General features: G+C 35.3%; 3 protein-coding genes across 3 annotated transcripts; 2 read left to right on the top strand and 1 right to left on the bottom strand.

Annotated features, from left to right (window-relative positions):
- Positions 1-34761: 34761 nt before the first annotated feature.
- Positions 34762-35974, bottom strand: LOC128127814 (uncharacterized). The gene is made up of 2 exons (XM_052766514.1): positions 35519-35974; positions 34762-35409 (listed from the first exon to the last, which is right to left on the bottom strand). Exons 1-2 carry the CDS (start codon positions 35972-35974, stop codon positions 34762-34764), a joined length of 1104 nt encoding a protein of 367 aa, XP_052622474.1.
- Positions 35975-60686: 24712 nt separating this feature from the next.
- On the top strand, positions 60687-61979 carry LOC111893198 (protein EARLY FLOWERING 4-like). Its single transcript, XM_023889266.3, has one exon. It carries the CDS (start codon positions 60779-60781, stop codon positions 61172-61174), a length of 396 nt encoding a protein of 131 aa, XP_023745034.1. The 5' UTR covers positions 60687-60778; the 3' UTR covers positions 61175-61979.
- Positions 61980-67018: 5039 nt separating this feature from the next.
- LOC111893177 (uncharacterized) lies at positions 67019-69799 on the top strand. Its single transcript, XM_023889244.3, has 6 exons — positions 67019-67337; positions 67686-68251; positions 68390-68579; positions 68765-68829; positions 68898-69108; positions 69179-69799. The coding sequence occupies exons 1-6, from the start codon at positions 67236-67238 to the stop codon at positions 69500-69502; spliced, it is 1458 nt and encodes a 485-aa protein (XP_023745012.1). The 5' UTR covers positions 67019-67235; the 3' UTR covers positions 69503-69799.
- The last annotated feature ends 2290 nt before the right edge of the window (positions 69800-72089 follow it).

Genomic DNA, 72089 nt, shown 5'->3' with positions numbered 1-72089 from the left:
GAGCCTTTGGAGTGTTTTGTGTTCACCTTTAAATGAATAAGTGATGGGTTTTAGCCATAAGAACATCCTATGTGCTCATACAAACCCTAATGCTTGGATCTAGGTTTCTCTATTGTACATGCAATTCATCCAAGACTATAAACCCTAGATCTAATATATGATAATCAATATAACATATGAATTAGGCTTTAGATCATACCTTGATTGTTATGTAGTAATAACAATCTCAAATCCTTCTTGTAATGACTTTAGAAAGCTTAGAGTCACAAATGTCACTCCTCTAATGGTTCATAAACACCAAGAGCAAGAGGATGAAGAAGAGAAGAGAAGGAGGCTGCCCAAAACGTGTGGAAACCCTAGAGAACAACTTCTACACGTTTTTGGGGCTTAAGGGTTCCTTAAATAGTTAGGCTATTAGGGTTATCTAACAAGGAAACCCTAATTTGGATACTTAGGCCCAAAGCAACCCATGTACTCCTTTCTTAAAGGCCTTTGGACGATTTCTAATGGGTTTCCCCATAGAATTCGTCCACCCCTTTAATATGGAGTCCATTAGCCCAATATTCAACTATCACACAATTGACAGTTCTAGTCCCTTAAGCTTAATTAATGTCTTTTAGTCACAAACTTAATTCTTATTAATTCTTGACTAATATTAATTAAACAATATGATTTCTCCTTTAATGTATTATTCTCATAATATATTAATAAATCATATTTAATCCTTTCTCTCCATAATTCATCCTATCAAGTTGCTTTGGTGAAGGCAACCCAAAAGGACCATGCACCATCGGGTCAAGTACATACCAAAATAGTTATGGACTTAGACACTAATCCAACAATAAGAGCATTGTGCAATCACTTGGGAGCTTAAATCAGCATAGATCTAGGATTTGCATCCACTCATCCATCTCCAGAAGGTAAAAAGTTTCCAATTTGATGTTGTTTATGTTAGATCTAGTTATGCTTAAGAATTTCATACTTTTGTCCCCATAACCATGGTGTATATGAGTAAGAGCTACTCTAGACCATTGGATTACCATTCCTAGTCATTTTTGGGGTTGCTAAGTAACAAAAATGAGAGATTTGTCACTCTCATCCATCCATGCATGAGATTTTTAGCCATAGAAGGCTTTTTGGACCTAGGTTTTGGATTAGTGCTCTTTGTATGCATGCAAATGGATAAAGTCAGAGACTTTATCCATTAAGATGTCAATTTAGTATAGATCTCGAAGCTTGGAAGGTTAACTTTTTGTATTAAGCACTTAATAGGAAAAGTTGGACAACATTGTACTACGCAGAACATAGTTGTAGCTACATTGCACGTAGCTCTTTTCTGTTCTATTTTGCCACCTTAGGCTCTACGTTGGGCATAGAGCTGTTTTGTGGATTGGAGATCGGCTGGAAGTTGAATGCTAACTTTTTGACCGTTGAAGGTTGACCGTTGACTTTGACAAAGTTTGACTGTAGGTCAAATGGAGCATTTTGAGCTGTAGATTGAAACTTGTTGTACCCGATATCGTCGAGTGGGATCACAAGAGTCTCGTCGGACAGATACTTTTTCAAGTTCGAGACATGGAGGGTAGAATGTACGTTACTGAAATCACGGGGTAAGTTGAGTCGCGGATGCTTCTATGCTCTTTTTTACTATGAGAGTAGGTAAGTAGGTCATTTACAAGGATAATGACGAACTGATCCAAGTAAGGACAACATACCCTATTCATCAGGTTCATGAATACTACGGACGCATTGGCCTTATCAGGGGGGGTATCACTACGGACTCGTAGTGTCCGCATCGATTTTGGAAGATCGACGTCGGGCATCCTTCACTAACACTCGTAACTAGTGATATTCGAATCTCAGGTTCATTTCTGAAAGGTAATTTGTTCCTTGCGGTTGTTCAACCAATTCTTCTATGCGAGGCAGATGGTAATGATTTCTAATGGAGATCTTGTCGATGTCTCTGAAGTCGATGGACCTACGAAACAATTCGGCTTTTTTCTTGAAGTACAAGACCGGAGCTCTCTAAGGTGAGAAGCTTGGTCTATCCATTCCATTGCTGAGTAGTTCGTTAAGTTTGACCTGACAGTTCTTGCATCTCTGTGGGGGTCAGACTCTAGGTCGATCTGGTTATAGGGGTAGTATTTGATTGGATTCTAGGGTTGTTCGCATGACAGCACGCTCACTCGTAGTCTTGGGCAGTCTCCATCCTGAAGTTCATATTAGAAGTCATACATGGTTCATCAATCACAGTCTTGTGTATACGAGTCGTATATAATTAAGATTGAAAAGGTAGTCGAATAAATGATTCTTCTTTAAGCTCACATCCAAACAAGGGAAAAAAGTTAAATTGGAAGCATCAATTCTAAACTTGTAGAACCTTGATTATATACCACCCTTGTGTATACATTCTTCAGCGATAGATCAACCGTAAGGTTCCTTGTATTGAACTTGGCGTACTATACGAGTGGTACTCCGGGGAGGTTTGTTGAGGTTTCTTTGGAAGGAATACGAAACACAAGGTACTCTATGCATGAGTACCTCGGAGTTCTGAAATGACGGCTTCGCTAGAAAGGCGATTTTGGAGAAAGAGATGTGCGCACGAACTGGTATTGTGAGGGTCGAATTGACTCAAGTTATCTGATAGTATCGGACTTACTTGGAATATAAAGGAATTAGATTATATCATAAAGGCATTACAGACAGAACACAAAAGTGCAACTTTTAACAGAGTTACAGTACTTTAGATTAACTACAAGACTACTGTTGCTAATAAGGTATACTACAAAAGATAGTATACACAGCGCGAGGTTCCTTGACTGACGGAATCTCGCAAAAGATAGGACTAGAGTTGCACTAGTTTTAAACAGCTTGAAAGCATACTAAAGTACTGCCGATTTGAAGTGTTCTTATATTATAGTAGGGTCCTTAGCTGTCTTTTGTTGTTCTAGGGTCAAACTCCTCTTTTTCCCCCGTCACCCTTCTCTGTTGGGCAGTCCCTTTTGAAATGTCCCATTACACCACATATATGGCATATCCGAGAAATTTCAACATTGGTGGTTGAAGTAATGTGTTGGATCCGAGTCTTGCAGAAAGGGATAGTGTGCCCCTTTTTGTTGCAGTTTAAGCACTACATTTCCTGACAAGGTCCATGATGGTGATAGTTGCATTTGTTGCACTTTGGGAGATTACCAGCATACTGTCTGGCTGGGTTAGGGATAACTGGGATACTAGTAGGGATGGTAGTAGGAGTGACAGACATCGTGGCCGCGAAGGCTGCCATCGGTGATTGTTTCTTGTTTGTCCCTCGAGGTGATTTGCCTTTAGATCTATCCCAAAATTTTCGTTTATTACTCTTGGGTTTGAGATTCGAGGTGTCGGGGTAGTTTGATACTCGTTGATATACTTGGTTGTTACTTTTAGTGGAATTATTGATAACCATCCCGCTAACATTTGCGTTGTTAGCGTGAAGGTGAGTCAGAACAGCTGTCACAGCAGTTGAGACTGCGGATTGAAAGGTAGTTGCATCAACCTGAAGAGTTGTTGTTTGGTCGATGGGTTGATTACTTTTCTTCGGCGACATGATTCTATTACGTGAAAAGAAAATGAGTTCGTGAGCGATTATGGTTGAACTTAGATGTATTTCGATCGCTCATGTAAAGAGTATAAGTATGTTCTCGAGGGTTTGACCTACATCCTAATGATGTAGTCCTAGTTAGGGTAGAAGTAAGTTCATAGAATGGTTACAAGACGATTTCTATCCAACCTTCGACAAGAATTGGAAGTGATTCTTGAGTTAAATTACCATAGTCCAATAATTTGACTATAGTGGGTTTCAGATAAACTCCAACGATAGTATGATGAATGTATTTGAACCAAGAGTGACACAGAAATTATCCGACTGACAATATCATTGATATTCACGATGTAATAAGTTTGGGAAAAATTGACCTTGTAGTAGGTCTTACATCATATCCGGAGTAGAAAAGTTTTGGCCGCATAAAGGCCTAACTAAAAGTACCTACAGTACCAGATAGTTTCATAGAAAAATGCCACATAAGACATAGACGGGAAAACGATTCCTTTCAATAGGGAAATAAAGTAAGGCATCTACTACTAGTGATGGTCATCCCTCTGGTGAACCCTTAGTTCATCCAGTTGACGCTCCATATCAAGCATGTGCCTTTCGTACACCCTCTGGCATACTCGGAGCTCTATGACTTCGGCTCGTGTTTCAGCTAGTGCTTGTATCAGGGTCTCATGGTCTCTCTTATATCTCTCATGAGTGTGTTCAAGGCGATTGGTGCGGATGGTATGCATTCCTGCATTGGCATCAACCTCTGCGATACGATGGAGAGTTGTCCTGCCCTGAATCTCGTTTCGGGCAACTCTATGGACCAGGATTGGCAGAACTCTGTCTACTGAGCCCCCTTCGCTTATGTTATAGAAGCTTTGGTCTCCATGAAATGGAATGGGCTGATTCTACACTTCGATCCATGTCTCCAAGCATTCTACCCAAGGAGGCGTCGGGCCATGAAAAGCCGGACGAGGGTTAGGATTTGGAATGGGAGTCATCAGGGGTAGGTTCTCAACCTCAGGCTCAGAGTTAGCACCATCCGAAAATCCTTCGGCATGGTGATCATCCACAGGGATTGGATGATCATCATCTGGCTCTTCCTCAAACCATCCTTCATTGCCTTCGTTCGGGAAGTACGGGTCGTCGTGGGGATGGAGTCCAGCCATGTTATCTACGCGAGAATTGAGATAAAGAAATAATTATTAGACATACTAACTAGATAGTTATAAGATAATCTTCATTAGTTACTTCACTATTTGTAACGTGCATACCAGTTATATGTAATCAAAACAGGATAGGCCTTCGAATAAGTAACCTTAACTCCAAATTCACAAGGAACTGGGGTAAAGCAAAATTTCACATATTCTAAGTCTATGACATCCTAGTTACATATAACCTTAGCGTATCCACTTAGCAACTATCGACCTAGTAATGAAGATCTTTTTAGTTCTCAAATAAGTAATTAGAGTAACACAAAATACTCCTATAGTATTTTAGACATATGTTCTGTTCTAGTGTTCTCATTATAGTAGTGTTGGTAAGTTTTTAGACTTTTTGCCATATCACAACCACTCTTGGGCATATGCTAATCACTCCTCAGGCCAGCATAGTTGATCAGGCTATGCCACTCCCAGGACTGACCATACATCCCCGAGCTTACTTGTGATATTCAACAATCGTAATACTTTTGTTCTTGTCATTGTGACATTGATTTTAGTATGAATGCAGGCATGTATATTTAGTTAAATATTTTATTATTTAAAAGTATAAACTATTGGCCAGAGTATTTTAATCCCATGGTATTTATAGTTAGTATATCTGTTATGGGTTGATATACTCGATTCACTATAAACAATGCTCTGATACCAATCTGTCACACCCCAAAACCGAGAACGGCGGAAACGTTCTGGGGCGGAGGACGTCATGTAATGTATCACAACAATGCAAAGTAGTAAACAAGCAACAAAATCATCCATTTCATTAAAATTATAATTTTAATTACAAGTGTGTTCTTTCATAGTATAAAACAACATAATGAATAATCAAAATAAAAGGCGAGTCTTGACTGCTCCGTCTTCAGTAAACCTGGTCGTCGTACCTGTCTATTTGTGACCTGATAATACAAGTTATTTTGAAAGTGAGTATCAGCAATAAAGCTGGTGAATTCATAAGTATTTAATGTCATTGATTTGTAAATAAAACTTGTAACAAAATACTTGTACTTGTTTTGAGGAAAAGTTTGTATAAGTATGAAAACCCTAGAAAATCCCATATTTCCTACTAGTATAAAAAGTAATCTTCTACCAAGACCCGACTGTTTTGAAAGTAGTCTTCTACCAAGACCTGACTATTTTGAAAGTAGTCTTCTACCAAGACCCAACTATTTTGAAGGTTTGAACCTCTATATAAATGAAGGTTTTTCCTTGAACAACTATTATTATTCAATTCTAATCTACCTCATCGATTATGTGAATGTGACACAAAGTAAAGGTAATACGGAAAATAATATAATAACTTAAATTGTATCCTTTTGTACTAGGATATTCACGGCATGGAAACTCGCCGAACAGTACAACCGTAGACACCCGTCGATGTACATTTTCCTTACTGTAGCTAACAGCCTTGGGTGTGGAATGGTAAGTCCGGTAACGTATGTAATAGTATCTATGTAATTGTATCCCTGTAATTGTCTCTCATGTAATTGTATCTCTTGTAATTGTATCTATTAGTATCTCTTCATACAATATGTAATGTATTAGTATTTATGTAATTGTATTCCTATAATTGTATCTCTTCAAATAGTATGTAATGTATTAGTATAGACTCATGAATTAACTGACTCTTGTGTGATTATTTGTACTTGGAATAGTAAGTAGTATATCCTAACTATACCTATTTTAAGCTATAAGGGACATCTAGGAAGGCTTCATTCTCCATGCCTTAGCCTTAAATGAAGTTTGTTGCCATTTTGGGACCTAAAAAGGGTGTGTGCGGCCACCATGGTGTGTGCAGCCACACACACTTGAAGATCATACAAAATGATGTTTTTCATGTATAATTTCAAGTGTTCTTACCATATAACTAGATGTGATAAGTGTGTACACGTTATAGAGGCTTGAAAGAGGTGATTATGGTCCAAAACTTAGTGTGTTTTCTTGGTGTTCTTGGGGATCTAACACCAAAAACGTTTTTTCATGGATCTAAGTGGAGAAGAAGGCTAGATAATTTCAAGTATCAACTAATCAAGGAAGTATTACTTACTTTTATGAAGATCAAGATGAAGATGTGGATGGTACTTGAGAAAGAAACGTGCTCTAGCTTTGAAGCAGTGGGAAAAATGTTCAAAATGACTAAGTGTGACATTTATAGGTGGGAGTGTGTGGCTGGAATGGGTGTGCGGCCGCACACACCTGTGTGTGGCCGTACACTCAAGTGTGCGGTTGCACACTCCATGTGTTGGAGTGTGTGGCTCGAGTGTGCTTCACATGCATCGTGATATCCCATTCCTAGGATCCTACCTTGATTGTACTAGGTTTAGAACACTCAAATAGACCCTAAACAATGTTAAAAGATAGAAAAACGAGTCTAACTTTGATTACGTTGGCCTATTGTACAAGATAGAAATTTCGGGTTGTCACATGAGGCCCGGATATTGACACTTTCTGAGTGTGTTGAGGATTTGTGGTATTTTGTGATGCATCGATTACGGGTTTGGGGAAAATACTCATGCAACAAGGCAGGTTCATTATGTGTGCATCCAGGCAATTGAAGCCTGATGAGGTTAGGTATCCAACGCATGATCTGGAGTTGAGGGGCATGATATTCGCCCTCAAGTTTTGGTGACACTATCTCTATGGGGTTCATTGTATAATCTACACATATCATAAGAGCTTGAGATATCTTATGGATATGTCAAATCTGAACATGAGACAGCACAGATGGGTAGATGTAGTCAGAGATTATGACTGCGAGATTCTTTATTATCCAGGGAAGGCATACATGGTCATCGACGCTTTAAGTTGCAAGGCGGCTAGCACTTCCGTTCGATAAATTTGTTTGAGGATGACCATAAACTCACCACTCCTATATTTGATTATGGATGCTCGGTCCGAGGGTATCAGGAAAGAAAATTGGAAGAAGGAGAGGATCAGGGGCCAGATCGGCAGATTTGTCACATATAGTCATGGGCTTTTGACCTAGTGCGGGCGGGTTTGGTCCTGGTTTTTGGTGGGGTCCATCAAACAGTGATGGGGAGCCACACAAGTATAGGTTCTTAATCCACCCTGGAGCCACGAAGATGTATCAAGACTTAAGTCTCAATTATTGGTGGTCATGCATGAAGTAGGAGATAACATGGTATGTGGAGAGATGCTTGACCTATCGAATGGTCAAGGCAAAGCACCAGTGACTGCATGGCAAGCTGCAGTCCTTGGAGGTTACCATGTGGAAATAAGAGCAGATAACCATGGATTTCATCACCAAGCTGTCGAGGACGACCAAGGGATTCGATGCTATTCGGGTCATTGTCAATCGTCTGACCATGAGTGCCCATTTTTTTGCCATTTGGAAGAGTTCTTCAGTCAAAAAATTGGCTAACATGTATGTGCATGAGATTGTCGGTCGCCATGGTGTACCAGTTTCTATTGTATCTGATTGTGATGTACATTTTAATTCTCGATTTTGGCAGAGATTTCATGAGGAGTTGGGTACAAGACTACTCTTCAACACTTCTTATCACCCCTAGACCGATGGTCAGAGTGAGCGGACGATTCAGATGCTTAAGGATATGTCAAGTGCTTGTGTTATCAATTTCGATGGGAATTAGGACTCCTACCCTCCCCTAGCTGAGTTTTCTTACAGCAACAATTATTATTCTAGTATTGGTGCATCGTTGTATGAGCTTCTGTATGGGAGGAAGTGTCGTACTCCAGTCTGTTGGGAAAAGGTCGGCCACAGGGTCATGGGGAGGACTGAGGTGGTTCTCCATACAATAGAGCTTATCCAATAGATCAGACAGAGGTTACAGACAACTCCAAGCCAGAAGAGGATTTATGCTGATAGATGACGGTTCGAGCTGAAGTTCGAGGTTGGGGACATGGTTTTGCTGAAGGTATCCTCTTGGAAGGGTGTGATACGCTTTAGGAAGAGGGGAAAGTTGGGCCCCCGATTTATTGGACCGTTCCGAGTAGTACCCAGGGTAGGCAAGGTGGCCTACCGATTGGATCTACATGAGGAGCTTAGTTAGATTCACAACACCTTTCATGTTTCTTAGCTTCTGATGTGTGTGTTTGATGATTCCGTGGTGGTCCTCGTTGGGTGAAATTAGTGTTCTAAAATGCACGCCATGGCGCGCGCCAAGGCTCGCTATGGCGTGAGGCGTGGCTCCGCCGTTACGAAAAGCCTCATAATGTTGCTGTTAGGCGTGCCGCGTGGCAAGGCGTGATATGGCGTGCCATGGCGCGTTATGGCATGTTATGGCGCGTGTTTTTTTCGTTTGAGACACGGTTTTTTGCTCTTTGTTTTGTCTTTTCTAATCGGAGATACAGGTATTGTGGTTTTCGTTAAATTTTTGTTACTAATTATTGATCTAACACTTATAAAAAGTAATTATATTTAATATAAATTTATATTTATGTGGTAATATAATTTTAAATTAATACAAAATCGCCGCCTTACATCACGCCTTGAAAAACACCATGGCTCACCATGACTCGTTAAGCTTGAGGCTTGACCTTGCCGCCACGCCACGCTTCACGCCATTTAGAACCTTGGGTGAAATTCATGTCGATGAGCGCTTGAATTATATGGAGAGGCAAGTGGCTATTCTGGATAAGAAGACGAAGACATTGTACAACTAGGTGGCTTGGTCAAGGTTCAGTGGCAACATAGAAAGCGTTCCGAGTGGACTTGGGAGCCCTGGGTGGAGATGCTTGAGCACTATCCGGATCTATTCGTAGCTGAAGATTTTGAGGATGAAATATAGTTCAAGTGGGAGGCAAATTGTAACACTCAATCCTTGCAGGTATATTTCTTTTCTTTATATTAAAGTTTAAGTGTTGGGAAGTTTGGTCCTACACAGGGCATATGGTAGTCTCTTACGTAGTGTGTTGGAGGGAAGCTTGGACACGGGGATTAAATAATCTACGCATAGCGTAGGTGGAGCTACGTAGGGCGTAGGAGCCCAAAACCTAAACCCTAATTCTTGGGGTTGTGAGCCCTATTTAAAGGCTCTAACCCCTTGAGGCCCTTCCATTTTAGTCTCCATCTTCGCAAATGACCTCCTTAGAAACCCTAATCCCTATTTGTGAGTTTTGAGTCTTTGGAGCGTTTTGTGTTCACCTTTGAAGGAAGGAGATCATTATGGAACCACTTGCGAGCTCAAATCAGTATAGATTTGGGATTTACATCCACCCATCCATCTCTGGAAGGTATAAAGATTCCACCTTGATGTTGTTTATGTTAGATATAGTTATGCTTAAGAATTTCATGCTTTTTTCCCCATAACCATGGTGTATAGGAGTAAGAGCTACTACAGATCATCGGAGTCCCATTTCGAGTCATTTTTAGGGTTGCTAAGTCATAAAAATGAGAGCTTGGTCACTTTCATCCATCCATGCATGAGCTTTTGAGCCATAGAAGGCTTTTTGGACATAGGGTTTAGATTATTGCTATTTGTATGCATGCAAATGGATAAAGTCAGAAACTTGATCCATTAAGACGTCCATTTAGTATAGATTGGAAGCTTGGAGGGTTAAATTTCTGTATTAAGCACTTAGTAGGAAAAGTTAGACAACAACATGCTACGAAGGGCTTAGTTTTAGCTACGCTGAGCGTAATTGACTTTTTGACTGTTGACCGTTGACTTTGACCAAGTTTGACTTTAGGTCAAATGGAGCATTTTGAGTTATAGATTGAAATTTTGTCCTTGTTTGTTTTATAGGTGACATGTAGAGCTGGTATTTGGAATTGTGATCAATTCAACTATCTTTTAGACTTCAAGGTAAGTTTTCTCTCTGTACTCGTGGGTTGAAAACACCAATACCGGCCAACTAGATTGGATTATATATCCTTGTGTATAGGATGTTGCTATGCTATAGTGATCTATTAGATTGGTAGATCTGTATGATTACCTTAACTTGTTGGTTATTGATTATTATTTGCATATGTTAACAAAATATGGTTGGGTTAAGGCGGTCTGAATTTGTGTTGAAGGCCAAGAAACCTAGGCGGTCCAGTTGATACTGTAGGCCCAAGGGAGCGGTCTAACTTATGTTGTAGGCTTAGGAGCGGTCCAACTTGTTGCTGAAGGCTCAAGTGGTGGTCCAGCCTTATGTTGTAGGCCTTGTGTGCATGCATTATATATGTGTTGCGTATGGGGTATATTTGGGAAACTCACTAAACTTTGACTTACAGTTAATTTCATAGTTTGAGGAACATCAGATGATTAGTGTAAGGCGAAGGCGTGATCGTACACATCCTCCTGCTGAATTATGATTTTGAGAGATTTTGATACTATGTTGCTAAGGATTGTTTGAAAACAATGATTTACTATATATATGGTTTTGTGGAAATGTTTTTTAAAAATGATTTTTTTATGGTTTTTTGGATGTTACACGACCGAAACTCGCGAAATAGAGATGGCAAAAGCCATTTGATGATGTTTGCATATTGAGGGTTAGATATGACGTGGAAGACTTAAACCCGACCTAGTGCAATTTGATCATGAACGAAGTGAATGTCAATCTCCATGCGCTTCGTGCGTTAGTTTTGAACCGGATTGGATGACATATAGACATCACCGACATTATCATAGTATACAATGATGTTTTTTCGGTTGAGATAAGTATAACTCTTATAGAAGATTGTGAAACAAAAAGGTCCTGATAACAACTTTAGGAATGCCACAATACTTTGCTTTGACATCCGATCACGAAATAACACTTTTTCGATTGGAAGACCACGAAAAAAGGTTACCTCCCATGACATAGTAAGAAATATGGATTGACGGGTATTTTGATCCACCCAGTTAGTGTGCGAGTAGGCGATAATGTTTGTGGAGGATGTGACATGAATATGTAATTCATACTCAAAAGTCAAGAGTGTCGTGAACATAGAGAAGAATAAGTTATAGCGTGCCAAAGTTGGAATCACAAGGATCATGCATAAAGAGGCATATTTTTTAAACAACGTATGCAAGATTCAATCAGTTCAAAGTGAGGCACTGAAGAGTACTTGTCAGACTACGATACTTAATAAGATCATCAAAATATAATTGTCAAAACGACAATAGATATGAGACATTTGTTGTTCTTCCAAGCGAAGCATGTACTGAGACTCCAAAAAGGTGGGAAGAGGTGAGCGGTTCTTCTAGACGACATCCATGACCAATGATGATGGACCTACTCGACCACCTACAACCACAGAAAATCCCTACGGAATAACCCACATCAAAGCGTTTATTCCCTAAATTCTTAATCTAAATCAACTGAATTATGACGTTTAGCGATAGCTTTTCAAGATCCATGTTTATTCTCTTAATTATTAATCTATATCGGTTGAATAATGATGTTTGGTGAGAGCTTTTCAAGACCCATTGCATTGGGTTTGGCGTGACTGAAAATATTTACAACTCTTTGGTGCTCAAGCGTCAAAACCGACTGATCCTGAATTGACCAAATATCAACTCCATGAAATTATGGATCTATGGTATAATCTTTCTGTCACTTCTCTAGATGATTATGAAGCTTGATGCCATTGCTAGAACAATCTAGATAAATCTGAAAAATCTGTTAATTTATAGAAAATGGAATTGTTTTTTGTTTCCTATCAAACTTATTTAGTGAAAAAATAATTTATTTTTTCTTGGAAAAACTAATCATAAGAAAGTTCATAGTTTTTCTTGTACTATACAAAAATAGACCAATTTTAATGTATTTTATAATTTCAAGTATTCAAAAAACTTAAATCATAAAAAAATATGATTCATCAAGTTTATTAGTTCTTTTTAAAATCAAAAATTTCACATCTTAATCAATGAGACATTTAATCGTGCATGATTTTGGGCTCTAACATTGGCTTTGTATTTTGCCAATCCGAGGGGAAAATGATTTGTGAGGATAATTACATTTTCGTCTTGCTCACGTTTAGACTCTATTTTGTACATATTTGACCATTTAACTTGTTAAATGTGTTCGTATATTACCATAGTCGCCTGTTATAAAAGACGACAATGGTAATATACGAACACATTTAACAAGTTAAATGTTTAAATGAGTACAAAAAAGAAAGTTGTATAAATGTGAACAAAATGAAAAGTTAAATATCATGATAAGTCTTTTTCTTATTTTTAATAGCGATTTTATTTTTTATATTTGTTTGTATTATTTTTCCAAACATTATTTTCAAAGTATCCATAATGATTGATTATTTATCCCATTTATAGTTTTTTGATTTTGACAAATCAATTTTCTACTAATATATTTGTGGTAAAAACTTACTATCATAAATATTAATTAGTTAAACTCTACTTTTTAATTAATAAATATTTTTTTGTGAAATATTTTATATAGTCTCTTATATTTTTTTTCTTTTGTTTTTAAGCATGCGCAATATTTTTAAACTAAATATTATCTAACAATAAAATTAAATAAATTAAATATGTAATAATAAATATGGAGAGTCTTTTAAAAAAATAAAAATAAAATATTATGTAGAAAATAAAAAACACAAAAAAAACTATATAATGTAAATGTTTTAAAATTATTACAGGTTTTTATTCATTTTAATTAAAATTTTATAAACATTTTAATTTTTTAATACAACGTTCTAAACTAATATTTAACAAAAGTATTTTAAATGTTTTAAAAAAGTATTAAATTGTCATACAAAATCAATGAAACGATTTTAAAATGTTGTAAAAGAAGGTTTATAAATAGATGTATGAATGTTATAAAAAAAATTGTATAAAAACGTAAAAAAGATTAAAAACTTGTAAGAAAAATTTAAAGCATTTAGAAAAATATTTGGTTTAAAAATACTTGTATGAAAATTATATGAAAGTATAAAAAAAAGTTAAAAAAAATATATAAGCAAGGTTTAAAACATTATATTAGAAAAACTATAGGAGAAAAATATCAAAAAATGATGTAAGAGATTTTTAAGAAAAAATTGTTCACATTTAGACAACTTTTTTTTTGTACATATTTAACCATTTAGCTTGTTAAATGTGTTCATATATTAACATTGTTAGCTGCTAGCAGCTAACAATGGTAATATATGAACACGTTTAACAAGTTAAATGATCAAATATGTACAAAAAGAAGAAGTTGTCTAAATGTGAAAAAAATGATAATTATCCTCCCAAGTTATTTTCCTCAATTGATGTTCCCTAACCATTAATGGTTTTAATTTCACCATGTCAGGGCTCTATCAGAGAAGGTGCAAGCAACAAACTTCACTTTGCTCCCTTCTGGGCACGAACAGATTGTGAAGACTGAATCTGTTTTCTCGAACCATCGCATCAAAGCGATGACTCCACCATTTCCACTAAAGGAATTGGGTTTGTAGTTCATGAATTCCTTATACGAACACTCCCTTGGTTGTCCGTGAGTAGATCCAAGGTTGGCTAAGTGGGTACCACTACCAGATCCGAAGGTACCACTTTCACCGAGGTGAGCTAGAGTAGTTTCCACTGCGGAGGATATCGCTGCTTGGAGCGCAGCTGAGTCAAATTGAGGTGAAGGTAGTGGCGGTTGAGTTGGAGTTATCGGAGTAGTGCGTCTATTTGATCAACGAGGAGGCATCTTTGCTAAAAAATACAAAGATGAGACGGGAATAAGTCTATAGCAATGGATAAAAGCCGAAAGCTGAAAGACAAGGTTATCCTAGTTCTGAATGTATCGCGTCGTGACTTCCACAGGGTTCTGGAAACAATTCATAACAGAGTCTATACCGAATAAACTTTATGAATTAGAAATGGCTATCCTTGAATGAATATTTGTGACCTGAATAACTGTTACCAGCTGCATGTAAGAAAATAATCCTAACACATAATGTGAGCAGTGTTTCCACTAACTCATTAAGTTAACCAAGATTATTATTTATTAGTAAGACACATATGATGTTTTGGTTACTTCGGCTGATCCCGCCTTGAAAACTTCTCTTAAACTTACTCTTGTTCCTCCTTGACTCTTCTGTTGACTGCTATGAGGAAGTGGTTACATCTATCTGGGTTTGTCGTGCGAGAAGGGATATGACTAAAGAATCTATGAGATTTAGGGTAACTTTATGGGGTGATCCTTATAGAGTCCTTCTATAACTATAAAATGTTTACAAGTTGTATATAATTTAACATTAAATAGGCCTTCGGATAACTGATCCTACTCCAAAACCACAACCAAACAAGGAAGAGGTAGTGAAGCATAGATCACAAATTCTAAGTCTATAAAATCTCAATTATATAAAACCTTGGGAGTATACATTGCAAGATTATAGACCTATCCGTAAGGGTCTTTTAAGTTATCACATAAGTTATTTATATAGTGCCTAAAATACTCCTATAGTATTTTTAACGTAATGTACTTGGTATGTTTCAAACTTGTTATCGTGTTATAGTATCCTAGAATACTCCTATAGTATTCTAACTCTATGTACTTGATCTAGAATTCTCTTGACTGGTGTTAGGTAAGTTTTAAGACTGTTGCAACACCACATCACTCCCAAACACATGTCGGTCACATCTCGAATGAATATAGTTGATCAGGCTATATTGATCGTAGCTGTGATTACATAAATGTCCAGGTTTGACCGCAATGTTCAACCTTTAAATACTTCTGTTATGTTCTTCTTGTGATATTTGTTCTAGTATGTATACATGTATAAGCAAGTAGGTATATTTTTTATAACTTATTGTTATACTCTTGAAATATATATTATTATCTAAAGCACTTAAGCCCCATTGTATTTATAGTTGTATATCTTTTATCGGTTGATATACTTAGTTCACTATAAACAATGCTCTGATACCAATCTGGCACACCCCAAAACCGAAATGGTGGAAACGTTCAGGGTAGATGACGTCATGTTTAGTATCACAAGACATGCATCATAGTAATCAAAGTAATGAACAACCATTTCATTAGAAAGAAAGTTTTTACAAAATATGTGTTCACAAAACATAGAAGACATATGTAAATAACAAAACAAGATTGGGAGCCATAGTGCTCCATCTTCTAAATTCCCAGCGCATGTACCTGTCTACTAGTTTCCTGAGAATACAAGTTATTTTGAAAGAGTTGATAAACAATTAAGCTGGTGAGTTCATAAGATTTTAGTGATGTAAGTAAGTTGTAGAAAGTATAGTAAGTTGTAGTAAATTGTAAGTTTTGTTTAGAAAAGTTTGCATGTTCCTCCAGAAAATCCTATATTTCCTACTTTGATGAAAGATAAGTAAAAATGACTCTACAATCCTTTCTATGAGTACTAAATAGATACAAGTTATATAGAACTCGAAGTAAACAAACAATCGATTGTGTGTATCTGCCCTAAGCCCACAACCAAAAAAGGAACAGGAAATGAGGTGGATGACACACATCCTATTGGTTGTTAGATCCTTGTTGTATACTCCCTTCGTCCCAAATTGATAGTCCACTTTTGACTTTTGAAGTCTTTTTTCTTCAACTTTGACCTTAAATACTTTTATATGTGTTATATATTACTTGATAAAACTTATAACAATGAAAAAACATTTAAAATAAAATCCATTCATATATTTTGCATCAAGTATTATCTATCAAAAACAAAAATATTTAAGGTCAAAGTTGAAGAAAAAAGATTTCAAAAGTCAATAGTGGACTATCAATTTGGGACGGAGGTAGTATAACTCTGGCGTATTCACTTGGTACTCATGGAGTTAACTATAATAGTTCCTTTATATGTAATGAAAAGATTCTTTAAGAAAACCCTTATTTCTTTTAGTAAAAATGGTAACCACAGTGGTTCCTTCTATAATCACTTAGTTTATACTAGCTATATATAATCTAATACCGAATAGATAGTTAATTGTGTGAATCTGCCCTAAGCTCACAACCAAACAAGGAACAAGAAGTAAGGCGGAAAGCACACATCCAACTACTTATCGGGTATTAATTATATATACCTCTGATGTATAAAATAAGGTATTATAGAGTTAACCACCTAAGGTCCTTTAAGTTTATACTGGTTTAATAAAATGGATTAAACCCTTTACTGGTAAGGTTCTAGTTTTGAATACCAAATGTTCTATTTGAAAAGTGTGTTTTGTACTAGAAAAAATGTGCATTGAATTAGTGTCCTATGACCTGACCCATACCTGGTACCCCTTATGATGTCTTAATGTATACGAAACATATATATAACTAAGATCGAATGGATAATAGGCTGGGTGAATCCGCTCTAAGCCCACAACCAAACAAGGAATAGGAAATGAAGCGGAAAGCACACATCATATTACCTATCGGATTCTATTAATATACATCCCTTGATGTATACATTAAGGAATCATAAGGTTAGCATTATGGTCCCTTTCTACTGAATGTACTAGACTCGACTGTGCTGATTGTCTTTTGTAAAACGTAAGTTTACCCTAGTTTATAACTATCTTGACTCGAAAATAGTTTGCATTAACTTCTAAGTGGAACTGACACTTTATGAAAGTAATGGGAAAATGAAAGTACTCAGTTGTCTTTTAAATTGACATCCTGTCGTACTGATTTCTTTAAAACATGTTTGTTTTATTAAGGTCATAATGTGAAGGCTAGTACCCATCCTATACTCTCTCCCTGTCAAGAGATTCTGGGAACAAACGCGACTTCAGCAAAGCAGTTGCTAGGCCGTGTAATCCACATTAAGCTTAGATGATCATGTATACCCAATTTAACTATCACCTTTTGTTTAGAACAATGAGTTAGTAATTCATTGGTATAATTAGATCATGTAGTGTTCTCATGCAATAGCATCTTAGTATGTTCGTTCTGTTATAGTATCTTAGTATGTTCGTTCTGCTATAGTATCTTAGTATGTTTCTTCTATTATCGCGTATTGTATCTTCCTCCCTATTTCTCTTTATAGTATGTTCTAGCATCTAATATGAATTGAACCCCTAAACTATACCTACTATAGTTTACTTGAATTGTTATTGAAAAGACTCATTTATCTACTAAGTTATGATAGTACCTTAAAAACGGAGTTTTGTTAAACTATAAAGTAACATAACTTTAAAAGAGTTTTTGAAATGTTTTGATCACTTATAAAAGACATAAGCAATCTTTGGAAAGATGTTTATAACAAACATTTACACAATTATCATTGTGTTCGACTTGTATCCCCCCCCCCCTTAAAAGCATTTAAAACAGTTTAAAAGATTAATTATGGGGTATGAACTCACCTGATGTGGGTGATTCAAATGACTATGTGCGTAAGGATGAGAAGTTCCACGAATTAAGTCCCGAGTCACAAACGAGTCCTAACTGACATATAATGGCATATATTGGCATAAATTTAGTGTTTTAAAAGCAACCAAATGCAAGGAAACACCTCACAGGACTAGGAAACACTTTGTCCAAGTGTTGGAATCACATGTGATAGAACTAAGGGGTGTTCACGGCCACCAATGGAGTTTACGGTCATAGGGTTTACGGTCTAGTGAGTTCATGGTCAGAGGTTTACGGTCTAGGGTGTTCACGGTTCCATGGGTTCACGGTCCCATGTGTTTATGGTCTAAGGAGATACACTAAACCGTAAACACCTTTTGTTCACGGAATAGTGATGATTTCAAGGCTAAACACAAGAATCCTAACTAGATATAAGTATAAGAGGATGATACTTACGATCTGAACGCAAAGAAAGGTGTTCTCGGTCCAAAACACTAAGGTGTTCTTGAAAATTCTTGAAGATCTAGATTAAAAGATGAAATCCATGGATGAATCAAGAGTGAATCATGGATATAGGACGGATTAACACCCAAAGGAATGAATCACTTACTTGTTTGAAGATTTGGAAGCAAAAATCTTTTGATACTTGAGAGAAAAATCGGAATTCTAGGCTTGAAATGGAAGAAATGATCAAAAATGATCATGAACTATATATATAGGAGGGATTTTACGGTCGCCTTGACCGTAAACTCAAGGGTCCTGACCGTAAACTCCTCCTGAAGAGGTTTACGGTTTGTTGGATGGCTTAGAACTTCCGTTGATACTTCCAAACACTTATTCCTTAAGTGTACTAGGCTAAAATTCCTTAGAATGACCTTTAACAAGGCTAGAACTCATTACCAATGAGTCTGACACTCATTTGAGTTGACTGACTAAGCTTTCAAAGTAAAAAATTTCGGGTTGTCACACACTAATAGTTAGTTTTGATTATCAACCAAAAATACTTGCATAGAATTATGTCACAAAGATAATACCAATACATATATTTATATTGGCATCTAATATTTCATATAATCATTTTAACGCTACATGAACAACAAAGGAGGCTAGTTTACCATACACGAAATATTTTTTTATACTCGTTGCATGTTTGTTTTGATATAAATAAGATGTTGGGTGGTAACACGTTAGAGAAAACGTTAAGAGTATATGACATATTATAGTATTATACTTTCTTATCTAGCATGCAACATGGGTATGTATCTCCCCCCAAAATTTGTAAAAATAAAAGAAAAAGGGCCATAAAGACTCACCTTTGTTGCGTGATATAAACCTGAGTCTTGTTCGTTTTTACGAAAGGCTTCTTGTGTCACCTTTAAAACCGATACTAAGGAAGAGCTCGGGTTGTTTTGGGCGATCAACAAACTGGTTTATGGTCTCCAACTTCTAGCTCAAAATCAGCAAAGAAAAGTAGAAGAGGGGATTGTTTACATGAGTTTTTGGGGTGCATCATTGGAAGAATATGTATGGGATTTATATGGTTGTAAATTTGCAAGGTGAGTATCATGTGATGTGGGCAATAGTTTAGGTTGTACAAGTTGCATGCAAAAGTTCTTTTCAGTTGTAGTCTTGGAAAAGAAACGTGAGTTTTAGCCAATTGAAGTTATGCCCATTTGTTCTTATATAATGATGATACTCAATAAACTAGTTGTGACAATTGAGAGATGCTCCTTGTAGAGCAATAGGCATTGATGTACAACCACAATTTTTCTCATCATGAATCCTTGTATTGTATGATATTATTGCTTTCTATTTTATGATAATTGAGATATGGGGTTTTCTAAGTGGTGTATGCAAGTATAACTATTAATATAAGTATGGTTTTTACGTTGGTTAAGTAAAAATTTGTCGTTCCAACTAATCAAGGTAATTTAATTAAACTAATGGGTAGTAGTGTCCCATTTAGTGATGTTTAACTAGTTCAAAACAAATTCTTTTTTTTGTGGCATGCGACGATACTTGTAAAAACTTTTTATCGTTAAACAAGATTTTAATGGCTTGAGGCGTTTGGCAAGTGGTTATAGATTTAAATGTCCCACGTATATTTTATTATTCCACCATTTCATTCATAGGTTCATAATATAACTATATTATTGTGGTGGTTTGGTCGACGTATTTCGACCTAAAATTACTAATTGTTACATTCTCCCCCCGTCAAAAGAATTTCGTCCCGAAATTTAACTTGTGGCCGGGACATCCTTGAACAATTAGGTATATTTCTGCATCATCTGATCTTCCCGTTCCTGAGTGAACTCTGGTCCTTTCTGAGAGTTCCATCGTACTTTCACAATAGGTATGTGGCTCTGTCTGAATCATTTTATTTCTCGGTTCATTATCTCTACGGGCTCTTCAATGAAATGGAGTTTTGTGTTTCATTGGATTTCTTCAAGAGGGATTTTGAATGTGTCGTCAGACAGACACTTTTTCAAGTTTGATACACGGAAAACATTATGTACCCTTTCTAACTGTTGAGGTAGTTCGAGTCGATACGCAACAAGACCAATCCTTTCCAGGATCTTAAATTGCCCTATATATCGTGGGTTCAATTTGCCTCTCTTTCCAAACCTGACATGCCTTTCCGAGGTGATACCCTTAACATGACTATGTCCCCTACTTGAAATTCTAAGGGTCTACGCCTTACGTCAGCATAGCTCTTCTAACGATCACGTGCGGTCTTCAGTTTGTCCCTGATTTGTACTATCTTTTCAATTGTCTCGTGAATTATCTCGGATCCAGTTCGTAGAGTATCTCCTGAATGTACCTTGGCCAATTAGGTGTCACTAACCTCTGCCCAACATAGTGGTGACCGACAATTCCTTCCATACAATGCTTCAAATGGTACGACCTTTATGCTGGTGTGATAGTTGTTATTGTAGGAAAACTCAATCAAAGACAAGTGAGTATCCCATGAATTCCCAAAGTCTATCACACAGGCTCGGAGCATATCTTCTAGGGTTTGGATGGTTCGTTTACTCTGACCATTTGTCTGAGGATGGTAAGTCATGCTCATGTCTATATGGGTACCTAAGGACTTTTGCAACGACTGCCAAAATCGAGAGGTGAATCTACTGTCTCAGTTAGAGATAATAGAGATTGGGACTCCGTGTAGTCTCACAATCTCTTTTAGGTATGTTTTGGTCAACATTTCCATCTTGTCTGTCTCCTTAATTGGTAGGAAATGGGTGGAATTTGTTAACCTATCCACTACCACCCAGATTGTGTCGTAACCACATGGTCTTCTGGGTATCTTGGTAATGAAGTCCATAGTGATTCGTTCCCACTTCCATTTGGGTATCTCTGGTTGTTGTAGCAAACCCTAAGGCTTTTGATGTTCTGCCTTAACTTTAGAACATCTTAGACACTTGTTTACGTAAGTAGCAATCTCAGATTTCATGTTTGGCCACCAGTACAACATCTTTAAGTCGTGATACATCTTATTGGAGCCTGGGTGAACGAAATATCTCGTCTTATGAGCTTCGTCCATGACTAAACTCCTGACGTTTCCAAATTTGGGCGTCCAGATTATGTTCATGAAGTATCGCGTTCCATCGTTTATAAGATCGAATTGCTTAAACATTCCTCATAAAGCTTCGTCTATTATGTTTTCTTCCTTTATAGCTTCGAGCTGAGCTTCTCTTATCTGTGAACTGAGGCTGGAAAGGATAGTCACGGTTAGGGCTCGTACGCGTCTGGGTTTGATGTGTTCCTTACGACTCAGTGCATCTGCCACAACGTTTGCTTTCCTGGGATGATAGCGAATTTCACACTCGTAATACATTTAGTAATTCGACCTATCTTTCTTGCCTCATATTTAGTTCCTTTTGATCAAAGATATGTTGGAGACTCTTGTGGTCAGTAAAGATGGTACATCTCGTACCGTACAAGTAGTGTCTCCATATTTTGAGTGCAAAAATCACTACTCCTAATTCAAGCTCATGAGTTGTGTAATTGACCTCATGCACTTTAATTTGTCTGGAGGTGTAAGCAATCACTCAATCTTTTTGCATTAATACACAACCAAATCCTTGATGAGATGTGTCGCAGTAGACGACAAAGTCTTCGGTTCCTTCTGGAAGTGAAAGGATTGGTGCGCTACACAACATTTGTTTTAATTTGTGGAAAGCAGTCTCTTGCTTTTCTTTCCAGGTAAATTTTACATCCTTATGTGTCAATGCAGTTAGAGGTTTGGCCGTCTTAGAGAAGTTCTCAATAAATCTACGGTAGTAGCCAACAAGGCCTAAAAATTGGCGCACTTCAATCAGTGATCTTAGTGCTTCCTAGTTCTTGATTGCTTCGATTTTTGCGGGATCTACATGTATCCCTTTGTTACTTACGACATTCCATAAGAAGTGTACTTCTCTGATCCAAACTTTACACTTGGAGAATTTTACGTACAGTTTCTCTCTTCTTATGAGTTCCAATATTAATCGTAGATGTTGGCCATGTTCTTCTTTTGTTTAAGAGTATATCAAGATGTCATCAATGAATACAATCGCAAACTTATCTAAATAAGGTTTGCAAACACGGTTCATGAGGTCCATGAACACTGCGGGGGCATTCGTTAGACCGAACGGCATAACTAGAAACTCATAATGTCCATACCGAGTTCTAAAAGCGTTTTTTGGTACATCTGATTCCATCACTTTAAGTTGGTGATATCCAGAATGTAGATCTATCTTGTAATAGTAACTAGAGCCTTGCAATTGGTCGAACAAGTCATCGATTCTTGGGAGTGGATAACGGTTCTTGATCGTTAACTTGTTCAAGTCCCGGTAATCGCTAGACATTCTGAATGATCCATCTTTCTTCTTGACAAATAAAAATGGTGCTCCCCAAGGTGAGAAACTTGGTCTTATGAAGCCTTTGTCAAGAAGTTCTTGCAATTGTCTTGAGATCTCTTGCATCTCTGACAGAGCCAGTCTGTAAGGTGATTTGGCTACCGGGGCCGCACCGGGAGTTAGATCGATTATGAACTCAACTTGTCGGTTTGGCGGAAACCCAGGTAGGTCTTCTGAAAACACATCGGGGTAGTCACATACTTGTGGTATGTCTTTTATCTCCTTTTCCTTTCTCTTTTTATATACTATGTGAGGCAAAAAGGCGTAACATTTCTTGTGTAGATATTTCTAAGCCTTTATGCAAGAGATTAACTTTAGGTTTTGTCCCGATTTATCCCCGTAAATTGTCATAATCTCCCCATTGGGTAGGGTCAACCGTACAACCTTCTCGTAGCATAAGATCTCGGCTTGATGTGGGGCAAGCCAATCCATGATAACGATAATGTCGAAGCTTCTGATAGGCATGGGCATAAGGTTTATTTGAAATATGTGGTCATTTATAGTTACTGTGCAATCTATCAGTATTTTAGTAGTGCTCTCTATTTGACCGTTTGCTACTTCTACTTCGTATGCTACCTCTAACTTCCTAATCTCATGGACTAAACGTTGTTTAAATTTTGGAGTTACAAAGCTTTTATCGGCACCCGAGTAAAAAGTATTGTAGCATACAACTTATTGACAAGAAACGTACTAGTGACCACTGATGGGTCTTGGATGGCATCCTTTTGATTTCATCCTATATTGAGATTTAAGGTTTTATTAATATTTGTTTTTAAATAAAATTTTAACCAAGATTTTTAACAAATCAACTATTTCGCTTAGGTTAGGTAGTGCATAAATCTGACCATAATAAAACATAGGCGCGCAACTAGGTTTAGTTATGGTAGGACGCATGTACTAAGGAACCTAGTTGAATATTTGTTTTTTTCCTTGTATTTTTCTTATCTTGGATTAGTGTTTTCTCATTGAGGAATTGAGTTTTTTTATAAGTCTCTATATCTTGTATTTGTGTGTGTATTATAAATTACCCTTTGATTACTTTGGGAAGTATAATTAGTAATACTTTTCATTTATAGATTTACTGGAATAAATCTAAGTATAAAGCCTTTATCATTAAGAACCTAACTATTAAGTGTTATAACTCTATGGGGATAGACCTAAGGATTTTAGGTTTAAGAATGACTAGATCTAAAAGAGTAAGCCCTTAGACTATAGTTGTGCTCTCCTAAGGAAAGTACTATTCGCTATAGTCGTTTAGCTCTGATACCAATCTATCACACCCCGGCCGCTGGCGGAATCGTTGGGGTTGCAACGTGAAACGTTGGTTCATAGTTAACAACATACATCGAGTATTACAGGATTCAAATAACATTAAATTCTTCCAAAGTATGAAAAAGAAGAAATACATTGTTTAGTAAATCCCAAACGATGACTAATACATAATCCAATTTCTATAAAGCATATATCAAGAATATCGGTTACTCGGTCAATAGTTTATTTAAGGAGAAATATTATCCTTACCTTGTAGGCATTCCTCCAGCTTTTAAGTTCTTGAAGATACATACGTTTTAAAAATATGTCAACAAAAATGTTGGTGAGTTTTATAGGTTTAGACTCCAAGGATTTATAATCAAAAATACAATTGTGACCTTTTAAGATTATAAGTCTGTATTTAGTCCACACTTGTAATCCCATACAAGTAAAATAGTTTGGTTCATTGTTCATAACCAAGAAATCATGAGTCGTAAGTATCGTGTTGAAAATATTATAAATACGAATTATATATAATAATGTTTTCAACACTTGTCCATTTTGTTCAAAAGTTCCCTTTTAACGATAAAACTTCTAGATTAAAATTTATGGGTTCTAGTATGACCCTATAACTGAATTATGGACGCGCAAGCCTCTGTAAAGTAGTACGGTGAGCAGATGTATTGTGACCATCACGACGCTTCATCGACGTCGTGAAATATATAAGTGACTGAACGATTACGCCCGTTTTGACTCGTCAGACGATGGTTGTAGCTAGCAACCACATGCGGGGATGTCAACCCGTATAGATCTATTCCAATATTCCATGTTCCTTTTGTATTAACGGTTATAGCACAGAGGGCTTTGTACTAAGTTTTTGAGTTCTTAGTGATGAAGTGTTTCTCATATAGAATATCCTTAAATCGTTAAGTCTAAGATTTTTGTCGTCATTTGTATTCCGAGCCTTAATAATGTTTGCAATTCCTTGTCGTCACATTCGGATATATTGTCGTACATACACTATTATACACATAATTTTAAGAGTATGTAAATATGTGTGTATATATCATTGAAGGCATAAGAATATTACTTCAATTCTTTGTTTTCTTGAAGCGTTAATAGCTTTTTCATAAGTTTTCTTTTTATATAAAATATATTATTTTATATAAACAATCATTTTCTATAAAACTACTCATTTTTATAAAATACTACAAGGTCTACTTATAAACTCCATTTTTATATAAAATATCATTTTTACATAAAAATTATCATATTTTATAAAAACTACTTATTTTTATAAAACGTTGCAAAATCCTTTTATAAACTCCATTTTTATATAAAATATCAGATTTATATAAAAATAATCACATTTTATAAAAACTACTTATTTTATAAAATGTTACAAGATTTATTTTTATAAACTGCATTTTATATATAAAATAAGAATTTTATATAAAAATAATCATATTTGATAAAAACTACTTATTTTTATAAAATGTTACAAGATCCTTTTATAAACTCCATTTTTATATAAAATATCAATTTTATATAAAAATAATCATGTTTTATAACATAAATCCAATGGAACACTTATGTATCTATAAGTCTACATATTTCATATTATATTTACACTTTAGACCTTGCTCGTAAATAAATTAACAAAGTAGGTCCTAAGTCTATAATTTTATTGGTTTGTTTTATTAATGACCATTCTAACACTAATGATTAGTTTTGATTATCAACCAAAAATACTTGTGTGGACTTATGTCACAAAGATAATACCAATACATATATTTATATTGGCATCTAATATTTCATATCATCGTTTTAACGCTACATGAACAACAAAGGAGACTAGTTTACCATGCACGAAATATTTTTGTATACTCGTTGAATGTTTGTTTTGATATAAATAAGATGTTGGATGGTAACACATTAGAGAAAACGTTAAGGGTATATGACATATTATAGTATTATACTTTCTTATCTAGCATGCAACGTGTGTATGTATCTCCCCCCAAAATTTGTAAAAATAAAAGAAAAGGGGCCATAAAGACTCACCTTTGTTGCGTGATATAAACTTGAGACTTGTTCGTTTTTAGGAAGGATTCTTGTGTCACCTTTAGAACCAAAACTAAGGAAGAGTTCAAGTTGTTTTGGGCGATCAACAAACGGGTTTATGGTCTCCAACTTCCAACTCAAACTCAGCAAAGAAAAGTAGAAGAGGGGATTGTTTACGTGAGTTTTTGGAGAGCCTCATGGGAAGAATATGTATGGGATTTATATGGTTGTAAGTTTGCAAGGTGGGTCTCATGTGATGTGGGCAATAGTTTATGTTGTACAAGTTGCATGCAAAAGTTCTTTTCAATTGTAGTCTTGGAAAAGAAATGTGAGTTTTAGCCAATTGAAGTGATGCCCATTTGTTCTTATATAATGATGATACTCGATAAACTAGTTGTGACAATTGAGAGATGCTCCATGTAGAGCAATAGGCATTGGCGTACAACCACTATTTTTCATCATGAATCCTTATATTGTATGATATTATTGCTTTCTATTTTATGATAATTGAGATATGAGGTTTTCTAGGTGGTGTACGCAAGTATAGCTATTAGTACTGGTATGATTTTTATGTTGGTTAAGTAAAACTTTGTCGTTCCAACTAATGAAAGTAATTTAATTAAACAAGTGTTAAGTAGTGTCCCATTTAGTGATTTTTAACTTGTTCAAAACAAATGGTTTTTTTTGTGGCATGTGACGATACTTGTAAAAACTTTTTATCGTTAAACAAGATTTTAATGGCTTGAGACGTTTAGCAGGTGGTTATAGATTTAAATGTCCCACATATATTTTATTATTCCACCGTTTCATTCATAGGTTCATAATATAACTATTTTATTGTGGTGGTTTGGTCGAACATATTTCGACCTAAAATTACCAATTGTTACACAAAACAAAATATTTTAAAAAGTAAAATAAAAATAAATATAAAAGTCATTTTTTATATCTCCATCATTAGTCTTTTGATATATATGAAAAAGTGAATAATAGTATTTACGTATACAAAATTATTTAAACAAAAATATGAACATCTAAATTGCAATATATATATATATATATATATATATATATATATATATATATATATATATATATATATATATATATATATATATATATATAGAGAGAGAGAGAGAGAGAGAGAGAGATAGAGATGTAGGTTCAAATGTGGATTGACTTCTATTGTGTGAACAATGCTATTCTGTAAAAATGATAAAGAAAATATGTTGTTTAATAATATAAATACGTTCAATCTTACATAACTATTGTCATTCTCACACATTCTCACTAATTAAATCGTTTATAAGGTTATTATAGACTTTTTATTACTATTGTTATTTTGTCAGAATGTTTATTGAATCGTATTCTGTAAGAATAAAAATGAGGGAAAAACGATATGTAGAAACAAAAATGAATAAGAATTAGTGAGAATGCATGAAAATGACGATAGTTGTATAAGATTGAACGTAGTCAAATTACTAAATAACTTAGGTCCCGTTTGATACTCATCTTTCCAGAACCCAAACATATCTTTTTGGATGAATGGACCGGAAAGACTGTTTGATTTGCACAAAAAAAAAATGTTTTCCCGGTAAGATATGTCTTTCCCAGAAAGCCCCCAAAATCATATCTTTCTGACTGAATGGGCTGGGAAGACAATTATGCACCAAACCCCGCCTCTTTCTTTCTTTCTTGGATTATTAATTTTTTTTTAATTTATTTTTTATTTTTTATTATTTTTTTTCATCATTCAGTACAGTCAATCAGATGCACAATCAAACAACATAGTTTCTTTCCCAGTCAGAAAACTTTCCTAGACAACATTTTCTCAGACAGAAACTATCAAACGAGACTTTACTCTCCTAGTAATTCTAATAAAATATATATATATTGCAATTTAGATGTTCATATTTTTGTATTAATATCACATGTAATTAAAGATATTAAGTGAAATCGAAAACAAAAACTTTTACAATGCCATACGTTTCTTTTTTAACTCATGTGCAATTAGGGTATTTTTTTATTGATAGGTCTATCCTTTACTAATTGAAGATAATTTAAAATACAATTTTTGGGGCTATAAAGCAATGTACTTTACAATAAAGATAACTTTTTTCTAGAAATTTCTGGAAATTTATTAGGCGTTGACTCTAAAAAGTAAATAGATATATCCATTTATCATTATAAAGGTTTGTAATTATTTTTTGGGAAAATTTTGTGAATAATATAATATAGGATTAATATGGCTTTAGGAAAAAAAAATTTGTTTGTTTTCAAGTTTCCAACAAGTGAATTTTATTTTTTAAGATATATTTAACTCATGTTTTCAATATATATATATATATATATATATATATATATATATATATATATATATATATATATATATATATATATATATATTTTGAAAACATGAGTTAAATATATTGAAAACATGAGTTATATATATATATATATATATATATATATATATATATATATATATATATATATATATATATATATATATATATATATATATATATTAATTTTTGATAAATTTTGAATTTAGTTTGAACATTAAATTTTAGTTTTAGTGCAAACTAATTATAGAAGCATTTTGATTTGCAAACTTACTTTCATACAACATTTTTAACAGTTTTTAAGAATTTTTCTCAATCCTTTTTAATATTATTTTTTCTAAAAAAATTAATTCTTTATGATTTTTTAAATTATTTTACAACATTTTTTCATTTTAATAGAAAATTTTACTACTTGTTGTAATTATTTACAAAAAAAAAGTCATAAAGTTGTTTTACATTTTTTAAAACAACATTTTAAACTTATGGTCTAATTTTTTATATTATTATATAATTTTATACAAATACATTTAAGCCAAGTATTTTGTAATTGTTTTAAACTTTTTTTTTACAACTTTAAAATTTTTTCTTATATTTTCATACAAATTTTATTATAAATTTAAATTTTCATACAACCCTTTCTAAAAAAATTACAACATTTTTGAAAATGTTTCATATATTTTTTATATCTTTTCTTAATATTTTCACATAGAAAATGTAAAAATAGTTTTAAACAAATATAAAACAAGTTTGAAAAGATTTACTAAAAAGTAAGATATTCTATAAACTTTTAGTTAAAACATAATAAAAATTGTAATTATTAAAATATTTTATCAAATACTTTTGTTTAAAAAGTATTTTAATAAAATTGTATGAGAGTTAAAAAAAGACTTTAAAAAATATAAAACACGATTACAACTTTTGTTTACAAATAATTGTATTAAAACTGAATGAGAGTGTACTAAAATTTGAAAAAGTTATAAACTTGTTTAAAATGTTGTACTAAAAATATATGAAATAATTTATAACCTTTTTTTTTGTAAATAAGTATAACAAGTAGTGAAACTTTTCTATTAGAATTTTTAAAAACTTTAATTAACACATGCAAAATAATTGAGAAAAAATCTCAATAAAGGTTGTAAAAGTCTCTGAATATTACTTTAAAAAGTGGTAGAAAAGGTCGTAAGGAAATTTAACATTAAGACCAAATTAGCAACAAAATTCCAAATATGAATCCAAAACTGTAAAATTGGAAAATTGTGACATGTTCAACATGAGATGACAAATATGTGTACATAAAACCTTTAGTTAAAACATATAAAAAGTTGTAAGAAAGTTTAAAACATTACAAAATACTTTTGATTAAAAATAGTTGTATTAAAATTGAACGGAAGAGTAAAAAAATTTAAAAAGTTATAAACGAAATTTAAAACGTTGTATTAAAAAATATATATATAACAGGCTTATACCTTTTTTTTGTAAAGAATTATAAAAGGTAGTAAACTTTTCATGAAAATGTTGAAAATGAATTTTCTTTAAAAAAAATTGTAAAATAATTAAGGAAAAAATCTCGATAATGTTTTAAAAAAATTCTAAAAAGACTTATAGCATTTGTAGAATAGTAAATTTCTAATTTAAGCTAAATTTGTGACGAATTCACCAAATTCATAAAAAAAATTAAAATCAAAGATAAGGAGTATATGTACATAAAATAATGTTTGCTACTCTTTTAAAAAATAAAATATTTATTTCGCAACTTGAATACAAACAAAATAATTTCTTTCTTATAATATATAATGACTAAATATAGAAAATAATAGTATATATATATATATATATATATATATATATATATATATATATATATATATATATATATATATATATATATATATGTCACACCCCCAAACCAAGGAAACGTACGGGGTGACGGACTTCATATATAGTATCACAACAACGAATATAATAGTGCTCAAAGTAAATACAACCATCATAAATATAATTGAAAAAATTACACCATAGTATAAGTTTACATGTTTCAAAATCAATTACACTATGATGACAAAATGAAATGTTTGACGATTTAACGTCCCATTCTCAAAAGCTGTTGATTTCCTGAGAATTCAAGTAATTTCGAAAAAGTGTCAACAATTAAGTTGGTGAGTTCATAAGCTTTTGGATGTAGAATTTGAAAACCCTGGTTACTACCAGTATGTATAGTAGTTTCTGTTTGAAAACTTTGGTTACTACCAGCATGTATAGTAGTTTTATTATTTGAAATAAAACCGAGTTTTGTATCCCGAGTGTTAGGCGTGTCAAACCCAACAAATAAAGGGGTACGATATACTCTAAAAGAATCCCACTATATTGCACTAAAAAGGTAGTACAAGGCAAGTAGGGTCGATCCACAGAGACACGGGATAATTAGTTTATACCTCATGCGCAAGGTACTATGGTCACCAACAGTAAAGGGGGGGAGGGGGTAGAATAAAATAATTAAAACAAACACTTAAAAACACAAGTAATCAGCTAAAAGAGTGAATTAGATTCAGATTTTGTAAGGACTCCAACTTCATGTATGACAACTTAGCAATGTGACTCAAAGATGACACAATATTCATTCAATTCTATCTAAGTTGGTACTTGAAAGTGCTAATAAGCTCTAACACTTCCCATTCACCACATTAATTAACCAAAAAAAAAGCTCTTTGATTAACCCTAACCTTATTAACCTAATCTAAACAAGCTCTTAGAATTAGATTATAAGATTGCATGAAGCTTTATGTGAATGTTCCCAACAACACCCAATACTCCTCATAAGCTCAGGAGTGTAAAAGTGTATGAATAAGATTTACACTAAATTCATTCAATAGAGATCAATTTAATGCTTGTTACTTGTTCAATTTCACAAAACAATTACGGATTTTGTAAAAGAGATAACTTGAATGACCTAACCCTAATTCAAATGGCCAATAAGAATCACAATTAGAATCAAACATTCGATTGAAGCAAAACCAAATTCATTAGATAGGAATTAAGAACAAACATCATGTCATATGATTGAAGTCAAAACATGAAATTGGAAAAACTAGGGTTCTAGCCACACATGGCTAGAACAAGATCACAAGAATAAAAGATGGAAATAATGTGCAATTACAGCTTACAAATAAGAGAAATAATGTTTCCAAATGATAAATGATCAAATCCTTGCAAAAACCTTCGAAATCCCCTCTCAAAATGTGCTCTGATATGTTGTCTTCTTGTAAAAATGACCCTTAACCCGTAATATGAAATATAAGAAAAACTGCCAAAAGTTGGTTTTTGGGTCGTACACGACCCGTGTTGGACATAGAGTAAATCTGACACGGCCCGTGTTCAGCAGGGTCAACAGCTCCTCTTTTTGGTCAACACGGCCCGTGTTGGACATAGAGTAAAACTGATACGGCCCGTGTTCAGCATGGTCAACAGCTCCCATTTTGGTCAACACGGCCCTTGTTGAATTTTCAGTGTAAATCCAACACGGCCCGCGTACCCCTCTGACTCCGAATCCAAACTTGATTTTTCCAACTTTTTCGTTCTTCGCCCAATCATCCCGAAATCTTCACCAATGCTTCCCGACACTTCCTAAAGCGCGCTCCAACCTCCGGTTTACCTGAAAAAGACATGAAAATGTGCAAATAAGGTTGTTCTAGAGACTAACATGAAATATGATGAAATGCAAGACAAATTAAGGACAATTATACTAAATAGATGCATAAAATGGGACTAAAAGGTGTGCAAAAAGGTGCACAAAATGCACCTAACAAATCTCCCCAAGCTTAGACCTTTCTTGTCCTCAAGAAAGAACAAGAAACACACAAAACAGGACGATTTCTAGATGACAGAAAGAAACGAACAAAAGGGGACGGGAAGGTTCTAAGGACTAGGGATGAATGCATGCAATGCAAACAATGAAAAAGGAAAAGAAAGATTATGTATAGAAGCACTAAAGAAACAAAATGTATCAAAAAGAAATTTAAGGCACAAGTAAATAATCTACACAAGTACGATCAGACTTTACATCAATATTGCTCCAATCATTAATACCTAAGCAACCATCCTGCTTCCTTCCATATATCACAGACTCCCAAAGTGAGGAGGACCCGAAACGGTGTAACCCAATAATCCAACCCTAGTTTTATTAAAACTTTATACCTTACTAAGCTTTATGGGCGAAAATAACATAGTCCGGACCTCATGTCCTTAAGACTAGATGGCCAAGAATCAGAATCGACGCATCCTTAAGAACCCGTCGCGGCGAATCAGCTTTCATTGAAACGGTGAGCCCACTGAAAGGGGCCCGACTCCTATGCTTTCACTTTTTCGAGAGCCACAAGTATCATATCACACAGTTCTTCATTCGCCAGATTTGACTTTGAATTGGCTTTTGATTTGATTGAACTTTGATTTGTACTTCGTTTTGAATTTGGATTCTTCAATCTTCATTTTTGGAATTTCTTGAGATTTCTTCGTTTTGGCACTTGAAATTATGATTTGGGTACTAGATATGACAGTTGTACCCTTCCTTCTTTCTTGACTGTGTGGATCTGATACTTAAGCTCTCTGTCACCGCGAGGGTGACGCGTGTCAACAAATAGGTCCGTGTTCTGTGGGTCCAGAGTTGCCGATAAAGATTCTTTTTAAACATTAAAAAGCAAATCATCCTAAAGCTGTTATTACCGCCCAAAAAAACGTTTCAATATAATTTTTTTATTATCTAAGGCTAGGGTCTCGAAAAACGGTGTTTTGGTCCCCTAGTTATGACAGTTGATTCTACACTTCCGGTCACTATCAGGTTGCTTCAGTATTTTTTTTTCATTTTGATTTGAGCTCTCGATTTCCCACTTCATGGAGCACTTGTATGTAAAGATAGTATTCATCTCGTAAATTTTTTCTTTTTTTTTGGAAACAATGAATGAAAATGGGATGCAAAAACTAGAAAATATTTTTGGGTTTTATAGATTGTAAAATGCAGAATGCAAGAAAAAGAAAATAAGAAGACTAAAATCTTTTTGAGTTTTTTTTGCATGAATATGAACATGAAATGCATGGATAAACCTAATGTACAACTGTACCCCTCCCCAAGCTTAAAGATAAGCATCGTCCCCGATGCTCGGAGAGTGTGGAACAACCTAATCACCGGAAGGTGGTGAGGGATGGTAGTCGGTTCGGGTAAGGTCCAAAGCAGTTATAAGTGCACACATATTGAATTTTAAAGCAAAATATGAACGATTAAAGATATGGAAAGAATTTACCGAATCGTTCTTGGAGACTTGCAGTTGGTGGTGAGAACCTCCTCTTCAACCTCCCCAAGCTTGCCTACATAAAGTATCAAGCCCAAAGGCACAAAACAAATTGTGAAAATTTCGGACCTAAGGGTTCTTGGAAGAGAGAAATTGTTTTGGGGGTGAGTTATGGGTGAATGGGGTGATAAAAACCGACTTTAATACTTAAAACACATTTGGTCTACAGCACGAACACACGGCCCGTGTTGGGCATAAGGGAAAAATGGCACGGGTCGTGTACCCCTCTGACTGCGAAAATGTTTGCCTCGTTTGAACACGACCCGTATTCAATATAAGGCAAAAATGAACACGGGCCGTGTATGGCTCTGTTTGCCACTTCCCACTTTTTGAACCCAAAAAATCCCTCTAATTCAAACGAAATGGTTTTGCATCCCGATGTCCGTTTGGTGATTTAAAAACATGCTTAAATGCATTTGGAACATTAAAAACCAAAAACTTCAAAGAAATGGAATTTTTTTAGAAATGACAAAAATACCCCCAGGTTGCCTCCCGGTAAGCTGCCCTTGTTTTAAGTCGTTGGCTCAACTTTGCCCCCGCATATGCTTCGTTCTAAGTATGTGGGCCTCTCCAACACATCAATCTTCTTGCCACCTCCTTCAACTGAACCTTCAACCTTCCTTTGGATTTCTTTTTGCAAAGAAACCAAAAAGGACTTAACCCTTTAATATCAGAGATTGTCCACTCAATCCTTTTTTGGTATTTGTTCAACATGGTTATCAACTCACTCTCTTCCTTCTTCGATAGTTTATTTGAGTTGATGACCGTTTGAGTGCTCTCCTTCTCGGCATGTATTAGCTTTAGAGGGTCCGGTGGAGTTTTTACTCTCGAATCTAGTGCTTGTTCTGCCGGTGGAAGGATTTTGACTTTGGTGGATGGCTTAGGTTATATATCATCACTCCTCACATGCTTCTTGTCATCAATAAACTCCAAACTCTCCAACACCTCATTGTCCATATCGACCTCCTTTGCAAGCTCTCTAGCTTTGTCCCTGTCTAGTTTTCCTTGCAAAACTAACTCTAGAAATTCATTGTTAGAAAAACTTAAACCCTTTTTAGTTGAGGGCTCGATAAAATTCACAAAATTGACGGATTGAACCTCGGAAGGAACGTTTTTTGCTTCATGAACATTGAAGTTGATAACTTGACCATCAAATTCCATACTTAAAGTTCCATTGTAGACATCAATTTTTGTTTTGGAAGTTTTAAGAAAAGGTCTACCTAAAAGTATGGAACTTGAACTTGGAGAGTCATCATCTCCCATATCTAAGACATAAAAATCAGTCGGGAAGATAAATTCATCGACTTGCACTAACATGTCCTCTAGTACACCCTTTGGGTGTACCAAAGACCGGTCGGCAAGTTGGATGATCACACTGGTTTTGCTTAATGTTCCTACACCAATTGATTTGAAAAGAGAATATGGTAGGACATTTACGGATGCACCTAGATCGAACATGGCTCGAGGTACATGAAGATTCCCCAATTTGCAAGGTACGGTAAAAACACCGGGATCCTTGCACTTTGGGGCATCCTCTTTTGCAAAACCGCGGATACATGTTCCCCAACTGTTACGACTTGATTTCCTTTTAATTTCTTTTTAGATACACAAAGATCCTTAAGGAACCTGCATATCAACGTACCTGCTTGATGGCCTCGAGGATTGGAATGTTGATTTGAACTCTCTTGAACATTTGCATGATCTCATTCTCCTCCCGTTCTTTCTTCGTGCTCTTTAATCTTTCGGGAAATGGAGCAGGTGTGGCTTTAGACTCAATGATGAAGGGCTTCTTTTCGATTGTTTTCTCTTCCTTCTTCTCTTTTTTGGTTGCCTCTTTGACCGCTATTTCCTCTTCTTTTTGATCAACCAACACTTTTGGACCATCATAACTCTTTCCACCTCCCAATGTGATGGCACACACGTTGTGCCTTGGGTTTGTTTCAGTTTGTACATGTAACTTTCCTTGAGATTCTAATTTGCTTAAGGAAGTAGCAAGTTGTAAAACTTGTTTCTCTAAGTTCTTTATGCTTGCTTTTGTCTCTTGTTGGAAAGCTTGTGTACTAGTTTCCAAACTCTTCACTATGTCCTCTAAGGACATACTTGATGAACCTGATTGTTGAGGAGGGTGTTGTGGTTGCCTTGGCTGAAAGTTTTGTGATGGAAAAGGTGGTCTTTGTTGGTATTGATGTGGTTGACTTGGTTGATAATTTCCTTGTTGATTTCCTCCCCAACCTTGATTGTTACTCCATCATTGATCACCCCGTGGCTGCTCATATCCCCTTTGATTAGACCCAAGAAAACCTCCCATGGCTTTTGCATCTTCATAATCTTCCTCTTGAAGTTGAGGGCACATGTCAGTTGGATGCCCCACTTGAGTACAAATACCGCATGGGCAGGGTGTGGGCTGCACATGATTTTTAGAAGTCTCTAACGTGTCTAAAATTGTTCATATTCATAGACTGCTCTGAATTTGTTTCTGAAATGATAGGCAGTTTTGTAAAAATCACCATAAATTGTAGAAAAATCATATCGAGATGTGCAAGTAGTCATTAGAAACGCATAATCCTGAATTACTTGCATATTAAACAGTTTTGAAAGATATTAATTTTAAGATGGTCAAAACAGTTTGTGAATAGGACTCAACTTTTATGTGAAAAGCTGAAGTATGAGTTTGAGTTATGATAAGGTGATTTAACTTGTATCCCCCCCCCCCCTAAAACTTGAAGAAAACTTGAAAATGTATGGGTATGAACTCACCTTGAGTGATTCCCTGAGATGAATGTTGAAAAAAAGAGGTTTCCAAGCAAGGAACACTTGAAAGATGCTTGAAGATTTGAAGATCCTAAGAACAAATATGTCGATATTTGTATGAGAAATCTATGATTCGAGTGAACGAGTGTAGAATACTTATGAGTAGGATGGAGATACTTACCAAAAGTAGATGAAAATCTTGAGATCAGCCCTTGAAATCTCAAGTTTGAGAGAGTAAAAATGAGAGAGTGATGTGTTTGCTTTTGATGAAAGGGAGAACTTCTTGGAGGAGAGATAAGGGTTTTTCCAGCCTTTGATCAAGATAACTTGCTAGAGAAGAGTGTGAGAGGACAAATAGTTGACTAGCTAGAAGTGATAGTGACTGGAGGTTGTCATAGAGTGGGTATGGGAGGTAGCTTGTATCATTACTTTATGGGAAAGTCAACACTCCAAATCAATATCTTGCACAAAATATATTATTCTTAGATAAAGATTTCCCCCAAAATGTGATTAAAATATGAATATATAGGATCTTATATGTCAAAATATGAGTTTGGTTGAAAATCCCATGTTAAAATCATGAAAAACGGGCTTAAAACGCGAAAGTGGTCGAAAACCGGAACCAAGAAGCGAAGTTGCGAGGTTCAGTCCTTAAGAACCGAGAGGGAGGGCTTGGTCCCAAGGTTATCGCATGCGAAACTTGCTGACAGGAACCAAAAGCGAAGGCAGGCGACAAGCACAGGCGAAGGCGAAGACGGAGGCGGAGTGGGCTTCGGGTTCGGTCTCGGTGATTCGGTTCACTCGGAGTTGTTTCGGCTTGTCAGGGTCTCGGTCTGAAAGGAACCTTCGGCTTTGGCTCTTAGCAACTTCGGTTCTTAGGGTTCGGTTTCTAGGGTTTCAGTCCTAATTAGTTGTTTTTCACATAAACTTTTCGTTTTGAGCGGTTTTTGACTAAGTTAAGGGTCGGGATGCCCCGAGAGTTCATGAAAAGTTGAAAGAGGGTTTTGAGAGAGATTTAAGAGAGGTTTGTTTGTGACCTTTGCAAGTGTTTAACTTTGAAATGAAAGGTTTGTAAACCCCGTTTTTCCTTGTTATGAGCGTTATGAAGGGTATGTATTAATGTTTTATCGAGTAGTTCCATCACTTACCCTGATTAGGGTTTAGATTTTTTCTGAACACATGAAGACTCTCAGTAAATACTTTGCATTAGAATGGTGTGTTGTACAATAGTAACATAATGTAAACCCTAATATACAAGGGTTAATTGAGTTGGCTGGTTTGACTTGTTGAGTTTCTTTGACTTTGACTTGACCAGAAAGTGACAGTTGTCACAATATATATATATATATATATATATATATATATATATATATATATATATATATATATATATATGACAGTTCACTTGAGATTAAAAAAAAGTTGAGATCTTGAGATTCAATCTCAGCCACATATTTCTCATTAACGTTCTAACGTTGCAGCGTAGCGACAACAACAGGGTATGCATAATCATAAATGATTATATGGCAGAAATGTATAATCATATATGATTATACATGTTTATACGTATATGTCTAATCATAAATGATTATACATATACATACATATATATATATATATATATATATATATATATATATCAGTCTGTTTACAGACTGATTAATCATATATGATTATGACAGTTGGTGGTAGAAGAGGTGGTGGTGACGGAGGTGATAGTGGTGGGGTCAACTGGTGTCAGAGGTGATGGTGGTATGGTGATGGAGGAAAAAGGAACTGTAACGCCCCGTTCTAAGAGTAGTTAATTATGGTTCCCCGAGATCAAAAGAGTAAGGGCGTTTCGGTCTTTTATGGGCAATGGGTTTTATTCGAGAAGGTTTCGGGTCGGGTGTGTTGCTAGAAGCGTAGGGCTTCTCGCCACCTTTTCGTGGATATAAAGTTCATCGGAAACGGACTTAGAATAAAGGAGCTATGGCACTTTGAAGGTATTGTCACTTATGGCACTTATTAGAAAGAGTTGGCAAGGAAAGGCCATGCATGCAAGGGACACGCGTGGGTACGCCCAGCGTAAGGCTGGGTTACGCCCAACGTAGAGTGATTAAATGAACACGGGTGTTGGGGGCGTACGCCCAGCGTATAGGATGTACGCCCAACTGGTGACACCAATCTTGTACGCCCAGCGTATAGGATGTACGCCCAGCTGGTGACAACAACAGGGTATGCATAATCATAAATGATTATATGGTAGAAATGTATAATCATATATGATTATACATGTTTATACGTATATCAGTCTGTTCACAGACTGATTAATCATATATGATTATGACAGTTGGTGGTAGAAGAGGTGGTGGTGACGGAGGTTATAGTGGTGGGGTCAACTGGTGTCAGAGGTGGTGGTGCTAGCGATGTGGTGGTATGGTTACGGAGGAGAAAGGACCTGTAAAGCCCCTTCTAAGAGTAGTTAATTATGGTCCCCCGATATCAAAAGAGTAAGGGCGTTTCGGTCTTTTAAATTTCGTCGGATACGGACTTAGAATAAAGGAGCTATGGCACTTTGAAGGTATTGTCACTTATGGCACTTATTAGAAAGAGTTGGCAAGGAGAGGCCATGCATGCAAGGGACACGCGTGGGTACGCCCAGCGTAAGGCTGGGTTACGCCAAGCATAGAGTGATTAAATGAACGCGGGAGTTGGGGGCGTACGCCAAGCGTACGTCCAGTATCCAGAAACCCTAATTTTAGGGCCAGCCGCTATATAAGGAACCTTATGGTTCCAACCCCAGCCTCTACATCTGCCCTCTTACCCTCAGAAAACCCTAAGAAGCCGTTATATCTCCATTGTTGTGGGTATTTGACCTTGGAAAGCTTGGTTTGGCAAAGGAGAGCCTAGAAGAAGAAAGAGGAAGTTGTCAAGGAAGGAGTGGGGTGGCTGCACCTCGTAGATCTGGAAAGGCATCATCTTTTGGAGCCCTTTTGAGGTATAAAGTCTCTTGCTTGACAATTATATTGTGTAGATCTATGTGTTGTGGAGTTTTGACACCAATCTTGTACCAAAAACCTCATCTTGATGCATGATGCGAGTTGGTCGAGATTAGTTGTCCTTCCAGACCTTAAGAGAGGTCTTGAGTGAGAAAAATGAGGTCCCAATGGTTTTGGTTGTCCCATGTAAGAAGTAGGAGGGTCTTAATGGGTTAAGACCTTGGGTTAAAGACTTTATGGGCGTCCCAAGTATTAAAGTTTGAGACTTTATGAATCCTAGGCATATTTGGTCTATGGATCTGAAGTTTGGGCTTAAGAGCTTAAGCCATTAAGAACTTATGGAGGATTGTAGTTCAGCGAGGTTACGCCCCACGTAAATGGTAGTACCCCCAGCGTAGTGGGTCTGTGTCCCGATTCCAATCCGTAAACATTGGTGTACGCCCAGCGTACCAAGAAGGGTACGCCCCGCGTACTCCCTCTGTTGGGTTGTGACTTTGGGCCTTAAGTGTTTGGCCTGTTATTGGGCTAATAGGGCTTGGGCCGTGACTGAATATTATGGATGGAGTATTTTGGGCTTAATAATTATTATGGACCTTGGATCTAGGACCATTTGGTGAGGTGGGCCCAATTTAGTAAATTGGGCTTTGCCAGAGGATTTGACTTTGGGTCTTGGCCCAATGAGAGGATGATGGACTTAATGAATATTGTGGGCCCTTGGTCTAGCAAGTTGTGATGGTTTCTTATGTGACGATTTTCATATGATAGTTGGGATTTTTTCCGGCGAGACAGCAGTTAGAGATTTGCAGGATTCCGGCAGTTTCAAGGTGAGTTTTCCTCACTGTACTCAAGGGTCTAAGGCACCAAGGCCGGCCCTTTAAATTGTTGTTAGAGCCTGTTATGTTATGTGATGATATGCTTGCTAGTATCCTGGTAGATAGGATAGTGTTATGAGGATATGCTTTGTTAGCTTAGCATCCTATAGAAATGGATAGTTGTATGACGGCTAGTTTTGTTGCATCAGCGCCCTGGTAGTTGGGTAGTGATTATTTATAGACCGGTAGTTGGTCTTGCCTTATGCACACTGGTAGGAGGTTACCTGCGGGTTATGTATGTTGAGCAGTAGCAGAGGGTATTCCATCCCGATAGGATGATAGGGCCCTAGTATGTTGGTTCTGTAGAGCGTTATGTAGTTGCCTGTTATGTGTGCATGTCTGCTAGTGTAGATTGGCATTCCAACCCGATGGTTGTGGGCCAGGAGTATTCCATCCAGGTAGGATGATTGGAATCGTAGTATGTTGGCATTCCAACCCGATGGTTGAGGGGCCTGGGGTATTCCATCCCGAGGGATGATTGGACCCATAGTAATAGTAGTAGTAGTAGTAGTTACTGTATGTATAGGAAGTGGGGCATTCCAACCCGATGGTTGTGGGCCAGGAGTATTCCATCCCGGTAGGATGATTGGACTCATAGTACGTTGGCATTCCAACCCGATGGTTGAGGGGCCTGGGGTATTCCATCCCAAGGGATGATTGGACCCATAGTAGCTATTGTTGTACATATAGGTGTTTGGGCATTCCAACCGGATGGTTGTGGGCCGAGAGTATTCCATCCTAGTAGGATGATTGGGCTCGTGTTATGTAGGCATTCCAACTCGATGGTTGAGGGCCAAGGGTATTCCAACTGGAAGGTTGATTGGACCCGAAGTATGTTGTTCTTTGCTGTATGTGTATGATTATGTGTGTATGAGTACTTTGGGGGAACTCACTAAGATTTCGGGCCTACAGTTGTGGTTTATTGTTTCAGGTGCTTCAGGAGATCGTGGCAAGGCAAAGGCATGATCGTACCGCTCCTCATGTTTATGCTTTATGTAATATGATTCTGGGGAAAATACTCTGATGTTTAAACTATTTTGAAAACAAGATGTATGATCGTAACGGTTTTTGAATGAATTAAAATGTTTTAATTTGGTTGAAATTTTTGGTCGTTACAAGTTGGTATCAGAGCCTTGGTTTGAGTGAATTTGAGAAACATTCGTGTGGATGCAGTCTGAGAGGTTTTCAAAAAAATGGTTTTCAAAATAAGTAAAAGAGGACGCAGCGGGTACGATCAGCTTGAGCCAGTAAGTTACCCGAAAATACCATACAAGTTATTTTGTTTTTAGATATGTTAGAACAACATGCTAGTACTAGGCTAGGGATCTTCAGGAATTGCACGATAGAGTTGCCTGATTTATGATGTCTGCTAGCCTAGGGTTTCCTTGTTATGAGTTATTCAGTATTCCTCTAGGGATGAGGATTTAGTGCTTGCTATGTATGTTTGTGCTTAGGGCATTGTGGTGATACTTGGGACAAATATGGGTAGCTGTGGAAGGTAGTATGGGCCCGTACTACTGAAAGCACAGGACCCATACGCGTGTCAAGGAAGTCACAACCCTTAGGTTGTTGATTGGAGGTTAGTTCTCGGTGGTTATGCGGGGAATCTGAGATTGTTATGGTTCATTTCAGTATGGCGGATGCGAGATGTGTGGAGGCAGGATCCGGTTTGGGATCGGGATCAGGAGAGGGTGGTCGGGATTGACCCGTACCACCCGAAGTCATTGGCCACATGAGTACTGATGAGTTGGACGCTAGGATACGTGATATCCTACAGGAGGAGGTTGCTGCTATGTTCCGAGCTGAGTTGTCGGAACTGTTTGGGTCGATCAAGACCGTCATGGTTGAGTATTTTGATGAGCGTTATGCATCTCTTGCAGAGACAGCAGCCGCGGCAGCCGCAGATGCTATGGCAGCGGCAGGGGGAGGAGCCAGTCGGAGTTTTCAATATCGGGATTTAGACAATATGAAGCCCCCTACTTTTGATGGTGTTTAGGATCCAATCGTTGCTATGAGGTGGTTGTCAGACATGGAGGGTTGCTTCTTCACGTGTTCATGCTCTGCGGATCAGAGCGTGAGGTGTGCTCTGAACCTTCTAAGGCTCGGGGAGAAGGATTTGTGGACGTTGACCACGGGATCTTATTCTGATGTGCAGCGAGCTGCGGTTTCGTGGGATCGGTTCCAGGAAATGTTCAGTACTCGTTACGTTCCGCAGGTTGAGAAAGAGAGGTTGGCTCAGGAGCTCTTGGAACTGAAGCAGGGTTTAGAGTCAGTGACAGAGATCACCAGGATGTTCTGCGATGTTTTTCCCGAAGTTTGCTTCAGAGCAGGCTCAGATGTCTCGATATCTGAGTATGCTCAAGAAGGACATCAGGTATTTTGTATCCACGTAGAGGTGTAGTACCTTATTGGAGTTGCATGAAGCCGCAAGGCGGCGCAAGTTAGAGTTTGAGCTCCAATTGAGAGAGCAGAGGCAGGCCCCGGTGCAGTCGCAGCCTGCACCGAAGCGGATGAGACCCGTTGATTATCGACAAGGAGGTCCGACGAGTCGCACTTGTGGGAAGTGCGGCAAGGTGCACGAGGGTAGTTGTCGTTCTTCTTCGGGGTGCCACAAGTGTGGCAAGGAGGTCTACATAGCTAGGGATTGCAGGCAACAGGCTCCAGCTGCTGGAGTTCGACTTTGTTATCATTGTGATCAGGCGAGCCATATAAAGGCCCAGTGTCCTCTACTGGCTGCCAGGTCAGTACAGGCCCCAGCGCCAACCACTTTGAGACTTACCGACGGAGGTCAGGGTCGAGCAGAGCCTCCGAAGGCTCCAGGGCGTGCTTATCAGCTTGTGACCGAGGATATCAGATCTGAGCCAGAGGTGTCAGTCGGTATGTTTTTCTGCTTTATCTTATTTATGATGTGATTGTGGGTTGTCGTTTCTTGCATGAGATGTTTACTGTTGAATGTATTAGAGGTGAGCGAGCAATGAGGGTTCTTAGAGGGTTATCATCCAGTGTGGAATTCATGAGAAAGGAAGGTTATGGTTCAAGAATTTGAGAACTTTCAATAGGAACTTAGTTTCCTCGAAGTTCGGGGTATCAGTGGGTTTGATTGAGCATGTGTGTTAGCTTCGCTGCAGCGGGTGGTGGTTAGTGCCCAAAGTGGGGGAGAATTGGAAATTCTCGGATAAGCCGTTGGTTGTAGAAGGTTGCCTGGAGCGGTTTGAGCATTGGTCATGGGGATGATGCGATGAGGCGGTTCAAGTAAGGGATTGCATGTGTCAAGGAAATGAGACAGGTTATGTGTGGGTCGCTGGATATGCGACCAGCCTCGGAGTATGTATGCATGATATGGGATAGCGGTGAGCACCGCTAAGAGGTAATGTATAGCGAGGATCTGTTGAGATGGCAGTGTTGGCTGATGCGTAGGCATGTTTTCAATCTCCTTGGAAGATGAGAGGGATAGTGACTCCAGATCGGAGGTTTGGTCAGAGGAAAGTGGGATAGCAGGTAATAGACTCGGGAGTAGTCTGGTCCGGTAACGAGAATTGTGTAAGTGATTGCAGTCGGAGGTCAAGGACCTAGAGATCGTGATAGAGAGGTATGAATGGGGTTACACTCAGATGTGGCGAACCGAAGAGTTCGGGGGGGGGGGGGGGGGGGGACGCAAGGATAGGGTCCTTGGTTCCAAGTATGGTTATAGGTTGAGTTATGTATATGGAGGTATTCCAATCTGGGGTATTCCATCATGAGGATGACCAGACCCTATGATTGATTGGACCTGATGTGTTTGGTATTCCAACCCAAGGGTTGATTGGACCAAACATGTGTTGGGATGCGAGGGTATTCCATCCTGGGGATGAGCGGACCTGTCGTAAGCATACTTGGTATTCCGGCCCGAGGCTGATTGGGACAGGTGTAAGTGTTGGTTTGGTAAGAGTATCGATGTATGTTCGGTCGGATATGAGTTAAGAGAGAGACCAAGTGTGGTCGGCAGCAAAGTAGGACTCGTGGTCCTGTTTTCAAGTTGGGAATTCGGGTTCCCACGGTTGAGTAGTTCTTTTCCACAGTAATAGGAAGAGGTAAGGGGATGGTTAGTTTGGACTACCCGTCTGGGAGACGGATCCAATTTAACTTTCTGGGTTCAAGGCTTCCGGAGAGGTAAGTATTGAGTTTGCATGAGAAGGAGTAGCTAACTCTTCGAGAGGGAGATCCAACGGGACTAGTCTCCCTTGGTGGTCGTCACGCTTTAGGTCGTGAATGTGCTTTTCAGGTTATGGATAGCCAGAGTTGGCAATTGAGATTCAATCTCAGCCACATATTTCTCATTAACGTTCTAACGTTGCAGCGTAGCGACAACAACAGGGTATGCATAATCATAAATGATTATATGGCAGAAATGTATAATCATATATGATTATACATGTTTATACGTATATGTCTAATCATAAATGATTATATATATATATATATCAGTCTGTTCACAGACTGATTAATCATATATGATTATGACAGTTGGTGGTAGAAGAGGTGGTGGTGACGGAGGTGATAGTGGTGGGGTCAACTGGTGTTAGAGGTGATGGTGGTATGGTGACGGAGGAAAAAGGAACTGTAACGCCCCGTTCTAAGAGTAGTTAATTATGGTTCCCCGAGATCAAAAGAGTAAGGGCGTTTCGGTCTTTTATGGGCAATGGGTTTTATTCGAGAAGGTTTCGGGTCGGGTGTGTTGCTAGAAGCGTAGGGCTTCTCGCCACCTTTTCGTGGATATAAAGTTCATCGGAAACGGACTTAGAATAAATGAGCTATGGCACTTTGAAGGTATTGTCACTTATGGCACTTATTAGAAAGAGTTGGCAAGGAAAGGCCATGCATGCAAGGGACACGCGTGGGTACGCCCAACGTAAGGCTGGGTTACGCCCAACGTAGAGTGATTAAATGAACACGGGTGTTGGGGGCGTACGCCCAGCGTATAGGATGTACGCCCAGCGTACGTCCAATATCCAGAAACCCTAATTTTAGGGCCAACCACTATATAAGGAACCTTATGGTTCCAACCCCAGCCTCCACATCTGCCCTCTTACCCTCAGAAAACCATAAGAAGTCGTTTTTTCTCCATTGTTGTGGGTATTTGACCTTGGAAAGCTTGGTTTGGCAAAGGAGAGCCTAGAAGAAGAAATAGGAAGTTGTCAAGGAAGGAGTGGGGTGGCTGGAGCTCGTAGATCTGGAAAGGCATCATCTTTTGGAGCCCTTTTGAGGTATAAAGTCTCTTGCTTGACAATCATATTGTGTAGATCTATGTGTTGTGGAGTTTTGACACCATTCTTGTCCCAAAAACCTCATCTTGATGCATGATGCGAGTTGTTCGAGATTAGCTGTCCTTCCAGACCTTAGGAGAGGTATTAAGTGAGAAAAATGAGGTCCCAATGGTTTTGGTTGTCCCATGTAAAAAGTAGGAGGGTCTTAATGAGTTAATACCTTGGGTTAAGGACTTTATGGGCGTCCCAAGTAATAAAGTTTGAGACTTTATGAATCCTAGGCATATTTGGTCTATGGATCTGAAGTTTGGGCTTAAGAGCTTAAGCCATTAAGAACTTATGGAGGATTGTAGTTCAGCGAGGTTACGCCCCGCGTAAATGGTAGTACCCCCAGCGTAGTGGGTCTGTGTCCCGATTCCAATCCGTAAACATTGGTGTACGCCCAGCGTACCAAGAAGGGTACGCCCCGCGTACTCCCTCTGTTGGGTTGTGACTTTGGGCCTTAAGTGTTTGGCCTGTTATTGGGCTAATAGGGCTTGGGCCGTGACTGAATATTATGGATGGAGTATTTTGGGCTTAATAATTATTATGGACCTTGGATCTAGGACCATTTGGTGAGGTGGGCCCAATTTAGTAAATTGGGCTTTGCCAGAGGATTTGACTTTGGGTCTTGGCCCAATGAGAGGATGATGGACTTAATGAATATTGTGGGCCCTTGGTCTAGCAAGTTGTGATGGTTTCTTATGTGACGATTTTCATATGATAGTTGGGATTTTTCCGGCGAGACAGCAGTTAGAGATTTGCAGGATTCCGGCAGTTTCAAGGTGAGTTTTCCTCACTGTACTCAAGGGTCTAAGGCACCAAGGCCGGCCCTTTAAATTGTTGTTAGAGCCTGTTATGTTATGTGATGATATGCTTGCTAGTATCCTGGTAGATAGGATAGTGTTATGAGGACATGCTTTGTTAGCTTAGCATCCTATAGAAATGGATAGTTGTATGACGGCTAGTTTTGTTGCATCAGCGCCCTGGTAGTTGGGTAGTGATTATTTATAGACCGGTAGTTGGTCTTGCCTTATGCACACTGGTAGGAGGTTACCTGCGGGTTATGTATGTTGAGCAGTAGCAGAGGGTATTCCATCCCGATAGGATGATAGGGCCCTAGTATGTTGGTTCTGTAGAGCGTTATGTAGTTGCCTGTTATGTGTGCATGTCTGCTAGTGTAGATTGGCATTCCAACCCGATGGTTGTGGGCCAGGAGTATTCCATCCAGGTAGGATGATTGGAATCGTAGTATGTTGGCATTCCAACCCGATGGTTGAGGGGCCTAGGGTATTCCATCCCGAGGGATGATTGGACCCATAGTAATAGTAGTAGTAGTAGTAGTAGTTACTGTATGTATAGGAAGTGGGGCATTCCAACCCGATGGTTGTGGGCCAGGAGTATTCCATCCCGGTAGGATGATTGGACTCATAGTACGTTGGCATTCCAACCCGATGGTTGAGGGGCCTGGGGTATTCCATCCCAAGGGATGATTGGACCCATAGTAGCTATTGTTGTACATATAGGTGTTTGGGCATTCCAACCGGATGGTTGTGGGCCGAGAGTATTCCATCCTAGTAGGATGATTGGGCTCGTGTTATGTAGGCATTCCAACTCGATGGTTGAGGGCCAAGGGTATTCCAACTGGAAGGTTGATTGGACCCGAAGTATGTTGTTCTTTGCTGTATGTGTATGATTATGTGTGTATGAGTACTTTGGGGGAACTCACTAAGATTTCGGGCCTACAGTTGTGGTTTATTGTTTCAGGTGCTTCAGGAGATCGTGGCAAGGAAAAGGCATGATCGTACCGCTCCTCATGTTTATGCTTTATGTAATATGATTCTGGGGAAAATACTCTGATGTTTAAACTATTTTGAAAACAAGATGTATGATCGTAACGGTTTTTGAATGAATTAAAATGTTTTAATTTGGTTGAAATTTTTGGTCATTACAGGAACGAGTTGTGCTACATAATTATTTATGATTATAATAGGCCTACCGTACTGGTATGCCAGAGAATTAGAGCGGAAAATGTAAAATATGTGGCTGAGGTATATGATTATGACATTTGGTGGCAGAAGAGGTGGTGGTGACGGATGTGGCGGCAATATAAGTGATGGAGGTGACAGTGGTGGGGTTGACTAGCGTCAGAGGTGGTGGCGGTTGTGGTGGTGGGGATGGCAGCGGAGGAGAAAGGAACAGTTTGTGTTATATAATCATTTATGATTATAACAGGCCTACTGCAACGGTACGCCGAAAGGTTAGAGCGACAAATGTAAAATATGTGGTTGAGGTTGAATATATATATATATATATATATATATATATATATATATATATATATATATATATAGGATTAGGATCAAATGTGAATCACAATTATTGTATGAATGTATGACCAAATTATAACCATTAGATTAAAAGAACGAAAAGATATGATTTTAAGGTACATGTTATTAATATGGACTAGCATTTATTGTATAACTACAATTAATTAATTATATGAGTAAATATATTATTTTAGTAAGAGAGAGAGAATGGAAAAATTACCTACATTTTAGGCAACAAAGTCAAATTAATTAATGTAAATTAAAATTTAAAAATACAAATTAAGATTAGTTAAAAGTTTCCAGAATTCAATTTCTCTTATTATCATTCTCATTCTGGAAAAATAACTTTTTAATTCAATTTCCATTCTTTTCGTGATCATTCGTGCATTCTTTAGGAATATGGTATACTAAATTTTGCATATTTGAAATTCTTTTGGTTGATTTTGTTGATTATTCTCCACTCTTTAAGAATACAAACTAATAGTTTTGAAATTAACTTTTGAGGTCAATTTTCTTGGAGATTGTTTTGAACGTTCTCAAATGGTACAATTAAATTTTCATTCCTATCGTTCTTATTCTTGGAGAATAAGATATGAATTACAAGTTTATAATCGATATTCTTTAAGCATAATATTAACAATCTTAAAAAAAATACATATTCTTGAAGAATAAGAAACTAATTACAAGTGCATAACTTACATTCTTGAATAATAATTTAACATTTTTGAAAGAAAAATAACATGAAATAAATAAAGAAGATAAATAACAAGTACAAAAACACGACATTCTTGTAAGAATGAACATAATTTACAATTCCAAATATGATATTCTCGTAAGAATGAATTTAAATTATGTTGGGTTTATGAAAAACTGGTAAGCATATGAAGAAAACACTTCACGATTAAAGAAAAGAGCCCATTTTTTCCCTACAATTATCCCTTGCTTGTGTTTTTAAAAAAATCAAAAACCTAGGCTCTAGAAAAGCCATCACTTTTTAGTTGAGTCCATATGCTTTGTTAATTGATGCTCCTCAATTATGTTAGAGTACCTAAACACACACACACAAAAAAAAATCATGTTAATTTAAGGCTATATGAAATAAAGTTTTAAAAAGGACAAGATGAAAATAAAAATCACCAAAACAGAGCTAATAATTTTTATCCAACACTTAAAATTATCCATCCCAGAAATTAATTATATTAAAAAAGAAGTTTAGATTATAATTTTATAGAAAAAGAAAACAATATTCAAAGTCGGTTACACGAAACAAGCAATAACACGAGCATAGTCACATGGAACACATAATGTTTCTGTAAGTGGAACAAAAACGAAATGAGGATCGAACATTTCTAAAATTCTGTACAATAAAGATAGATTCATTCGGAACACGATCTTGATACACGAAACACTATACCACATAATCTACTAATAAAAACAGTATATTTAAAACACAATATATTTAAACTAGCTTCACTTCATAAAGTTGATGCTGAACAAAAGAAATTCACCATCAGAATAGTTTAACCAAATGAATTGAATTGTATATAATGAATAAAGTGAGTGAGTAAAATCAATTTATTAATATTAAAGAATCGGCAGGTTATTTCCCATCGGCGATACAAACTTCCAACAATTTTAGTGCATTGAGTTAAATCAATTATTTGCACCCTCCTTATTTAATTGATACAACTAGAAGTAAAAAAACAATTGATCCAAAGGAAAAAAACAATCGGTGTTCGAAATTGATTTTGTGAAATACATAACCGATCGATATCAAGAAAAAAACAATTAGAGATTGAAGTCGATTTTGTGGAATTAACGTACCATCTAGCAATGCCGTTCCCATTGGTGTTCCAAATCAATAGCCAAATCGGTACAAAATTGAAGACGATGGCACTAAAGTGGTGATTTTGAACCATGAACATGATAACGTGAAGCAATGATGATGAATTGAAATGAATAGTGTTAAGAAGACGATAAATATATAAAATCTATAACTGGTCCATTATTTAAGGAAAAATAGATATAAATATATAATTAATTTTTTTGTTATCAAAATAATTGATTAGTCCAAAATTGGTTATACATTCACACAATAATTAGAGTTTATATATGAATCTAACTCTTTCTCTCTCTCTCTCTCTCTCTCTCTCTCTCTATATATATATATATATATATATATATATATATATATATATATATATATATAGGGCTAGGTTCAAATGTTCTTGACATCTATTGTGTGCCCGTATGCACAAATCTGGACCAACGGATGGAATAGAATCAATGATCTTGATCTGAGGGTCTATGATATTAAAATAGGGTAACATGTACCATATAATCACATAAATTTCAACATAAGGGTATTTTGGTCAATTAACCTATATTAAAAAAGGAAATTTCCAGATTTTAAGGGATAATTAATACCCTTATTTTTAAAAATCTAAATTTTTTAAATTTAATTCAAATATAATTTTTAATAATATCCGATTTCATTCTGTTAGAATGACATAAAAATCAACCATAAACTAGTAAATATATTTTTGATTTTATTCTTGCAGAATATGATTATATTCAATATTTATATATATTAACATGCTTAAAGAATTACAGAATATATTATCAACACTAACATTTTATAAAGAATACATGTCTTCTTGCACTAATAATATATCAAATAATTACATTGTATGATTGTGATACAAAGAACATTCTTGAATAATAACAAAATTCTGAAAGAATAACAAGTGTAATTCTTTAAAACATAACAAGATTCTTAAAATGTGAGTGTGATCAATCTTTGATTCATTCTTCAAGCATTTCCTATCATGTCTTCAAACCATTCTTCAATCAATTCCTATAAAAAATGCAACAAAAACTAAGAATGGTTAAAAAAAAATATCGTATTCTTTAAGAATGACTTTACTGAACTTGTTCATTCTGTGGAAAAATACCATAGCAAATCTATTACAAAAAAGGCAAACACAAATTCTAAAAGAATCATTAACTCTAAAGTGCAATTACCATTACTGCACTACCATTATTCTGACAGAATATATATATGTCATTTTAAATTTTGGCAGAATGCATACAATATTTTAAATTGGCAATGTGGGTTGTAATTCTGATAGAATATAGCAAACATTAAAAAATTGTAACTTATTCTAATAGAATGTAATCTTCAAAGTATAAATTTTGATAGAATGTAGTAAACATTAAAAAAATGTAATTTACTCTAACAGAATGTAATCTTCAAATCAAATATATTCTAACAGTATGTTATTTTACTTATCCTATCTTGCAATGTTTTTTTTTATTTTTCCTGTCTTGCAAATAAACTAATTGACATATAAATAATTAACCAAAAACATAATCGGAAGACATGAATAAAAAAAATACCTAGATTTCACCGGAGAAGAAGAATCAGCGACCACCACCACATCCTCTCCACCTCCTGACCTGCTTCGATCGGAGCAACAGCCCCACCTCGTTGCTTCTCCTTTTGTTCTTCGGTCTAGTCACTCATCGGAGATCGATACCTCCTCCCCTCGCTTTCTTTCTCTTCTGTTCCCATTGATCAAGGCCTATGAAGAATCGACTTCATTGTTGATTTCTTTGCCCCATCGGAACCCCTCCTACACTCTGATGCCCTCTGATCGAACCTCTAGCACATCTCCCTTTCTACGGTAGCCCAAAACCTCCGAAACCCCGCTGAATAGCAGGGACCAATGCTGGGAAAACGAGAGGGAGGATAAATCGTTGTATACGTGATCAGCTAGGGTTTTTTTCAACAGATTTTGACTACATCCCATATTTAAAGGAATAATAAAGAACATATTAATTATCTACCATATTTAAATATGCCAAGATTACTATAATACCCTTAAATGATTTATTTAATAATTAATTATTTCCTGAATTCTTATTGGTGCACACAGTCACACAATAGTTGTCAAAAACATTTGAACCTATATATATATATATATATATATATATATATATATATATATATATATATATATATATATATATATATATATATATATATATGGGCTTAGGGAATATATGGTTGTCATGTACCTAACCTTATATATAGAACCCTCCAAATTTTGTAGTTTTGATCCATTTATATCCAAACTAATCGTGATATCTCTTTTACTATTCTTCCTTAATCATGTGACTTGCTAAATCGATCAAATTTTTGTTCTTTTTCTTCATTGTGTGTAAAAACTTAAAGCATTAAAAGTCATGACTATTTAATCAAACCTACTAAATTCTAAATCAAAAACTAATAGAATAAAAGATAAAAGAAGAACATGTCATAACTCATCAAGTTTTTCACAAAATCATTGGATATAGTTTTTCAATTTAAAGACAAAATGCTTGAGTTATATTTGTTAAAAAATATTGGTTTTTTATTTTCTCTATAAACTTCAATAATTATTTGCAATAAAAATATATATAATTGATCTTTTCCATTCCATAATTGAACTTAATTGAATGGTTTTCTATTAAAACAAAACTAAAAAATGAAATTGAATTTGTTTTGTTTAAAACTAGGTCGTTTAAAATGGTTTATACCTAAGCTTAGGTACATAACAGTCACATATTCACTTTCTATATATATATATATATATATATATATATATATATATATATATATATATATATATATATATATATATATATTACAAAATACAATAATATGTGTCGAATACAATCATAAGGGTCGGATTATGAATATTACAATAAATACACATTAACAATTATTACATGTGAATTCCATCTTATGTTTATGTTATCCTAACATATATGCTTCTTATTGTTATCCATTTTGAATTATTATTTATCTTTATCTAAACAGCTTAATTATTTTCTTTCTTATAAATACTCATGTAATCATCTTCATTGAATTAGTTCAAGAAAAAATTATGTATTATCAAAATTATCATAGTATTATAATGAAACATAGGAATCCAAGCTTAGCTTTAAACAAAGAAGAAAACTGAAGGCAACGATTCCTTTTATCGAACATCGGGAGAGAAAGTTGTCATGTTACAATGATTGGCAAAACGAGATAAGCAATGCATTGTTTTCCTAAAACAAAAAAAATTGTTTTTGTTGATGACACAATCCATATATCGAAGGAAGACTGCATGTATAATGAAATTGGGATGATGTAAGGTTATGCAAGAGGATAGTCTGTAAGTGCAACATAGAAAGAAATCAAGGGTGGTGTAAAATATGCAATCACAACCAGGGACCATGTTTTGATTAGAAAGAAAGATTCGGAAAGGTAAATGCTCCATGAACGTATAAACTCAGAAGAATGATTACAATAATATGATATGAAGACATGACGATATCAACCTACTACTCGAAACTTAGGGGATTATTGGAAAAAAGTCAGTCAGTAAATCTCATGCCAACATGCTCCTGTCGTGGATTCACATGCGACGTAACAAAGGAGATCAACAATGTGAAAAGGAACATTTATACGAATTCTTGATAGGACTGAAAAAGGAATATGTAGCCTTAAAAACACAAATATTAAGCTTTAGTTTGCTTCTTACATTGGGATATGCATACCACTTGGTCAGTTAAGATGATCACCGAAGACAAATTGGGATTATTCGTATTGCAGCCAACAAATCGTTCCAAACTTCAGGAAAGAGTGATTTGAAGTACAATGATAAGAGAAATAATCATTGGCCCTCCAACAAAAAGAAAAGTGATGATCGTCAGTGCACTCATTGTCAAAATCCTAGACACATCATGGATGGATGCTTCAAGTTGATTCGATATCCATAATGGTGGATACCTAGAGCCTCTAACAAAAAATCCAACAGGAAAACTTAAAATGCATCTAGGACTATTGTTTAAGAATCGCTCATGCCTAGACTCACAAAATAGGAATAAGATAAACAGCTTCGCATGATCAGCAACTCAAATTCTAAAGAAATATGCCAATTTCTCTTGTAGAATATATGATATATAAAACTAAAACCCATGATTAGTTAGTCATTGACTCTGGAGCAAGTGAATGCATTACACATAGTAAGGAGTGGCTCAAAAATAATGAAAGAAGAAAACAACAATGCATATGTGACAATACGTAATGGGTACTCACTTCTCGTTAACGGAGTTAGAAATAAATATTTATCAGATAGTATTTGATCCGAATCTGACAATACCTAACAAATATTTTCTCCTTCGTTAGTAGGATTAATGAGCAAGATGGTTTGTACTACTTGTAGTCATTCAAGCCAAAAGGGACATCGATGGTGGCATAAACCTAGCATGAAGTATGGAACAGAGGATTAGATCATACGTCAGAAGGAGTTCCCAAGAAAATCCAAAAAATATGAGATTTAGGCAGTTTCAATAAATTTTGTGATTTATGTATTCATGCAAAAACAAAGTAGGCATACCCTTCCCACCAGTTCTCCAAAAACAATTAGATGTTCTGAGTTAATTCATGTGACATTTAGGGTGGTATCAACACGTCTCGTTTAATGGTTCACATGATTGTCCTTATATTTTTAATAATTATAGTCATAGAGTTTAGGTGTACCTCATGGAAAAGAAACTGAGAAGAAACATATTTTTAACTACGTTTCAGAAAATGGTTGAAACACAATTTGAGAAATGGAGTGAACAAATACGCACTGACAATGGGTTGTATTTTAATTTACGATAAATGCTAAAACTCTACAAAGATCATAAAATACTCCTTGAAACTTCTACATATATACACCATAGTAAAGTTGCATGATCGAAAGAAAGAACATACACTCTTTACAAATGGCTAGAACATTAAGATTTTAGGCTTCACTTCCAATTGAATTTTGGGGAGAGTGTGTCGTAATGGCAACGTACATGATAATTTTTTTCCCATTCAAGTATTGAGGAGAAAAATTCCTCATGAGACGTTTCTTGGAAAGATTCTATCGTATGTGAATTTTTGGATCTTCGATTGTCTTGAGTATGCTTGGATCTTCGATTGTCTTGATTATGCTCATGATCAAACAAGGAAGCATGAAAATTTTGATAAAAATGGAGGCCTTGCATATTTATCAGTTATCCAATAGGTCAAAAAAATGATACATGTTGTATCACCAGAAGAACCAAAAAATATATAACGACCGAGATGTAACCAGTGTAGAAAATAAATTTTCTTTTAGTGAAAATTATGAAGGTTACAACACAATTAATAAAAGAACACTTGGCTGATATTTTAAATGGTGTGTAAAATTTCATAGATAAAAGAACACAAAAGAATAAGTGTAAAACAAACACCCATGTAGAACTTAGCGGTAACCCTCAATAGTTGAACCCATTTGAACATATTACCGTGGAATCCAAAGCACAATAGCCCAATAGAAATAGTTACCAACACTAGAGAAATGAGGTCACTAGTCCAAGTCCCCATATTAGATCAAGGCCCTAACATCTTGATAAATTTCTTTCTAATTTATCACAATCATGTGAAAGCTTTGTATCCACTTCCAACTCAAGCTAACATTCAGTACACTCCCTTCTCTCAATTTAATACATATATTAAATTTTCTAACTCTAAACAAACATTCATAACGGTCATCACATGACATGATGAGCGCACAAGCTTTACACATGATGGAAAAGATCCAAATCAATGAGAAGTCGTGATGAAAGAAATACATACACTTAAAGAAAATAGGATATGACTCGTATTGAGCTCCGACACGTAAATAAATCAATATATTTGAAGTAATTCTATAAAGTGAAGTATAATCTAAAGGAAGAAATAAAGCTATACAAAGCACGTTTGGTGGCAAAAGGCTATACCTATATAGAAGGTATTAACTTCCACAAGACTATTCCACCAATTGTGAAATTGGTGACTGTTATTTTGCCGGGGTTGTGGCCTCTTTCCCAAAAAAATGGTGACTGTTAGATATGCATTGACCGCCGTCTTAAAAAAGACAATATGAAGTGCATGAGTTGGACGTAAATAATGTGTTCATTTATAGTCATCTCAGTGAAGAGGTATACATGAAAAATACCTCAATGGTTTACAAATATAGAAGAAAATTGTGTCTGTAAATTACAAAAATACATTTATGGGCTATGACATGCTTCCACAAATTGGTATTAGAAGTTTACCAAAGTTCTCACCAGCAATGGATTTAGTCAATCCAAATTCGACCATTTGTTGCTCATTTTCAAAGAGAAAAATACACACGTTGTTGTTGCACTAATCTATATAGATGGCATCATGTTGATGGGAAATGATGTCAACATAATAAAACGAAATCAAATAATTCAGTTTAGTATTAAAGATCTTTAATCACTAAAATAATTCTTAGGAATAGAAGTGGCATAGTCTCCAAAATATTTTGTGATAAGTCAAAGGAAATACACCCTTGACATACTCGAGTATTATGGTATTCAATCCTATAAACCTAGTGCATTCCTAATGAAGTAAAACCTTAGACTTAAAAAGGAAGAGGATAGTTCCAGAAGTATATGCATCATAATGCAAATGCTTAATGGGGCGATTATTTTATCTCATAGTTACTCGATCAGATATTGCTTTTATTGTGAACTAGCTCATTTAGTTTATGGGTAATCATTGACAAATGCAACATGAATGTTGCTTAAAGAGTACTTTGTTACTTGAAATCTACTCCGGTTCAACGATTATTTTTACCTTCGCCTAGATATTTGGAACTCATGGCATACTATGATGCTAATTGTCTTAGTTGTCCTTTCACGAGGAGGTCATGTACATATTATTTTATTAGCATTAGTAGTGTACCTGTTTCATGGAGGATGAAGAAGAAAAGTGTTCTATCTCATTCAACAAAAGAAGCTAAACACGATATATGTGAGTTTTATGGTTGTAGTGGTTACTTTATGATCTAGACGCAACTCAGATTGGAGCCACATCGTTGATGCCACACAACTCAACATTGTTGTTAACATGTTATATCATGAACATACAAAACACGTTGAAATAGATTACTACTTTGTATAATTATGTGAATAATGGAGAAATAAAAACATATGCAATACATTTTGCATCATAGCCAACATATATCTACCATACATTATAAGGAGGCAAATCCAAGAAAGAAAAAATATGCCTAAATCAGTTATGAAAAATTCACCTGAATGTCGAAAGTTGACAACCGAATGAAAGTCAAGAAAGAAACAGCAAAATAATATCTCTATTTCTAATAAAAGACTCTCTATACCGCCACGTGTCATCTTTTTACATTCTATTTTGCCACGTGTCCTTTTTTGGTTACCCAATATTGTATTTTCCCGCTCAATATATATCTCCTTAATTAAAAAGCAATCTTCAAATCATATATTGTGAAATGTGCTATCAAAATTTTGAAGTCCTTAATTATCTACTCCAAGTTACCATATGTGGGATTCAATTCCCTAAATCTCGCTATTTGCATATATCTCAATCTATAGATTTTTAGGGCTTATTCAACTGCTTTTTGCTACAAATGGGTTAAATTGAAAACAAACTCTAATGGTTGCCTCTCCGCTCTTTGATGTTCGCATCAATCCTGATTCACGAAGCGAAGTCTCTCTCTCTCTCTCTCTCTCTCTCTCTCTCTCTCTCTGCTCAATCCAACATATGCCAACCCTACCTCCAGCGGTCTTTGTAACTGATTTCAAGTTCTAATTTTAGATCAATGTATAATGTCAGAATTTTATATTAGTATGTAATTTAAAATTATGAAATCTGATTCTTTTTGTATGTTACACACATACATTAGTGTTCTCATATATGTTACTGAAAGTTTGTATAATTGTGAGCTCTAATTTCTATTATGTTATTGGAAGTTTGAATAATTTCTTACTTCTAAATTTTAAGTTCTAATTTATAATTATTTGAGTTATCGGATTATACTATTTTCTTGCCAAATCTGTTATTGGAGTTCATAACATAGAAAAATAGGGTTGAAGTGATTCTAACGGTTACCCCGATTCCGACGACTTATCCAAAATCGAAATCAATGAAGAGTTTTTATGTAAAGAAGTTCCGCGATTTGACGATCTGAAGAAGAAAGGTGTGATTGATTCATACATAGATATCGAGAAAGACCATGAGTCATATGAAGACAAAGAGAACATTACCAAATATTTGATAAAGTAGTATTTGCAGTTCTTCAATCTGTTAATAAAGGTCATAAATCAAGATCCTTCACTTAAAAATAAAGGTGTTAAGTTATTTGATACAGATAATGATCATACTCTATGAATCGACGATGTTGGAAACAGTTAGAGAACGACAAATGACATCAATAACATCTTACTTGGTGTCATCTGTAGCCTGTAGTCCTAGGAGCATATTGTTATATGAGATTCAATAGAGTCAAACCCTGCTACACACACGAAAAAATGGGCATGTGCTTTTTTCTTCTTAGACATTTGAGTCGATGCATAATAATTAAGGTAAAAGTACCCACCTTTGAGTTATCTTAATGGTTCTTGAATATTTAATTTGTAGGTTACAATTGTTTTTTTATGACAAAAAATTTAAACAGTATACAAAATACAAAATTTTGAGACTTTGCATTGTGCTGGGAACTTCACTTTGCTTTGAGTATGAAAATGTTGATATATATATATATATATATATATATATATATATATATATATATATATATATATATATATATATATATATATATTGATACTTAAAAACTCATTCCTCGGCATCTTGCATTGTATTACGGGGGTGTTTGGCTTATCTTTTGAGGGGCAAAAAGTTCTTTTTGGAAAAGATAGAATGCTAAAAGATGTTTGGTAAAACCATTTTAAAAGCTACTTTTTGATTTTTTATTTAAGGAAAAGTGACTTTTTAGAAAAGTCAGGAAATGCTGTCATTTTGTAACTTTTGCCAAAAGGACTTTTGGTTCCTAAAAAAATAAGTCAAACACCCCCTACATCTTAAGAAAAGTCATGGTCGATATAAAAACCATTTATCTTCCTTTTAGTAATTTCTTATTATCACTTTCTACTATAACATTGTAATTTCAATCTATCTCTTAATATGAAATTACATTTTAATAAAATTACCTATTTATAACAAGATATCTGTTAAAATATTGATTATACGATTTGTTGGTAAAACAATTTTGATTGACATGGTTTTTTCGATTCAGTGACTAATTTTTTCAATTTTATCTTTGTTATAGATATTTTCAATAGTTTAATTGAGTTTAACATTTTAGTGTCATAAATTTCCCTGTTATGTGTACCATTTATATAACAACATACTTATATTTATTAACTGGAATATCAAAATACTTAATTTTTGACAGAAATTGAAACATGCTTATATTTATTGACAAAAACAGCAAACTACTTAACAAAATTTGAAATACAATGTTATTAACTAAATTATTATTATTATTTATAATTAAGACTATTTTATAGAATGTAGTCTATTTAACTTTATCACTCCTTATAACTCCTTATAATGTACGAGTTATAACCTAGTCATGAAAATAAAGAATATAGCAGATAGTATCTTGGCTTCAATAGAACGGGAAAGGGGGGTGTACTAAAATTGCTACTAAGAAACCCTAAAAATGAAAAAATGACAATACCGAACACAATGAGCTTGTTTAATAAATAGCATCTTTAAGCAGATATATATGATATGGATAACTTGATAAGAGACATGAACATTACAAGAGCCTTCTAGAGTTGAGTTGGATCGTTTCATGGGCTTAGCCCGTATTTGACTTTAGGCCCTATATATATCTCGATTGTTCTTGTAAATTCTACAACTATAACATTACAATATTAATATAAACTTCTCTAGTTCATTTGTTATGGTTAAGCAATTACCTCGAATGTGAGCCACAGATTAAAAGACAAAGGGTCAAAAAAGATGACAACAGAACATACGCATAAACTAATTATGATACCATATTTTTTTTATTTGGTTTATTTCCGTATACATCCAAATTGAACCTTTTCCAATGAAGAATAGGTCGGTTTATGGTGAAAATTTAACGAAGTGAATTTCTTATTAAGTTCTTCGACTAAGGGATCACTTTCTATATTGGTCTTCCAAAATTATTTTTTTCCTTTTCAGTCACTCGATTTTAAGGTTTATCATATTCATCCATCTCTATATTCGTCGAGGTGAATTAGCCCCCATCATTAAAAAGTTTAAAATAGACGCATCAAATTGATTTTTAATCTCTTCAGTCCTTTCCAAACTCAAATATTTATCATCATGTTTCATCCTTACTCAAATTTAAATTTTTTAAAACGTTTAGGGAAAACCCTGTGAGTTTGAGAAAGTATAGGGACTAATTTTGTAAACATAATATTTTAAAGATATTTTTGCGTTACCGTATAAGTTAGCCAATCACAGAACCCATTAAGATCTATACGATCTTTTCGACAAGGAAAACTAACTGCCTGTCATTTTCGTATCTCACAACGAAATCTTCACCATTAATTATGTTAAATCTGATGGTTGATATTTACTCTCATCTCACAAAGCATAACATATCCGTCAGTTTATCAGAAAGTGCACGAAATAAATAAAAAAATACCGCCTTTTCGACAGTCGGTTGTTCTTTACCATTGACGATCGTTCTCATTTGCGATATAATTCAAACTGTGTGTGTGTGTGTTTGGGTGTTGGTGTGTGAGGAGAAATGGACTCCTCATCGGCGGTAGAGGAGGCGACTTTTCAAGAGAAGCCAAAAAATTCTGTTGATAAAACATCGGTGAAGCGGTGGCTGACCGGAGCGGAGAAAGACGAAGGCGAAGAGGAGTGCGACACGGAAGCCTGGGAGACGCTGAGTAAGAGTTTTAAGGAAGCGCAATCGGTGTTAGATCAGAACCGATTGTTGATTCAACAGGTGAACGAGAATCATCAGTCGAAGATTCCTGATAATTTGGTAAAAAATGTCGCGTTGATTCAGGAAATTAATGGTAATATCTCAAAGGTAAGCTCTGTTTATTCGAATCTATCTGTCAATTTCGCAAGCTTTGTTCATCAGCGGCGCGTCAAGAACAAAAACGATAAGCTGGATCGCTCAGATTCGTGACTTGCGTTTTGCCTAAAAATCGTATTTCGTCGCTTAGTTTCAGTAATTCTCGATCATCTTTTAATAAAATACTTTTACGCCATCTGTGTTTACAGAATTTGCTAGTATATTTTACAAATTTGGAGTCAGTTTGAGAGTCTATTTCGATTGCTTTCATAACGTTCGTGCATGGGGTGTCTTTTGGATGACGTTTGTGGTTTTGTTGTGATTGATCGTATTTTGAAATGAAGATTTGAGTGCATAACTAGTCATACCTTCATCTTTGATGATTAAGGTAGAGTGATTGCTGCAGATTGCTAATCTTATGAGGTATTTATGTTTTGTCTTCGTTGATTTGCCCTAATTGTGTTGGAGTTCTTGTTCAGTGAATAAATACATACTTGTTTTGTGAGAGTGTTTTCCATATTGAGAAAATTTCCTCTGATGTTTCATAAAATTTAACATAATCTTGGAGTTTATGAACTAATGGTGTGGCTGTAATTGATCTTGGTTTCCATAAGTAGGTATTCTATTGCTTTTATGTGTTAATTCTTGTCTGAAAGACTGACTGATTTGACACACTGTGCTCCAAACTTCTTTCTGTCATTAAGGAGGTTGCAGGGGACCTGGATTATGATGGGGATTTTGGAACACATTGATGTCATGGATCTGAATCTGATGGTAAGATTGGTTGATTCTAGGGTTCCATGTAATCTGTGAATGTTTTGATGTTGGGATTTTTGTGTATAATGTATGAACTGCATATAAGATTCAGAATTTGTGATGACAATTTATTTGCATCATCAATCGAAAGAATTTGTGTTTATGATTGTGAGTAAATGGATACATCCACAAGTGAAATGGTCATTGATAGCTGTGTCCTAGTTCTTGAGTTATGATCTTGAAATGGTTATTGAGTTATGATCTTGAGTTATTGATAGAGTATGTAATATATAAACCTTAAAGAGTCCAAAAGTTGTCACAATCTAGCTATTGGAGCAAGTTTCATCTGTTTCCTGGTTGCAACTCGTCACATCGTGGTTTAATTTTTGTCCATTATATTGGACTAAGTCCTGTCCTTTTTATATTAGTTTGATCACATATGATAATGTGTTTGCTAGATTACTATTTTGTTGTTAATTAAGAATTAAATCATTTATACTATTAATTAACTAATAGTTAATTGTGAAATCATTTGTTAATTGATGTTATCTGAACATGTTTTCATAGTAAATTGAATTATTTTTGTTTAAGATTGTGTTGAGTGCATCACAATTAACTTTTTTTCTGAATTTTTTAAGTTGTCATGCCAAAAAAAAAACTATTTAAACTAGTTTTTTTTTTTTTTTTTTTTTTTTTTTTTGTTTTAAGTTCCAAATATTGGTTAATTATAAATAATATATATTTTTAAATATTTTTTATGTCATTTATATCTTTCAGGTAGTTTATCAGTTGTTTTTGTAATCGTTATTTTCTATCAGCTAGTTTATAAGTTAACAACTAGCTTTTAAGATAATAGCTAGTTTTTCAACTATCAGCTAGTTTTTAGTTACTACATCAAATATAGTTTAAGCCGTTTTAATATTATGATTGTTTGTGAGAGTTGTATTAAATTGTTTTCAAGAGAGGGTTTTGTAAATATTTGATTTTGATTCTATTAAATTTAATCGGTTAAGAATCTTTTATCGTGATTAGGAAAAACAAGAAGTTGTGGTTAGGCAAAAGGCTGAATTGAAATACGCTTTATGATGGTTACTAAAAAACAAATCCCAACCTTGATTGTAAGGTACAATCGTAGTTTGAGAAAATCTTTCCTTTTTTACTTATGAAATTGTCAAAAAGGAGTTCCTGTGCCACATGATGGTATCCGTTATAAATGGTAAAGTGATGGGATAAGATCGAGAAAGTATTCAAACTTTTGGCAGGGATTATCATATATGTTGTTTACCTATCAACACTTTTGTAATGACGAGTTAGTTTAACCAAATATGATATGCAAAAACTTTTGAATCCATCACTTCTGATAAAGCAGTATATGATCTCAAACATCACAAATATATACGATACAAAACTTAATTAAGTCGTTTTTATGTTAATATAAAGAACACGGTATTGTATCATGTTGTGTTCGTTTCACGTAAAAACTTGTCAAAGTAATGTTGGATCAAACAAAAACACAACATAATTGTCTTAGTTGACACTTGTAAAGTAGAAAGATGGAGTAATAATGTTTTATGGAATTTTCAAAATAATGTTATTTTCAAGTCCAAGAAGTATAAGGGAGAAACTATATATGATAGAGGTGAGCCGAAATCGAAAAACGATGATTGTGATTTGATTTAAAAAAAATAAAATACTGGTTTGATTTTGGTTTTAGAAAATGCAAAAATCGATAAAAACCAAATCGCAGCGAATTTATAAATATATTTTTTCTATACATACTATATGGATATATACGTGTTTCGTAAAGTCATATCATAAATTGCTTCTAGGTTTATTGGTTCAATGTGTTGCTTATAGACCTTGAGGTCCCGTGTTCGAGTCTAAAATTGAACCTGGAAAAAAAATTGAAAACTGAGAAACTGTTATCGGTTGGGTTAGGTTCTAATTTTCTAACAATCGATAAATCAGTTTTGGGTTCAGTTTTAGTAAACATAACTTGTCATTAAATTGGATCTCTTGGTAAATAACTTAGTTCTTGCGTCTATTCACTTTAAACTACAATTAATCATTATATATCATTAGAATTCAAATTAGAAGACTATAATGGTCGTTGATGGAGTTTTTGCCATCAACTCCGACTGTATGGTCATACCAAACGAACCCTTGTACATTTAATATATTTTGGGGAAGATTATAATAGCCGTAAAATATTGTATGCCTATACATGAGCACAATACACACACACACATTTTTGACCTTATAATATTTCTGTAAGAAAACCTTTTAAAATGAATGGTATATTTGTATGAGACATTTTGTAAACCACATCAGATGAAGGTACAAACTATACAATAAATTTTCTAGGCCATACAAATCCTTGTAGGAAAACGGGTGATAACATACATTAGATGATATGTAAGCATTATATATTAGACTATTAGTTGTATTGACTTATAGGAGATCAAAGGATATGATACTCTCGGGAGTAAAGAGTTGTTATTCAAGGTTATCAAGGTGAATTCATTGCCCAAGAATACATGTCCGTATTATTTATTTTGGCTAGAACCTTTTTGAAATGATTTAGTATGTATATCTACCTATTAAAATAAGGATAGATTTTGTGTTTGAATTGATTTTAATTATGATAATGTGCTTCTATTTAGGACGAGTTGAGACTTGTGTGACCAGTGTAATTGTGGTGTTGGAGCTTTTATGCAGGGCCGGTCCATTGTTTTTTGCTACCCGGGACGAGATGAAAATTTTATGCCCTTATATATGTACCGTATCATAGAGAAAACTTATAAATAAAAATTTTATAGATCAAAAATGTCATAAACTTTATAATCAAACAAATCATCCAACAAAAACCTACATAAATCACCTAAAACAATGCATTCGTACATTTTTTTTGAAACCAAAGCATCTCATATTCTACAATAATCAATATTTTGTGAAAAAATCATTGTCGCTAAATAAAATTGATATTTCATTCGATTTGTATGCTTCATCCGAAAACATTTTAAAATCAACAAATAAAGTTATAAAAGCTAAGCAAAGAAATATCCAACATGAACAAAGTTTATGTTTTATTTCCACTTCAAGATGTCAAAAGATCTTAAAAATAAATCATAGAATCTGAAATACAAGTTCATTTGAAAAAACTACTACATAATAACAACGAAATAAATTTATGTCTTCTTCCTTCTAAAAAGTCAGAATAACCTAAAGCTAACATAAAAGAAATCGAATAAACCAACACCTGAAACCAACAAACAAAAACATAGAACATAAATTAGAAATTGCAATGAGAAAAAAAAAACATAAAGGAGATATCAGAATTCAGAAATCAAATTAACCCAAACCCGATTTAGAAATCCAAAACCTCAAACGCTTCTTATTTTTGGTGATCTATTATTCAGAAATCACATAAAAAACAAACTTAGTAATAAGAGATATGAGAACTCAGTAGTATGAGAACTAACTCACTAATAGGAGAAAATGGAAATAGGTTAGAACTAAGAAATTGGAATGAGAAACAGAAAATAAGAGAAAATAAAATATAATAGGAGATATGAGAATTCATAAATAGAACTCACCAGACCCCAAATTAGAAATCGAAAACGTCAAACTTCTTTTGATTTTCGATGACTTGTGATGCAGAAATCGTATAAAAAACTCAGTATTATTCAATAATACAAGAATCAGAAGTCAAAATTCATAAATTAGTATGAGAAGTAGAGAATAAGAGAGACTAAAACAGAAATTATGAAGCTCAGAAAGAAAACTCAACCAAAACCTATCTATAAATCCAATACACCAAAAGTCTTCAGATTTTCGATGACTCTATCAATCTATGTTTCATAAATCACAATACTAGAAATCTTACAGTAGAGAAATCAGAGATTAGAATGAGAAGTCAAGGAATTCGCCAATATTTAGTAGCAAGTGGGTTTAAGAGAGTTAGAGAGAAGTGGGGAAATTATAATGAGAAATTAAGAATGATGAAAACTTACTCATTTCAGTCTTAAGTCGATTAAAGGCTCTCGATCTCAGCAATGCGTTCTCCTAGAAGTTCGATTGGTTTCTCAAGGTGCTTCGTGCCAATGCTTGAGATGCCACTTTGTTTCCACAATCCTCCTCATTCCTCAAACGCTGCCTCAAACGCTGGTTATCATATTGGGCTATTTATTGGATTAAACTTTGGGCTAAAGTTATATATACAGTATAAGAATTAGACCAAATTGATGCCCCTATGATTTTGCTGCCCTGGGCCATAGCCCAACTCGCCCATGTATTTGGGCCGGCCCTGCTTTTATGTGTTTAGTGTTCTATGTACTACCTTTACACGTGCCAAGTTTCCATCCTTTGACATGTGGGATGTTTTGGACTTGAGATGACATAAGTTTTCAGATAGTAACATCCATGCATTGCATTCCATATAAATATTTGATTTAAAGTTGTTGGGTACGTTTAATAATGTTTCAAGCAATGCATATACTTGAAATGCTTCTTTTTCGTAAACTATTGAAATGATATCAATCTTTAATGTTTTGAAAACCTTTTAGAGGGGTTAGCATGGTGTATGAAAATTGCTAGTTTCATACACATGTTCCTTAGCTCTATATTGCTCACTAAGCTTCCTAAGTCTACAATATGTATTTCACATGAGTTTAGATGATGGATGTTGTTGGAAGAAGCTTGGAGATTTGGAAGAAACTTGGGTTAAGAACTTAAGATGATTGAGATAAGGTTTATATTAAACTATTTTTTTAGATACTTTGTTATACCCTCATATCACTTGTCCTTTAATAAATGTGAAAGACTTAATTGTTATGAACTATTCTCTTGATTAGTTTCTTATACCCTAGTATAACTTGTCTATATAACACTTGTTTCACATTGTTACTTTAACGGTAATTGCTTTTGGTGTTGGAACATTCCAAAATTTCCATGGTTGATCCAAAACGGACAAACGAACAAGTATAATGTTTTTTTTTGACCATTTGGGGTTGTTAAGGGGCCAAAATTGATGTTTTATTTTTCATTTTCTACTAGAATAATTCGTTTTGTTTTTACCTAGAATGTATCATTGACGTAAAGATCGGTTTCGAGCGAGGTGTAATATTGATTTCCTTTGCCCATATATAGAGCCCAATCCAGAAGCTGGGAATATTACAAGGGGGTAAAATGTAAATATGAGGTATTGGTATTTGGAGAGAAAATGTCGGTCATTGGACTTTTGGAGTAAGATGCGGGAAACGCTATCAAGTAGTTGAGCTCCCCACTCCACTCCATGTGAGAGAGACGACTCTTTGAGCAAATGATGGAAACGAAGTCTGTTTTCAGAATTATGTTTATATCGATTGTACGACACCAAATTACTATCAATCACCATTGTCACCAATATCAAGTTTGAAATATGGCATTGTTTTCGAGAAAAACAGTTCTAAGCCTCTCCCCCCTCCCCTCTTTCTTTATTGTGTTGTTAATCTTTAGTCTCACGCTTCTTGTTCTATATAAGGTACATTTTCTCCTTCTTACACATTTACTTGTTCGAAATTAAGTGATTTCACAAGATCAATTCGGCAATTTGAATTCTGGAAAAACCTTTCTGTGGTTCTGATGATTTTTCCATCATAAAATTAATTAATACGCTTCTATCCGATTGTTTATCCTTCAAAATATAATGGAAGCAATGACTGCAAAAGCAAAATTACGTAGTGTTGACTTTTGATGATTTTGAGATTGTTAATAAGCCATTCTTCCATGGATCGTTATACCCTTTGTAAGTTTATGTACAAGTTTTGAGTACGTACTTTTATTTATCGTAGGATGTGTATTTTTTTGTTTGTGGCATTTCGTCGAACAGGTGGACAACTTGGCTAGTCAGACAAAAACTATCATCGGTCATAACTTAGAACCAACTCCGTGGCATTTATTCCCTGCGAAGACGTTCAATAACGAAACAAAGATCGGTCGAGCTTCCAAGATTGTACGATGCTCTTACCTTTCCTGCTTGACCAAGTCCAACATCGGCCAGACGACCTTCACTCGCGAATCAGAAAAATGCCCTGATTTTTACAGATGGATACATCATGATCTTGAGCCTTGGTCTCATACTCGGATTTCATATGCCAATTTAATGGAAGCCAAGAAATTTGCTTCTTTCCGTGTAGTGATCATTAGTGGGAAATTGTATGTGGATTATTACTACAATTGTGTTCTGAGCCGAACTTTGTTTACAATTTGGGGGATATTGCAGCTTCTTAAGAGGTATCCAGGAAGCATACCAGATGTGGATATGATGTTTGATTGCATGGATAGGCCTATTGTTTACAAGAGAGATCACTCTGCTATGCCTTTGCCAATTTTTCGTTATTGCACCACACCTGATCATTTTGACATCCCTTTTCCTGATTGGTCTTTCTGGGGTTGGTAAGCTCAATTTTTTTTTTTTTTCATTTTTATCATGACATTCTTTAAAATCTTGAATGTATATTATAAGTCGCTACAATAACGTGTCCAGTTGATACCAATGTACTAAAAAAGAATGATTTGGATATTTATATTCAGGGTGGAGGTTAATTTGGGACCTTGGGAAGAGGAATTTGAAAGCATTAAAAAAGGTTCACAAACTATACCTTGGGAAAAGAAGTTACCTTATGCATATTGGAAAGGAAACCCATATGTTAATTCTCCCGTTAGAGAAAAAATGCTCCTCTGTAACGACACAAAAAAGTGGGGAGCTCAAATATTGCGTCAGGTGCCTATTTTTTAAACAGTTAACACCGATTTAATGATCCCAAAGCAATAATATGTGCCTTTATATATATATATATATATATATATATATATATATATATATATATATATATATATATATATATATATGTGTGTGTGTGTGTGTGTGTACTTGCTTACCTTTCTTGATGTAACATTGTATTACAGAATTGGGCACATGAAATATCGGTTGGGTTCAAACACTCGAAACTATCTAGCCAATGCAATCATCGGTAAGTTTCAAGTGTCTTGAAGGGTATTTTAGTCTTCTTTTTTTTACAACTTTTATCTGTTTATGTAGGTATAAGATATACGCTGAGGGGTATGCTTGGTCTGTAAGCTTAAAATATATCTTGTCATGTGGCTCTGTTCCTTTGATAATCAACCCGCTATATGAAGACTTCTTCAGCCGTGGCCTCTTCCCCAAACAAAACTACCTTCCTATCTCCCCAGACAACATTTGTCCTTCCATTAAAAATGCAGTCGAATGGGGGAATTCACACCCATCCGAGGTAAACCCTCATATAACACACATTGGTTATATTGATACTGATACTGACACTGATTTTTGATTTTTAACAGGCGGAGGCAATAGGAAAAGCAGGGCAAGGTTTTATGGAGGAATTGAATATGGAGAGGGTGTATGATTATATGTATCATTTGATAACCGAGTACTCAAAGTTGCTGGATTTCAAGCCCGTTAGGCCCGAAAGTGCACTAGAAGAGTGTGTTGAGTCGCTGCTTTGTTATGCTGATGAAACTCAACGTGGGGTTCTTGAAAGATCGGCTACTTTTCCTTCATCAGCCCCTCCTTGCAAACTCCCTCCTCCAAATGCTGAAATTATTAAGAAACAGATAGAGGAGAAAAGAAAAGTAATTTTAAATAAAACCCAACTCATAACTTAGTTGAGAATATGCTTATTTCTTGTGTAGACCAACTTGTTTTAAGTCATATTGAGGAGTTGTATTTATGATGGAGCTAGTAAATTCTTTTTTTTTAAACAATGATGATGGATCATGGGTAAATCAGTAATTTCAGTTTCACATGTTGTGGTCATTGTTTTCTTCCTATGTAAATGTAAACTGGATCCACGAATGAGTGGAATTGTTTTTCATTTCTGAGTTGGAAAGGTAACGAAAAAAAAATTGTACCATGTTAAAAAGAGTTTACTCTATAAAAGGTATATGAATTTTTAAATGTGACCTACTTGTGTGAGCAATTAGTTACACAAAAAGAGTATGATACATTATTTGTTGCATCCTAAGTATAAGTATGTTGTTATAATGATACTAAACTTTTCTTTTTAATAAAAAAAAATTAAAACCACAATATGTTTTTTGCTAAAAAGATATTTTATATGTATTTTTAGGCCACTACACCTCTGCGTAGACTTTCTTTTAGACGTTCATAGTATGTAGTTGACTGCCATGTTGACTCCCTTTTAAGTTGTTCGGAGTCTGGGGTTGCATTGTTTTTATCTTATCTCTATTCGGATTTATGGACATCTCATGTACTGATCAATGGTATGAAATATTATGTCATTTTTGGATCATTTGTCTAATTTCTTATGGGTATATCCGCTTCGTCTGAAACCTCCGTACCAAAGCTGATTTACCAGTGTCATCATCCTATTTACAAGTCTTTTAAAGCCCCTTAAATCAATGCAAGATGAATATTTTGGTTATTTTTATAATTTGTAAACAACCCTCTTTTTAGTACTTACTTTAAGGGTTAAAGTCAAAAAATAATAACCAATAGTAAGCACTTTGCTATTTTGGTCGTTTATCTTTAATTGTATTCGGTCAGTCACTAAACTTTTTTTAGGTTCTCAATGCACTGGTGGGGTAAATTTCAAACGAGTAAACTGATATTAGAATCCTACATGTCATCAATTGTGACATTCAATATGGCCGAATTTGTTTATTTAGGTCAACATGACATTGATATTGTGTCCATTGTGGCATCTGACAAAATTACCCGATTGAAAATGTACATTCCAACCCCTCTTTGGCCCTCATCACACGACCACCATACCTACCTCTGATGCTAACCGCCACCTCCACCCCTCCTGGTCCGTTTCACCATCCCTACAACAACCCATCTAAACACCTCCAGACCCTTCATGTGGAAACCGAGTTTCATAACATATATATCTCCACATAAGGCCTCCAATGACAACTTTTTAATTATTCCAACTCTGAACATTAAATCATGAAATATTAGACAAAATATCTATACATTTTGTATATGTCTATAAAAATCATTGTTGTAAAAATCTCAATTAGGTCTCGATTAATCCTTAGGCGCTACTCGACCGATTAGACAGCGCCTAGCGATTAATCATTGCATACATAATGAGTGAAACATTATAAAATGATGAAATTTTAACATTTTGAAGAAATTTTATTTCAATGGAAACAATATGAGGCATAACTAGTGTTGTATTTATCATATTAACCTATTTTGTTATCATATTAGTGGTATTTACGAACTTTGATATGATATTAGTCATATTTAGTTTTTAAAATTCAACAAATTAGCAATTAATGGTCCCCGATAAATCTCGGCCTAGCCGATTAATCTCTTGACCCCAGTCCACCGACTAGCTAACGTCTAACTTTTTTACAACTTTGATCAAAAATCGTATTATAATAGACCCGGTCAATTATTAAAATGTACGATAAATATGTTATCAAACGAAAGAGAGAACAAAAAAAAATTATAATCCTTTAAGGAAGATGTCGTTCGTACGGAAACATGTGCGGCACCACTACCGTTAAAGAAAAGTTTTGTTATAAATAGTTGAACTTTCTTTCTTTTCCCCTGAATTTATGCTCAAATTCAGATCTCCTTTTCGGCCTTTTTTAATTCAAAGTTATTACTATTATATTTGGTCACATCAAATTTTGAGAGGGGATTTTGTTATTTTTAGTAGATTTTACCAAATCCAAATTAGACCGGTCGTTTTTTTATTATTAGGCTGCCGAAGTACCGGCAATAAAAAGGTTCGTTGTCTACGTGGCCACGAGAATTATCCGTGCACACCAACCTGAACCTTCTAGGTCAAGCATAGTTGTGATGATTTGTAGTGGGGAGGACGAAGGATAACGTCAAATCGTTTTCTTCTTCTATCTCTCTTCTAAAATGTTTTTCAATATGATATTTTTATATTCTTCCACAATCAAAATTGATTAATGATAATCGAGTTTATTAGTTGAATATATCGAAATATATGGAAAAGCCCAACCTCTTATACTCTTATATGGAGAAAAACCCTTTAATTTATGTTTTGTTTAGAAAAACTCAACCTATTTTATTTTATCGTTTAAAAAAGCAAATAGCAGGTTTTCAAATAAATTGACCGGCTAATTATCTGATGTGTCAAATAAATATATATATTTTAAAACATTTAATGATATGGATATTTTTTTTTCCATAAGTCGATGAATTAAAGGGCAAAACAAACTAGGGTTAACATTGTTGAAGCATCGG

This window comes from Lactuca sativa, chromosome 8 (genome assembly GCF_002870075.4).
Source record: "Lactuca sativa cultivar Salinas chromosome 8, Lsat_Salinas_v11, whole genome shotgun sequence".
Lineage (NCBI taxonomy): Eukaryota > Viridiplantae > Streptophyta > Magnoliopsida > Asterales > Asteraceae > Lactuca > Lactuca sativa.
Note: the sequence above shows the minus strand (reverse complement) of the source record. Positions and strands in the feature narration are given on the sequence as shown.

Excerpts from the sequence above, each read along its gene's own strand:
- LOC111893177 (XM_023889244.3), top strand. The coding sequence starts at position 67,236 with ATGGCATTGTTTTCGAGAAAAACAGTTCTAAGCCTCTCCCCCCTCCCC. Across the intron at positions 68,252-68,389 it reads GATTGGTCTTTCTGGGGTTG|GGTGGAGGTTAATTTGGGAC; the intron begins GTAAGCTCAATT and ends ATTTATATTCAG. Across the intron at positions 68,580-68,764 it reads GAGCTCAAATATTGCGTCAG|AATTGGGCACATGAAATATC; the intron begins GTGCCTATTTTT and ends ATTGTATTACAG.
- LOC128127814 (XM_052766514.1), bottom strand. The coding sequence starts at position 35,974 with ATGTCCTTAGAGGACATAGTGAAGAGTTTGGAAACTAGTACACAAGCT. Across the intron at positions 35,410-35,518 it reads TCCTCGAGGCCATCAAGCAG|GATGCCCCAAAGTGCAAGGA; the intron begins GTACGTTGATAT and ends TTTGCAAAAGAG.
- LOC111893198 (XM_023889266.3), top strand. The coding sequence starts at position 60,779 with ATGGACTCCTCATCGGCGGTAGAGGAGGCGACTTTTCAAGAGAAGCCA.